Source organism: Cryptomeria japonica, chromosome 3 (genome assembly GCF_030272615.1).
Source record: "Cryptomeria japonica chromosome 3, Sugi_1.0, whole genome shotgun sequence".
In the NCBI taxonomy this organism is placed as follows: Eukaryota; Viridiplantae; Streptophyta; class Pinopsida; order Cupressales; family Cupressaceae; genus Cryptomeria; species Cryptomeria japonica.
Window position 1 is genome coordinate 826224976 of NC_081407.1, and position 72089 is coordinate 826297064.

The 72089-nt window shown below is 34.0% G+C and overlaps 1 long non-coding RNA gene across 1 annotated transcript; it reads left to right on the plus strand.

Annotated features, from left to right (window-relative positions):
• The first annotated feature begins 26748 nt into the window (after positions 1–26748).
• LOC131874527 (uncharacterized) lies at positions 26749–36490 on the plus strand. The gene is made up of 2 exons (XR_009371888.1): positions 26749–27065; positions 36174–36490. It is a non-coding gene; the product is annotated as an uncharacterized LOC131874527 (long non-coding RNA).
• The last annotated feature ends 35599 nt before the right edge of the window (positions 36491–72089 follow it).

The window sequence follows — 72089 nt, forward strand, 5'->3', positions numbered from 1 at the left end:
TGCTTTCCTATATTCAAGACCAGAAGAACATTTCTTGGATAGAAGGCCTAGTTGGTTGGACCACGTGGGTTGAGAATCACGACTACATTATATGATACTGCTTCATTTTTATATATGCTTTTTGCTGTGACTTTGATGGTTGAGGCTTAGCCTTCTGGTTGTCTTTTGTATTTCTCTGTTACTCTGGATATCATAAATTAAAAATGAAAGAAATAAATTATTGTAAAGATATCATGGCTTCAAACCCTTTGTTTCTCATTGTTTCTTCTTTTCTTTGTCATTTTTTAGAACTTTTAAATCATTTTTTTACATTTCTTTTTTCTACAGGCCCATAGTGCTGAAGATTAATGGTAGTTTCTTTTATATGATCTACAAAGGCTTTCTAGTTCCACTCTTGTAAATAGATTATGAATTTAGTCTTATGTTTTTGTATTGGCATCCATCTACAACTCATTGCTGGAAGATCAAATAATTCGAATTCATTATCTTGAAGATACATTTCCCTCTCAAAATTAACTCACCTTCAATTACAAGCTTTGACTTACCCTAGTCCAAGATATGGCATAAGATGGAAGACAGAGGAAATCAGATGTCTGAGTTGGATATAAATAATGAGTTAGGGGAATAAGAAAGTGGTAAGAGAAATATAATTAAATGAAGAGGTAAATATATAAATGTTGAATCCATTTACAAGAGTGGAAACAAATATCAATTTAATTCAGATGAAATAAAGGAAATTACAAGTAATCTTACACATTATGGGCAGGCAGAAGTAAAGAATACACAAAACTAGTTTGCAAAGTCTAGAGAAAATGACAAAGCAAGAAAAGAACAATAAAAAACCAAAGGTTTTGAAGCCGTGATATTTTTATGCTAAACAGTAAACAGTCTTACTAAATTCATGGATTTAACTTAGCATGCATTCTATTTTATTTTTCAGATTCTAACTCAGTGATCATCAGATAGACTACAAAAAACATAGAGATTATACATATATGAGATTTTAGGTTGACATACAAATCCTAATTCCAAATCAAAAACAATATTTTCTAGATAGATTATTTCAATTGTTTCCAATTTGTATTGCATAAAATTTTATCAGTAATTTATATATAACTCTGTAAAAGTGTTTAAAACAATATCAGTGGGAAATTTACATGCTTTTCACTAATGAATTGTTCATTCTTGCGTTTTTCTTGAGCATTTGTGTTTTTGAAACGAATGGAAAAAAATTTGACTTGCACTCTTTTGTATTCCTGTAGCATAGGAGATGTGTCAGGTATTTTAATCTAATTTAAAAGGCTTTCTATTTCCAGAATCCCAAATAGAGTCTAATATTTGCTTTTCTTCCAAATTTGCCCTCCATTTTCTCCTTTCACCACACTTGAATATTGAAATATCTCCCTACACTTTGCACTCTCCTCTACACTCATGGAAGAATTATGCTGGGCACTACAGTGATAAAATGAGAAAAGGGGAAAAAAAATCAAAAAATTAATGACAATATTTACTGATTTTTTTTACTCACCTATAGACTTCCCTTGATCCATTGAGAGCTTTTAAATAACCCTAAAACACAATATTTACTACAGAGTCGTAGCTTCCAAACCTGCATCTTCTAGGCTTTTCAAACAATGGAATCCTATATTATAGATGAGAAGATGTTGAAGGAAATGGGCATTGGTAGAGAATATAAAGAGGTGGATGGTCAAATTGAGCTTCTACCAGAGTAATTATCTAAATTACATCAATAGGTAATATAATAAAAATTATTTTTAATAAAACCGAGTAAAAAAAAAAATTAATTTTAATAAACAATCATTAATAAAGCTACTTTAAGGTTCATATTAAGGTTAAGGATTCTTCTATTGTTTCTTCTAATAAGATTATTTTTCTTAATGATGTTGTTCATTTTCAGTATATTTCTACTACTCCACTTTCATTAGTTGCTTTCTTAATACTGGTTTTTAGTCATCCCCTTCACCTAGATGTGTTACAAGTAGTTCAAAGAAGCAATAAATATGTAAAGTTGGTGAAGGTTGCTCCTAGTTTTGAAATGGAAGAAAGGTGTAAAGGTTTGCCTACTCCTACCTTTGGTTAACTTTTTGTCCATTCCCACTTATTTTAGTAAAAAAAATAACAATTAAATGAAAGGGGACAAACAATAATATTGTAGCTTTTTTTATTGGTTGTGATAGGATGCATTTTAATAGTTCGTTATCATTATTTAATGTTAATTTATTAAATGAGGCTTGTATTTATTGCTAATATTTTTTTATCAATGTTTTAAATATGTGTTTCTCTCATTCTGTGAATTCATGTGTAGTTTTTTCTCTTTTGAATTTAGCTTTAACAATGATAAAAATAACATAGATTAAGAATTAATAATATAAGAAGAGTACATAACTTATTCATATAACAAATTGCACCATATCAGTTGCCCCCTTCTTTATTATTTTGTTCACCTAATTCCAACCCTAGTCTTACCTTAGTACTCTTTAAATTTAATCCACTTTCGTATTCTCCTAACTTGTTAATTATTTATATGCACCCCAAACATCCCATGTCATGTGTTTTAGTGTTATGCAATATCTTCAAGTAATGAAATTCAGTTTCTCATATATTTGTATTCATTTCTTGTATAGGTTCTTTCAGTGTTGGAAGCATATGAAAGCCAATGGAATAACAAATCTATTTACATGATTGGAAATAGAAATCCTACATCGAAACAATTTGATGACATTACCATTAATCATCAACACTGTCAGTAGGTAGAAAAAAAAGAACCATAGTGTTGAAGATTATTGGTAATGTCTTCCATTTGATCTAATGTGCAATTTTTATTTCCATTCATGTAAATAGACTTAATTTTTCTTGGATTGACTTCTATATGCTCCCAATGCTAGAAGAACCTATACCAAAAATGAACAAAAAATATTGATGAAGACAAAAGAAAAAACATAATCTAAAATACAAAAAAAATAGAATTCTATTACTTTAAGGATCCTAGTGCAAGATATGGCATAAGATCTTCGATAGATGAAATGGAATGTCTGGGGTGCATATAAATATTAATGAGTTAAAGGAAATATGAGAATGGATCAAATTCTTAAAGATTGCCGAAGCGTGTGATGGTGCAATTTATTATATAAATAAGATACATATATTTATTATACTATTCATTTTTAATCTATGTTAAATTCAAAAGAAAGACTATGAATTAACAAAATTAAAGAAATAGATATTTAAAATATTGATAAAATTTTTTTTTACAGTAAATAGAAGCCTCCTTTAATAAATTAAGTAATGGCAGCAAACCATTAAAATGCAATCTCTCACAGCCATTAAAAACGCTACCATCTTGTTGTTTGTCCTAATCTTTTGATTAGATGGTAGCAATATAGAGAGATTTTACCTAGATTTGACCTAATGTTTGTCCCAATGTTTTACCTAGATTTTACCTAGAGAAAAAAGATACTCTAGGATGAACCTAGAAACGCGCAATACCAGATGCTTCACTATTACATATATGTCTATCTCTGCATAAATGATTTATTTGCTTTGAACTCAATTTTATTAGTCCTTTTGTATTTGTAAATTTTCATATTGTCATCTTATTATCTTCCATGTATGCTGAGAGATCTATTATTTGAAGTCATTTGAAGCAATCAGAATAAAAAAGACTCTAAATTACAAGGGAAGGGTCATTATTAAATGAAGTGAATAAATTATTTATGTTTATTTTTGAAAAAAATAAATTTATTATTTCTATTGACAATCTTGAAAATAATTTTTTTTTACCACAAAGAAATTAATTCTACCGTTGTCAATTAAAAATATATATTGCATAAACTTTCTAAAATCTACCATTCTTTTCTCTCCTAAATATGCATGACCATGAAATAGTATATATGAATTTTATAATACAATTTTTTTTGAAAGAAAAACTATTAGAAATAAAGGAATCATAATACTTGCCTTTGTTGGTCTCCTTCTTGTGAACACCCTTCTCCTTCTTCTAATCTCCCTATTGTTAGTGTTCTCTGCTGCAGTTGATTAATGATCCAGCTCAATCCATTCAAATATTTTAATTATCATTGCTCTGAAACATAAATTTTTTTAATGCTCTCTGATCCTAAACCATAAGCTTGCACCTTCTTAGTTATTCAAACAAGTTAATGCCCTGATGTAGAGAACACATTTCCCCTACAACACAAATTTTCTAAATACACTCTTTGGCACTAACCGCAAGCCCGCATCTTATCAGTTATTCAAACAAATGAATGCCATTATATAGAGGACACATTGGAGGAAATCCATCATGGAGAAAAATAAATAGTTGAATGACTAAATGGGAATTACTCAAAGTAGGTAGTGGGTAGGTAAAGAAAATAAATTTGTTGACATATGTGGTCCAATAGTTAAGAAGGGTAGTCAAGAGAAACATTATTTTATTTTATGAAAAATCAATAGTTTCAATTTTCAAATAGTTTCCAATCTCATGATACAATGGTCACATAAGGTAGTTGAAATTTACATGGAGTTGTTTCTATAATTTTCCACTAAAGTTAGCCCCCGTGGATAAAATATGATCCAATATTTAAGATGAGTAGGTAAGAAAAATATTATTTTAATTTTAGGGCAAAGCAATGGTCTCAATTTTCAAAGGTTTGTATATATAATGATCTAACGATTACATAAGGTAGTTAAGATTTCCAAGCATTTCTGTTTATATTTTTCCACCTAACTTATTTCTTAGGACAAATAAGTGATGAGATGGTTGTTGGGTAGGAAAGAGGAAACTATTTTATTTTCATTTTTTTTTAAAGGCGAGAATGGGAAAATTTAGTTTTCCAAAAGATTGATTTTAGAATTTTAGATTAAATTTATTTCTTATGAAAAATAAATGGTTTTTAAGGGTAGGTAAGAAATATATATATATATATTATTTTTTAATTTCTTGTTTCATTTATAATTTTCTAACAAACTTATGTTTCTACAAATAAATCAACCAATGATTATCAAAATAAATTAAATTAATCTTTAAATGTGACATTGGACTTGAATTTATTTTATTGAAAAAGGAAATAAATAATATTTTAGTTTTGTATGTTAAAAAAGTGATACAAATAGTTAAATAAGGAAGTTGACTATTTTGACATAATTAAATAATATTATTATATTTATTTTAAATAATTTGTTTGACCAAATTTTATGTGTTTGTGTTATTTTTATATAAATTTGTAATTGAGAAAATTGAATTCTTGACATGTATATGATCTCTAGTGTATTTTTTTCTGGATTCGATTGTGTGTATATTTTTCCATCAACGTTTCGAATCACACTCCGTGATTCATCATCAGGATGATAAGAATTCCCAAGACATGAAAGAATCACGTGAATTCCGTGATTTCATGTCTTGGGAATTCTTATCATCCTGATGATGAATCACGGAGTGTGATTCGAAACGTTGATGGAAAAATATACACACAATCGAATCCAGAAAAAAAATACACTAGAAATGCAAAATGGATTGTGGAAATCTCATAGCTTTAATGTATATGATCGTCAAAATTATTTCTACTAATTTTTATCAATAGACAATATTACCTATCTCATACCATTATAAGTATTCTTATCCACCTAAGCATTACAAATTTCGTGCATTAGGAGTGTTAAGATTTTTATTGTCAAATAAAAAATATAAAAATAAATTAATGTCAAGGGTGTTTATATGTCTATATATCATATTGATATAAAATTTATATCGTTCAATTTTAATATTTATTAGAAGGCCTTAATCAGTGGGGATATGCCATATAATTGAAATTGGAACTTTGGTAGTAGAGGGCAGAATTTGGATTGTTTTCAAGTCAAATATCAAGGAGACTAAAAGAATGGTGGTTCATATGTCCCTTCCTTGCAATAGGAGGGACATGTTTCAACCTAATATCATTGTAGGGCAGATCTATATAGGGAAATGGACATTCTAGGGTCCCTAGAAATTTTAGGCAAGAGGAGATTTAGTATGGAAGGAGAGGTGATGATACAATTAGTAGGGGGAATTAAGGATTAATGAAACATCCTAAGTGAAAGGAGATTGTGATTCTTGCAATAGGTGTCAATTTGATTATAGCGCACATAGAGAACATTGATTTTTTTATAAATGGTTAGGATGCGGCTCCTCAAAATCTCAAATATTGAGACAAATTTTGATCCACTTACCCAGTAGATAGGAAAGGCTCCAATTTGTATTAGGCTCTACATTCTTCCTTCTAAATATTGGAATGAGCATTTTCTCGAGATATTTTGAAATGATTTTGAGTCCTTTGTTAGGGTTGATGAATATTTTTGTAAATGGAAGCTCAAATCCTACATCAAACTCTCTATGGAAATTTATTTGAAAGATGTTTATTGAGAGGTGTGAAATTATTACACGAAATGGGTGATGGAAACAAAAGGTTAAGGTAGAAATGATTGGCACCCACCATTGGTGAGTTTAATTACTTATCCTTTTGATACAAAGGGATACAGAAATCATGATATGAATGCTTAGAAAAAAAAATCAAGTCATCACCCAAAAGAAAGTTCTTGGAGGATATTGTATAAAAGGAAAAGAGGATATTTCTAGGGAGCCTTCACAAAATAGTCTACCTAAGATTGGTTTAGCCATGATAGAAGAAAATAACAATATTCCAAGTAATGCTATAGTTGAGAGGATATATATGATTATCACATACACAATTAATCCTCAATTCTAGATGTAGCCTGTAACTTACCTCCAAAATAGAGGTCACCCCATTCTATAATACCACCTTTGAAGGCTATAGAATAAGGTGAAATTAGTGATGGGGAGGGTGGTATATTGAGAAGAAGAGTGAAGAGCATATTGACATCGTGGATGAGACCATCAAAAACCTAGGTAAGTTGGGTATTAGGTAGAAGATAACTAGAAATATATATCCCAAGCTATTGGAAAGGTAAGGGAAATCATAGTCCAAGAGAAGAAAATAGAGGATGGTGATGTAGAAGGGTGGTGAGGATCACTAGGATGATATAATTAAGGAAGGGAGTCCCTCTACTAAAGGAGTTATTGAGCTCTTTTTATGGAATGTTGATGTTGCTAACAAATAGCAATTGGTAAATCAAAGAATGAAACTATCAAAATATGACATCTTAGTGGTTGAAACATTTTTTTATTGAGATCTCTTCAACTAGTTGACTTGGAACATTGTGTTTTAGTACTAACTTGGTTTTCTTTTGTTTATAATTAAAGGTTACTTGCATGGATTGATGAAATCATTTTCTTGGGGGCTTGGCCATCCCTCAACATTATCCTATCCCTAGTTTCTCTTTCTCTCAGATGCTCTATCTATTTATTTCTAATTTATCGATAATATGACTGTAAGATCATACCCTGTTAAAGTCAGGGATAAATGTAGTGTCGTAACATGTACACCTTTATTAGTGTGTCCAATTACACACTATCACAAAACCTATTTTAGTATTTCCTTTTCCTCAATGCATTATAGGACTTTTATTATAATTAATTTAATATTATGAGTCTTATTTCACTTTATTACATCATCACACTCTTATTTGGGCCATTGATCCTAAGTGTGCCCTTTATTTCTTCAATGCCCTAATTTATCCTTATTCCTACCCTAATTTAAACTTCCAAGACACATTATACATATCTATACATTATATTTTGATCCATCAATTTGAATTTGGCATTAAAACCCTGTTATCTTTCATTCCCTAGGAGTCAAAAAAATATTGTTAGGATCTCAGCAACCTAGCATCCTGATCGTTCTCTTTTTCCCCCAAAATTGGGGAGGATAATAGGATGGTCCTACCCTATCCAAATCCTACTCTATGTGAAAATATATCAGATCTAAGTATTCTAAAGGTTATTTCAACTAGGAAATCCCTATATAAGGCATCCCTCTCAATTCATTTTCATATTCTTCTTGTACGTTAACATTATCATCCAGTTCAGGAGCAACTCTTCTTCTTCAAGAGAACATCTAATTCAAGGAGTGTTAAACGTTTTATGTTAATTTTAATGTTATTTCATCAAAACTTGGAGTACTTATCCTAAAAGAATCACATCACCAATTGAAGGTATAATCATCTATAGAGTATGTGCAGGATAATGAGGGGCCAAAAAGTGGCGATATAAAAAAAATATCTTTTCCATTTACTGAAAAACGTGAAAAATCCATGTTGACTTTTTGGTTGGATTGGATGCTAGTACACGTAGCCATGAAAAAATACAAATCATAATATATACTTGAAGATATCCGATATTATCATATATCTAATAGTATTAGTTATCCAATATTATTAATCATATATTATATAATATCCGATCATATCAAATATTGGATATTAAATCTAATATCCTATATCTTTTCATAAGGGAAACAATAATTTTGTTGGTGTCTTTCCTTTGAGGTATTATCTGATATTTGATACCTCTTTTAGGAGAGAGAGAGAGAGAGAGAGAGAGAGAGAGAGAGAGAGAGAGAGAGAGAGAGAGAGAGAGAGAGAGAGAGAGAGAGAGAGTGGTGTAAGAGCACCTAGCTCATTCTCAGCTTCTTTTTCATCTCAGGTTTGATTTGTGTTATTTTAAGTTGGAAAGTTGTTTAGCATTCTTTTAGAATTTTTTCTATGTTTTTTGGATGAGTTTTGAACTCATTGTGTGGTTTTGGTTTCCTGTTTTCAACTTTTGCTCAAAATTGCCAGTTTTGGTGTTGCCTGGCAAAATATTGTAAAAAGTGAGTTTTTAGTGTGTTTTTGTTTTTGAAAGGTTTTAGACATGTTTTATGTTTGGGTTTAAGGTATAAGAAGTGTTTTTAGATGATGGTTACTTTTGGAGGTCAATCTTGCATTTTCTAGGCACCAAAAGTTGTCATTTAGGCATCAAAATGTCAAAATTAAGTGCCTTTGGACATGTACCTGTCAGTAAAGGAGGTTAATCAACTTGGAGAGGTATTTAAACTCTTGTTTTAACTTTTTTAAGGGTTTATCATTCAAAGTTATGAGAAGTTTTGCAAACTTGCACTAGTTTTTACTTGGTTTTCTCTAGTTTTTGGCTCCATGTGAACAGCAGTCCGTACACCTATTGTACTTGGCCATATTATTCTTGTATTTTCTAATTCTAAAATGTTTTCCTAAACTTTTCCCTTTGGTGGCATTTCATTTCATTAAGTTTTGACTTTTGTGTAAAAATATTTGGTTTTGACAGTTTCACTGCCTAGTCTAGAAATTTGGGCAAAATGCTTGACCAACTTGGTTTCTTGGAGTCCTAAAGTGTTCATGGCTTCTCAAGAACTAGTTGGTCAATTTTTAAAGTATGTAAATATGAGTTTTGGTTTCAAGAGTGCAGGTACAAGGAGTTTTTATGGCCATTAAGCCCTAGGCAAGTGTGCCATTTAGCTAGGGTCTTGAAGAAATTTTAATGCTTTGCTCTTCCATAGCAATTGCATTCTTTTGATGAATGGACCTGTTTGTTGTCCAAGTGATATATGCAAGCAAAGAGACTTCCTAAGCCTAGAAAAGGAAGGTTATATGTTTCAGTTTTAAGAATTGTAATCCAAAAAAGTGAGTCACTGTTTGGTAGTAGTTTTTCCTTCCTTTATTTTGCTCTCCACCATTTATTGGTGTGTGAAGACCTTGTCAATACTTTGTTTGTTTGAAAAAAATAAGAAGGAGAGGTGAAAGCCCTACCCATGGGTATTGTAAATGCCAAGATCAAACAATGATCTCTTTAGGCAAAATGTTAAACACCCAGCAGGCTGCCACAGTCATCTAGGATTGATTCTTACAATGTTTAAGGATTGTAAATGTAATCTCCCTTTTCAAATTTGCAGGTATGAAGGACACTAAACATAAAAAGGTAGAGTTTTGTTAAGAAAACACAAAAGCAGACTAAGAAAAGGGGTTCTAATATTGCAAAGTGCAGGTCCAAAAATGGAAAAAACAGTGAAAAGAGCAAAAGTGCAGTCTCATTTACTTGACAGTGAACTATTTACTATTTGTAATTGCCTATTGACTTTTGTGTAGAGAAAATTGGATTCCTTCTTGTCTTTAATTTTGGTTATGTTCATATGCTTCAGTTGTAATTGGTATTTTGCAAAACAAAAGTGCTTGTAGAAGGCAAAAGTGAAAAATTGTCAAATGTTGCATTTCCTTTCTAGTGCATATCATGAAAATCTTGTTTTTCACTTTGTGAGGTTTAAACCTTTTGTTTATAGCCTTGTTATCCAATATCAAGGTAGGAATAGGTTTTTTTGAGTCATTTTGAGGTTCCCAAGCTTGGAATGTGGTTTTTGCCAACAAACCCTTCCAAAACCCTCCTTTTATGCCCATTTTTGGGATAGTCATGGAGAAGGACTTGGGGACCCCCAAACTTGATGAATCTTCAAGAACTCCCAAAAGGGTATCCAAAAATATAAACCTTTCAATCTGGAAGTCCGTCGCTTCAACAGGGTGAGCACAAAACCCCAAAAGGGAGGGCTAATTGCTTGTAGCCTTTTTAGGCCTTAAAATTGAATTTTGGTCAAATTGGGTACACAAATGGTGAATGAAAAGCACAAAAGACATCAATTCCAGTTGAAACAAGTTGTCCTCACATGAATTTGACACCTTTTGTGGGACAAACCCCAAGAACATAGTTTTAGCAAGCCAGAGTGGTTATGGGGTTGAAGCCTTTCCGCATACAAGAGGTCTTGACTTAGGGAAGTGAAACAAGAGGAAGTTTGATATGGTCTATGAACCTTTGCACTCTGATTACAGCAACAATTCCTTGAAAATAGTAAGGTCCTATACGTAGTGAACATATAAGTCACTTGAGCATTCCACTTGCACTGCCTCACTATCTGAGAGAGAGAGAGAGAGAGAGAGAGAGAGAGAGAGAGAGAGAGAGAGAGAGAGAGAGAGAGAGAGAGAGAGAGAGAGAGAGAGAGAGAGAGAGAGAGAGAGAGGGGAGAGGGACAGGAAGAGGGAAAGAGAAGTGAAATGAGTTTGTGTGAGAGAGACAAATAGATTACTTGGAGAGAAGGGGAAAGTGATCTAGAGAGAGAGAGGAGTTAAGAAGGGGAAAGGGAAAAAGAGAGAGGCAAAAAAGGTAAAAGGAGAGGGCTTAGGAAAGGGATGAGGGAGAGATGATTTTAGAAGGGGAAAGGGCTTGAGCAGGTGGGGAAAGGAGAGAGAGAGAGTTTGTGTGAGGGACAAAGAGAGGGAGAGTGTCAGTGAGGTTGCATGAGAGAGAGAAGGGAGAGGAAGGAGATATATTTTGATAGAGATAGAGAGAGAGAGAGAGAGAGAGAGAGAGAGAGAGAGAGAGAGAGAGAGAGAGAGAGAGAGAGAGAGAGAGAGAGAGAGAAGGTGGAGAGGGAGAGGAAGAGGGAAAGAGAAGTGAAATGAGTGAGAGAGAGACATATAGATTACCTGGAGAGAAGGCGAAAGCGATCTAGAGAGAGAGAGGAGTTAAGAAGGGGAAAGGGAAAAAAGGTAAAGGGAGAGGGGCTTAGGAAAGGGATGAGGAAGAGATGATTTTTGAACAGGAAAGGGCTCATGAAGGAGAAGGAGAGAGAGAGAGAGAGATAGAGAGAGAGAGAGAGAGAGAGAGAGAGAGAGAGAGAGAGAGAGAGAGAGAGAGAGCGGGGGGGGAGGAGAGGGTAGAGACAAAGAGGGATAGAGAAAAAAGGGAGAGAGGGAGAGAGATAGAGACAAAGAGAGATAGAGAAAGAGGGAGACAGGCAGAGGGAGGGAGAGGGGAACGAAAGGAGAGAGAGAGAGAGAGAAAAAGAGAGAGTTTGTGTGAGGGACAAAGAGAGGGGAGAGTGTCAAAGAGATTGCATGAGAGAGAGAAGGAAGGGACAGGAAGGAGATATATTTAGAGAGAGAGAGAGGAGAGAGAGAGAGAGAGAGGAGAGAGAGAGAGAGAGAGAGAGATGAGAGAGAGAGAGAGAGAGAGAGAGAGAAGGAGAGGAGGAGGGTAGAGTGAGAGAGTGTTTGTGTGAGGGACAGAGAGAGGGAGAGTGAGAGTGAGAGAGAAGGAAGGGAGAGGAAGGAGACATACTTTGATAGATATAGATATATGAATATATGTATGCCTATATATATATAAGTATTTTTACATACATGAATATATGTATGTCTACTTATATCATACTATTGATGAATCTATCTATGTTAACATATATGAATATTAAAGAGAATAACTCATACGCATTACTATAAAGAATAAAACCCAATATAAATTTTATAAAATTAAAAAACTTGTATGCCTTTTGTCTTCTACTTATGCTTGGATTGCAAGGCTAAGGCTTGGGAGCCTTATTTTCCTCCTTTTTACATGTTTTCTTCTTCCAGTTTGGTTTCTCAACTTCATCATCATTTGGTTTACACATTACAAAAGTGGGTATTCGTAAACTCTTCACCATAATTTCACGCATCTTTTGAGCTTTCTAACCATATTTTAAAAAAAAAATTGAACAACAATAACATATTGATCTTGAATTTCATTGATTAATGTCTCTAGAGTTCGCAGAGATAGATGTGTACAATTTTTTTTAATGACTTTTAAACTACTTGTTTGAAATTGATACAAATTATATATTATTATTCTATGCTTCATTCTTTAGACTTTAAAAAAAATATGAATTTTTTATTATTTTGATGCAAGTTAAGTGATGCGCACGACCATTTACCCGATTTAAAAGATCGTAAAATAAAATACTCAACAAAAAATTACAAAGAAAATGCACAACAACTAATTCTCACTCTTAACTATCTTTATAACAAAGGGTTTTTTAAAATAATAAATACAACTATAACTTTTTTTATGTGCACGTAAGACACTATCTTATGTATTTCTGAAAAAAATAAGAACAATTTTGTGTTTGCGAAACATTTGAACCCCTTAATATTATTAAATTTTGAAAAACCTTAGTAGTTTGGAAACTAAATTTAGATTACTACTATCTTTGTTGTTTAGGTATCTTCAAATTTTGAGTGGATGAGTCTCAAATTGCTCTTTCAAGTTCAAGTTTAGCTAGTTTTAGAAAAAATGTGTCCAGTTATACCCCCCTATTTGTTGACCATCTTGGTGCACTTACCCATATCTTAAATCATAAGTAATTCATATTATTCCTATTATTTTTTAAGTTAGTTAATTAGGTCATCCTAGATATTATGTGTTGTTGTCTAAGTCATCCTATTTTCCTAAGCATACTTATAGGAGGTATAGTTAGTTATTATCATATTGAGTATTGGGTTCTTATTAAATACTGTTGGGGAATCCCCCTCTAAGTAGATTGTGAGGTCACCCCCTCAAAGTGACAATATATGATTAATTATTTGTGTTATATTTCATATCATATTTTCATGTTGTGCAATTTATTTCATTACAAGTGGTATTAGAGATCCACATTGAGGGTGATGCCTCAAGTAGTATTGAATAAAAACACAAAACTAAATATGATAATATCTTCAAGTTGTGCAAGTTATTTCATTACAAGTGGTATTAGAGATCTACATTGAGGGTGATACCTCAAGTAGTACTCAATAAAACCACAATACTAAATATGATGATAATGACTAGCCTCTACCTTCTATGTAAACATACTTATAAGTAGTAGGAGACTGAAGAAGATATGGAGACAGATAGCGAGGAGCTTCAAATTATTTCAAGCCTAAAGAAAAAGGGGAATATGTTGAACAGCAAGGATTTGGGATCTAAGAACCATTTGCCCCTTCCTACTAGCGCCAAGGACCATAGTAAGGGCTTGGTAGAGTATAAGGAGGTGGTTCTGGAGGTGAACTTGGATCCTGTGGGAGACAAGGCCCAGGATGGCTCCCATCTGGATATCGAACTCTATTTCAAAATGGCATAGACTACTTCAATAAGGTCTTCCTATGGGTTTAGAAGGAAATAAAAAGTATAAAAGCCAAACAGGTCCAGGAGAATAGAAAAATTGAATCTTTGAAAGCTATTGGCACTAGTAAATTTAGTTCCCTCCCTGATTGCTTAAGTGAGCTTACCAAAGCTATTAGTAATGTGGAAAAAATCATAAATACCCAATGTAATATCTTTTAAACCCTGGAAGATAGAGCAAGGGCAACTAAAAAGAGGATGGAAGGGGTTGAGAGGAGTCTAAAAAAGATTGGGGAGTAGAGTCATAAGATTTTAAAGGTCACCTTAGATAGTATTAAGGTCCTTATCAGCAAGATCAAAATTGTTCAAGGGGAAATGGCCTTTGGGGACACCACTGAGGAGAAGGATGGCACCCCTTAAGATAAGCAGGTGGGTCCTAGAAAAAGAACACGTACAAGCACCGAAAAGAAGAAAAACCAAAGTAGGGACACTGATGGGATCAAGCGGACTACTAAGACCATGGAGCAAATAGAGCTAGAAGCTGCCGAGTTACTAAAGAGCTTTACCTAGGCTTGGATTTTCTTCTCTACTTTTACTGCTATCTAGTATTTAGTTTCTTTGTGTTGTGTCTTTCTGCTGCTAGCTTTTTGTATTTCAGCCAGTTGTCTTTTCTATGTCTATTGTCTTTTGCTTTTTTTATGTTCTCTAATGTCTATCTTTTGATCTAATTTTGTGGAAGAAGAGGTGATGATACAATTAGTAGGGAGGATTAATGATTAATGAAACATCCTAAGCAAAAGTAGATTGTGATTCTTGCAATAGGTGTGAATTTGATTATAGTGCACATAGAGAAGATGGATTTTTTCATGAATAGTTAGGATGGGGCTCCTCAATATCTCAAATATTGAGAGCTAAAGTTTGATTTGCTTACCCATCAGATAGGAAAGGCTACAATTTGTATTAGGCTCTACATTATTCCTTCTAAATTTTGGAATGAGCATTTGCTCAAGATATTTTGAAATGAATTTGAGTCCTTTGTTAGGGTTGATGAATCTTTTTTTGAAGGGAAGCTCAAATCCTACATCAAACTCTCTATGGAGATTTATTTGAAAGATGTTTTTTGAGAGGTGTGAAATTATTACATGAAATGGGTGATGGAAACAAAAGGTTAAGGTGGAAATGATTGGAATTCACTGTTTGTGAGTTTAATTACTAATCCTTTTTCTACAAAGAGATATAGAAATCATGATATGAATCCTTGGAAAAATAACAATCAAGTCATCACCCAAAAGAAAGTTCTTGGAGGAGATTGTATAAAAGGGAAAGACGATATTTGTAGGGAGCCTTCACAAAATAGTCCGCCTAAGATTGGTTTAGAAATGATAGAGGAAAAGAACAATATTCCAATTAATGCTATTGTTGAAGGGATATATATTATTATCACATACGCAATTGATCCTGAATTCTAGAAGTAGCTAGTAATTTACTTCCAAAATAGAGGTCACCCCATTCTCTAGATATGGATATAATACCACCTTTGAAGGCTTTATAATAAGGTGAAATTAGTGATGGGGAGGGTGGTATTTTGAGAAGAATAGCGAAGAGTGTATTGACATTATGGACGAGACCATAAAAAACTTGGGTAAGTTGGGTATTAGGTAGAAGATAACTATAAATATATATCCCAAGCTATTGGAAAGGTAAGGGAAATCATAGTCCAAGAGAAGAAAATAGAGGATGGTGATGTATAAGGGTGGTGAGGATCACTAGGATGATATAATTAAGGAAGGGAGTCCCTCTACTAAAGGAGTTATTGAGCTCTTTTTATGGAATGTTGATGTTGCTAACAAATAGCAACTGGTAAATCAAAGAATGAAACTATCAAAATATGACATCTTAGTGGTTGAAACATTTTTTTATTGAGATCTCTTCAACTAGTTTATACTTAAAGGTTACTTGCATGGATTGATGAAATCCTTTTTCTGGGGGCTTGGCCATTCCTCAACATTGTCTTATCCCTAGTTTCTCTTGCTCTCAGATGCTCTATGTATTTATTTCTAATTTATCGAGAGTGTGATTGTAAAATCATACTCTATTAAAATGGGGCCTAAATGTAGTGTTGTAACATGTACACCTTTATTAGTGTGTCCAATTACACACTATCATAGCACCTATTTTAGTATTTCCCTTTCCTCAATGCATTATAGGAATTTTATTATAATTAATTAATATTTAATTTAATATTATGAGTCTTATTTCACTTTATTACATCATCACACTCTTATTTGGGTCATTGATCTTAAGTCTGCCCTTTATTTCTTTAATGCCCCAATTTATCCTTATTCCTACCCTAATTTCAACTTCCAAGACACATTCTAAATATCTATACACTATATTTTGATCCATCAATTTGGATTTGGCATTAAAACCCCATTATCTTTCATTCCCTAAGAGTCAAAAAAATATTGTCAAGATTGGGGCAACCTAGCATCCTGATCCTTCTCCTTTTTCCCAAAAATTTGGGAGGATAATAGGATGGGCCTACCCTATCCAAAGGCTGCTCTATCTAAAAATATATCAAATCTAAGTATTTCTAAAGGTTATTTCAATTATGAAATCCCTATATAAAGCATCTCTCTCAATTCATTTTCATAATCTTCATTTATGTTAACATTATCATCCAATTCAGGAGCAACTCTTCTTCCTCAAGAGAACATCTGATTCAAGGAGTGTCAAACTACTACGAGGCATCCTTCATTTATGTTTTGTCTATGATTTCATGATGGTTTTATGTGATTTTGTATGTTATTTCATCAACTCATGGAGTACTTATCCTAAAAGAATTGCATCACCAATTGAAGGTATAATCATTTATAAGGTATGTGAAGGATCATGAGGGGCCAAAAAGTGGCGATATGAAAAAATTATCTTTTCCATTTGCCAAAAAACGTGAAAAATCCATGTTGAATTTTTGTTTGGATTGGATGCTAGTACATTTAGCCATGAAAAAAGCCAAATCATAATAGATATTTGAAAATATCTGATATTATCAGATATCTAATAGTATCAGTTATCCAATATTATTAATCATATATTATATAATATTCGATCATATCAAATATTGGATATTAAATCTGAGATAGAGAAAGAGGGAGATTGGTAGAGGGAGGGAGAGGAAGGGAAGGCGAGAGAGAGAGAGAGAGAGAGAGAGAGAGAGAGAGAGAGAGAGAGAGAGAGAGAGAGTGCACGAGAGAGAAAATGAAGGGAGAGGAAGGAGACATATTTCTATAGATAGAGATATATGAATATATGTATGCCTATATATGTATTTTTATATATATGAATATATGTATGTCTACTTATATGATACTATTTATGAATCTATCTATGTTAACATATATGAGTATTCAAGAGAATAAATCGTATGCATTATTATAAAGAATAAAACCCAATATGAATTTTATAAAAACTAGAAACCTGTATGCATTTTGCCTTCTACTTATGCTTGGATTGCAAGGCTATGGCTTGGGAGACTTATTTTCCTCCTTTTTACGTGTTTTCTTCTTCCAATTTGGTTTCTTAACTTCATCATCATTTGGTTTACATGTTATAAAAGTTGGTATTCATAAAATTGTCACCATAATTTCATGCATCTTTTGAGCTTTATAACCATATTTAAAAAAAAAAAGTTGAACAACTAGAAGATTTTTGGATTCTAACAGAAAAAGGTGTCTAGTAAGGGCATCCGTTCGAGTGGCCGTACATGTGGCGACGTATGCTCTATTAAGGAAGGCTCCCAGCCTATAGAGGTTGCACTCTATATGGTTTATGGGGAGACATGTTGTCAATATGAACAAATCATCACTCGTTGCTTGCAACTTTCGTCACAAACACATTTATTTATAGTGGTTCGGAAGAACTTGGATTTAGCCTATTACCACTTAGATCATTCCCTCTCATCAAGCCTTAAGGGCTTCTCGGGAGGCAGGCCTTGTAAAAGGGAAAAAAAGAAAGAGCCTATTGCTCAAGACACAAAAGGCACTAGTTAATTTTAAATCACCAATTCAAAGTGTGATTTAAGCTAAAAAATCAGACAATCTGTTACAAATCACAAGTTCTTTGACAGGCATCCTGCACCAAACAATGTCAGTAGTTTCAAGATATAATCTTCGTCACACGAAAATGGATGCCTTACACAAGACAAAAGTTCAAAAGATTAGCCTCCAATATTTGAAACAAAGTTAACAAATCCAACCCTGTAATTAATTCAACCCAATTAAAAAAAAGTTTAAGCTAAAAGTCTAACTAATAAAAAAAATTAGTTGATCTAATTAACTAAATTAAAATCTAAATTAAAAATAAAATCTACTCTAATAAAAAGGTTAAAAACTAATCGATTTTTTTTTAAAATCTAATTAACAAAAAATATAATCAATTTTAAAATGTCATATTAAAAATCTCATTTTAAAAATCTAAATATAACTAATTAAAATATAATTTAAGCTAATCATTAATTACTAATTTTAAAAATCTAAAAGTATTAAAAAAAATTAAATTCTAATTAAAAACTAAAAAACAGACTTGAAAAAATCTAAATTTTAAACTAAACTTTAAAAAAAATTAAGAAAAAGGCTAAATTAAAAATTAAAAACTAAAGAATAAACTATAATTAAAAAAACTAAACTAAAGTTAAGGATAGCCTTAAGTAAGGAAGGGAAGGGCCCACGTGGGCTGGAAACAATCTACATGGGTTGTGAAAAAGCCTCCCTTGACAAAATCTGAATCTTGCACGATAAGCACAAAAATATATAAATGTTTTATCAATTACTGATTGCAAAGTTTTTGGCAAATAAAATACTAAATATGGGAGCATACATAAGGTACACAGACTATCTGACATAAGGCCTCAAAGAGAGACAGTGAAAAATATAATAGGCAAGACGTGATTGTTTAACAAATCAGTCAATGTGTAACCATGATAAAGGTGCATGAACATTAGAAAGAATGAACATAAACAAGGTTACCACGCAGTTGAAAAGGACCAGTAAACATAAACTGCTAAACATGTGTAGCTGCTAACCAAAGGAAAATGAACTAGAGATTAAACGTAATGAGATAATGCAAATAGAGGATACAATAACCTACAATGAAAAAATATAAAATGATAATAACAGGCTGTAAGTGTAACCAAATGCCTTCTATTAATCAAAATCCAAATTTATGAAAGGACAAGGTTGTCCCACCAAGCATGCCAATTGTAGTTGGAGGAAATGGATTGAATAAGAGATTCAATCTTCCAACATCCAACAATGAAGTACCTGCAAGAGAAATACACATGCAAAACCAAAATAAACAAAGAACCACACATGCATTAATAGGAATTTGCGTCCATTTCTCTCCTATCAACCAAGGTCTTGTATTTTTAAGATTTCGCTCTCAGAGCATTGTACACAAGAGGCTATGGTGAATGGAGATAATTTTAAAATAAAGATGTGTGATTGATCAAGAAAATGAAATGCAAGAGTGCATGAAAGATCTCCAAAGATGAAAGCAATGAATTTTGAATGCAAAAGTTGTTGATGAGTGCTCAAAATGCAAAGATGGTGAAGAATGCAAATTGACATAAGTTCGATGTATAAAGATGAGATGCTCAAATAAGAGAGGGGTGCTTGTTTAAATGGATTTTCTCCTGGCAAGTAAATGTTGTGGGATGAATATGGGATAATGCAATATGAGTGGTATAGGGAAGAAGAGTGGTAAATGGGAAACGATAAGTGGTAGGAGGGGATATTAAAGAGGTTTTATTAAATAAATAGAGAAACATGTATAACGTGAATGCATGAAGGCATATAAATGTGAATAGAAATTGCTTTAAAGATAAAGAAGATGAATATGTTCTGATGGTTTGCATTTTTTCGGTGTTTTTGACCATGATCTCTCCCTGAAGGTGGAAGCAGCATCGAGGCACTCAGGCGCTGATGTGGGTACCTCAGCATCTACATGGAGGAGTTAATCTCCTCCACCCGGTTTGTACTTCTTACCTAGCACACTTTCTTTACATGCTCTATGTTTTAATTACTCTACTTTGCAACAATTAATACAATCAACTCCACCCATCTGCTCATCTCATGTGACCCTAACCTTGGTCTCCAATGGAGCCAGAGTTAGACGGAGATACCATTAATAGCTCTAAACCCACGCCGCAGATAAACCCAACCCTAAAAAAGACTTTGGCTGAGACCGTCACCCGGCCTACGAATGGAGTCCACTCGTCGGCACAATTCCTTAAGGCTCCTGCAGACAAAGGATCCAGTAAGGATAGTAAGTCCCCTTGCAATACCTCGGACTCCTTCTGCATTTCGCCAAATATTGAAATGTTGAATGAAATTGCCTCGGAAAAGCTTAGGTTATGTGACACTGCTATTTTGTTTGCCTGTGTTGATGCTCAAAAATGCCCACCTAGGAAACTTGTAGATGATTGGTTTCATAATCTATGGAATCTTAAATTAGGGCTTAAAATCATGTTCTGTAGACAAATACAGAGAGGTCTTTTTCTCATTTTCTTTAACTCGCATGAATCCCAATTGGAAGCACTTAAACGCCTGTACTAGATGGTTGGGAATACCTCCTTTCGAGCCCTAGCTTGGTCTCCGGAGGCAGTTAATGAGGAAGTCCTCGCACTATCCTCTCCCAAGTGGGTCATCCTCAAAGATGTCCCTCCCTTTCTGTGGCGCTTTCTTCCCCAATTAATGGAACCATTTGGCAAAACAATTTGGATATCTAATGGATTGCCTACTGAATTTTACAAAACCAACATTGACTAGATCTCTAATAACCTCTATGATATCTACAATGAAGCCCTTGACATTGGCACCCTGGGGGAGTTCATAAATAGGGGTATTATTAAGCTTATTCCAAAAGAGGGGGACAAAGCCCTAATTAAAAATTGGAGGCCAATCACCCTCCTCAATGTTTCCTACAAAATCCTAGCCAAAGCCTTAGCCTCTCGCCTTGAGAAGATCCTTCCCAAATTCATTTGATCTACCCAAACAGGATTCATTAAAGGCAGATACATCTTGGAGAATCTTGTAATGAGTTGAGAATCTATGGAATGGGCCAGAACCTCGAACCAAGACACCACCATGTTCCTTGTCGACTTTGAGAAAGCTTATGACAGGGTGGAATGGGACTTCATCCTCATGATGCTCTCCACCTTTGGCTTCCCTAGTGAGTTTTGTGATTATGTTTGGATCCTCCTCAAGGATGCGTCTGCCCTGATTGAAGTCAATGGGACCCTCTCCCAGCCTATTCCTCTGTCTAGATCAATTAGATAGGGCTGCCCCCTTGCCCCTGCTCTGTTTGTCATTGCATGAGATGCCCTATACTATCTCCTTAGAGATGACACCCTATCCCCCATGTCCAATGCATTACTATGTCAGACGCCTCTAAACTGATCAACATCTAGTTTGCCGATGATACCTCGCTATTCCTAAAGCTCTCAAGGCACAATATTGATTCCCTTAATAAAAAACTGGACATCTTTGGTAGAGCATCTGGAGCCTAGATGTCTAGCACCAAATCCATTCTACTTGGGTGGAAAGCTAATCCTCCAGATTGGCTTCATCAGTTTGGATATGCTTGGGGAGGACCAAATAAATTAGTCCGTTACCTTGGTATCCCCTTTTCTGTATCTCCCTCTCTTAAAGATACGTGGGGTTGGGTCAAGGAAAAAATAGACAATAAACTCAACAAGTGGGACAATAGGGTCCTCTCCCTTGCTTTGAGGATTCAAGTTTGCCAAAAAATCGTATCTTCTTATAGCATTTACTACTCCTCAGTGTGGATGTTCAACAACTACCAAGTCTTTGAAATCCAAAAATCAGATGATTCGTATGGTCTGATGGCAAGGGTAAAAGAAAAGATCACGCGGTCAAGTGGACTTGGTGCCACGTAGACAAAAAAAATGGTGGGCTAGGCCTCAAAGATCTTAGGCTGCAAGGTATCTCCCTCGCAGCCAAATGGATATTTCACTCACTGGAAGGACAAGAACCTTGGAAAATCCTCATCAGAAGCAACATTCAAAATGGTGGTCCCAAAACTGCCAAAACTTGGAAAGCCCTCCCGTTCAGTGATTTAATTGTAGGCGGTTTCCCTATGTGTCCAAGGCACCTAGGTGTTTAAATCCATCTGGAAAGCCTGGGAGCATGTGCATGGTCTTATTAACAACTCGAGCATTAATACCCTCCATGGTGAAAGGTCAATATGGTGGAACCTACATCATAACTCCAAACCCCTTGCTTTAACCCAAGGTTGCTCTACTAAGCACTGGCATAATAAAGGAATCAAGTATATTATGGATATTCTAGAACATAATGACCTTATAAGCTGGGAGGCTCTTAACACTAAGTATGATATCCCTGCATCACATAAGAAGACCTACAACATGATTAAAAATGCAAGCACTCCCTTTAATCTCCCTAGGAACACCCAAGTAGATGCCCATAGGTACCTTACATTCCTATGGAAGGATGGCTTCACCCTCCCCAAGATCAAAGCCAAGTCTATCTATACCCTGCTCAATAGTGATAACTCGGTGATTGAACATATCAACACTCTATGGTACGTTAACCATACCCCCCACACTTGGCAAAAAAACTTTGAGAAGCTTTGGCAATCCCCCATCCACCCTAAGGTCAAATGCTTGAGATGGCAACTTATATTGGACAGACTACCTATTGGGAATAAATCTGCTGCATATGATTGATGTTCTATCTATAGAAAACTTGAGACCGTGTGCCACATTTTCTTTGACTATCCTTTTTCTAGAGAAATTTGGTTACTGTTTGTAATTTCTATTACAGAATATGTTTACACTCTTGATATAGTTACTGGTTTTATTCAAGGGTTGAGGAAGGATACTAATCTAGATTGGCAAATTCTATCTTCTTACATTCTCTGGTTTATTTGGAAACTTAGGAATGAGGAGAAGTTCCAAGGTATTACAAGGGAACGTACTGAGTTTTTTAAAATACTCACACATTACAAACTTGTTGTGCAGGTCTGCTTTTTGATGAACATCAAGAGAAACAAGCTCTTGCAATTCCTCAAAGATGGCAGAGCAACCATGTTTGTTGAGATGCAAGCTGGGTATGAATGGGCCAGGCTTGGAGAAAATCAGACCTCCTTTGTTGAATGCCCCTAACAAACATCGCCTCATCAAGTCTCAATTGGAGACGGATGAAGCTGATTTGATACTATTGCAAGAAACAAAGTTTGGTGAAAAATCAAATCTCCAACACGTTATAAATTGGACAAAATGGAAACATGTAGCCTCCTAGTCTATTGGAGCATCTGGCGGGCTTGCAGTCGTATGGAAACCCAACATATTGAATGTTGACATTGTTAATATCAAAACAAATTGTATTCATGTTAAGGTCTCTTTGTTGACCTCTTTCTACCATGTTATATCGGTTTATGCTCCAAACCCAACCATGGGTAAGAAACTCCTATGGTATAACATTTCCCTATCTATTTCTGATATCTCAGATGATCCCTTCATAGTTGCAAGGGATTTTAATGCCATTTTATCTCTCTCGAATAAAACATGAGGTATCATTCCTCCATTAAAAGTCATGCAAAATTTTAATGAGTTTGTAGTAGCAAATGGTCTTAAGGATAGTATCCCAGAGAATGGATCCATGACATGGTCAAATAGAAGGAAAGGTGTTCAAACTATTGTTGAAAGACTGGATAGACTTTTCATCAATCCTATGTGGTCTTCTTTCTTTGGCCAACCAAAAGCCAATATTCTTCCCCTCACAGGCTCAGATCATTTCCATTTGAAATTAGAATTTGTTGGGCTGCTTAATCAAAGGAGGCTCCCCAATACTTTTAGGTTTCAACAAATTGTGTTTAGGGACCTCTCCTTTCTTCCAAAACTTCAGGAATGGTGGTTGGATGCCCCCTTCTTTCCTAGTTCTCAAATGTATCAGTTTTACAAGAAAATGCAACGGATTAAAAGAAAGATCAAGGAATGGAACTCAGTCTCATTTAAAAACATCTTCACAAAAATAGCTACCATTCAAGAAAGAATTAGATGTTTAAATGAAGAGATTATCCAAAATTGTTTTTTCCTACATAAATATAATAGAGACTTATGATTTTAACGGAACTTTTGATTTGATATCAACTATTCTTAATCAAGAACTATCAAATCTATATATTTTCTTCTTTCCTTATGAACTCACCACTTCTCATGTTATGTAAATTTATTTTATATTATATTTCGTGTTTTCAATTACTGTTAGTCAATATTATCAATTAATTTGTCCATGTTGTAATGATCTAATTACATTCACTAACTTGAGAAAAATTATTTTCATTTATTTTTCTATAGTCAAAGCACACTGAGCCTCTTATAAATATTGAAACTAAACTATATGAATAGTTTTTTTATCCATAAAAGTTTAATTTTTATTGATATTCAAAGGTAATTACAAAATATTGAGATCATGGCCTAAACCCACTGATTTATACATGTCATCATCAGCCCTCTTGTGGTTCATAGCTTAAACCCACATGGGCCAAATCATCCCCTTAATAGAATGCAACAAACTAGACTACACTAAACTCCTATCCTTACACCTAGCAACAACGGATCAGCTCGAAGGGATACAATAAAAACTAAGATGATTCATTTTTCTCTTTTTTGGAAGAACAAAAATATTTCTGATTCGATGTGACATGCTTCCTGATCTTCACCTTAGTCCATCCATGACTATCCCAGTTGTTTCCTTCTCCAACAACATAGTCTACCCCACCCTTTTTTCCTACAATATCCAAACACTTAGGGGGATTCCTCGGCTCTGAGTTCCTTTGAACTGAATCAACCACTAAACAAAGAGGTTTTACCACCAGTGTCTACTCCAACCGTGGGTTCAAAAGAGAAGGACACTCATTAGAAGTAGGGAAAACCTTGATCTTTGAAGAAACATTAGATCGAGTTGACAGATTGCTAGAATTAGGAAGCATGATGTAATATTGAGCTTCAACACCAATCCACCATGTCGGCTTACTAGAGACATGGGAGACATGGGAGCTCCTAGAGTGAGGTTTTTTTTGGTAGTGGGCTGTGGAATGTTTTTGTTTAAAAGCAGACCCCACATCTAAAAGGTATTTTCTCAAAATCCACTAGCTGTTTCCTACATTTGGTGCCCACCTTTAGTAAAATCTCAGTTGGAAGGCCCTTGTCTAGGTCTATTTCCACAGAGACATGAGCACACATTGAATTTTGATATTTGATGGTTTCAATGGAGGAGCAATGATACCCACCAAGACCATTCCCAATGGCCTTGAGACAGACCAGCTCCCAAAATTGAATGGGAAGATATGGAAGTTCCCATATCATTTAAGTATTCTAACTCTAAATACTTATGTTATTCTAAATTTTAATATTTTTTTAGATTAATAAAATAATTTTATTCATGTCAATGTTTAGGTTAATAAGAATATTTATAAGGGTATGAATAGGGCAATAGAATGAGTGGATAAAACATAGTTATTATAAAATTGATAATCATGTAAATGTCAAGCATTCTTTTTTTTAACTAAAAATATACAATAAAATTGTATGAATATATTAAACATGTCTATCTAAGTTATGCTATAAAGATATCAACCTCAAGATACTTATCTAATTATAGAAACAACTTCATGAAAGTTTTAACTATCCTATGTAACCATTGGATCACATGATAAGCATATCTTTGAAAATCAAAACTATTAATTTGCTTTTAAAAACAAAACAAAAAGGAAAATTCTCACCTACCCTTCTTAACTATTAGATCACTTATTTTCCATGGGGCACAAGTTTGGTGTGAAATTATAGAAACAACTCCTTAGAAATCTTAAACTATATTTCTCTTGCATACCCTTCTTAACCAATGGATCACTTATTTTTCCATAAGGCATAAATTTAGAGCAAAATTATAGAGGCAACTTTTTGCAAATATTAAGTATCTTATGTAACTATTGGATCACCTATTTTCCACAAGTCATAAGTTTAGTGGAAAATTATTAAAAAAAAATTCTTGAAGATTTTAATTATCCTATGTAACCACTCAATCATGAAATAAGAAAATCTTTGAAAATTCAAATTATTGATTTTTCTTAAAACAAAATAATATTTCTCTTACAATTCTTAACTATTGGATCACGTATTTGCAACAGAGCATAATTTAGTTGAAAATTATAGAAACAACTCCTTGGTAATTTTAACTACCCATGTAATCATTGGATCAAAGATAGGCAACTCTGTAAAAATTGAAACTATTGATTCGCCTTAAAACAAAACAATATTTCTCTTCCCTACCTTCTCAGCTATTGGATAGCTTGTTTCAAATCATTTCTTTTGTCTACCTTCCCACTATCCACTTTTGAGTAATTTCATTTTAGCCATTCAACTATTTATTTTACTCCTCCCATCAATTTTTCCTAATGTTTCCTCATCTACCTCATGGTCTTCACTTGTTTGAATGGCCTAAGAGGTGCCAACTTGTTGGTTAGGCCCAAAAAGTTCGTTCAGAAATTTTATGTTGTAGGACTATGACAATGAAAAACTTCAATAGATCTAGGAAAGCATACATGTTAATGAATGAATCTTTTAGTTTTGGATTATTTTTTTTCTTTCTTTTCACATTACAATTATTTTATTTTACTTTCTTTTTACCTTTTCCCATATAATTTTTTGATTCTTTTGTTTCTTGCAGCAGCAGGGTGGAGAGCACAAGCAAAGGAAGTGTCTACTACATGGAAGATGGAAGTCAATAGAAGTTAGTATTATAGTTAATGCATTGAATTAATTTTTTTCAAAAATCATTGTAATATAAAGCTCATATGCTAACTCATCTTTATGCCATGCGGAAAGGAGAAGGGAACGATAGGTTTTGAAAGCATTCTGCATTAGATTTCTCTAACTGAAAAACTTTAAATTATTTTCTCTGCATCTTAATAAAAGAATTTTGTTGGGGTATTGTTGTGGTCGAAAAGGAGCCACCAAAGCCACGGAAATTTGACTTAAAATAGAGAGCAGTGCTTGCAAGAGATGGAAGGTGCGAGGAGGAGAGTTGTGGACGAGATCCCTGAGTGGCTGCATAGTGGTTGGATTACTGAATATAAGGTTTTTGATAATTGTCTTTTTCTCTTTCTTTTCAACTTTCTCAGAAGTAGATCAGAAATTTTTTTGTGCATTAATTTTTAATATGAAATTAGGGTTTTGTGAAACATTGTGTGAAAACTCTCGTCTATATGATATATTAAATCTCATATCATAAAGAGATCTGTTGAATAAAATATATATTTAATTGAATCCATGCATTATAAAAAACCTTTACTATAAAGCGTACAAGATTGGCATAGGCTAGGGTAACTAGGGTAATCAGTCCTACAAGAATTCGGTAGCTTCAAACCATTTTTTAAATTATCCAGTTGTGACAGAAATATATTTTTCATCTCTCAAATACTCTACACAATCAAATAAATTGGATGGTAAGATCTCTAAGATATGTACTGGAATGCATTATAAAAACTATTTATAACTTTGTCCATTCATGTCCAGGAACAAGAAGAAATAACTGCAGCTTTTCAGGCATATTATGCGTTTCATTGGTGAGGAACTCACTAGCATAAGCTTTCTTCCATAACATTCGCTATTATTTTCAAGTATGACTTCCGAGATGTGGGCTTCATCATGCCCCCTATAATAGCACCAAATTGGACAGGTGCGTCAAGTATTTTATCGACCAACAATCCCACAGAGAGCAGTGTAGGTGATCATGAAATCGATGACCGCCGCACAGAGAGTAGTGTGAATTGACTGTCAAATGATTGTATCTCATGGTCACCTACACTGCTCTCTGCACGGCGTCATAGATATAATGATCGACCGTCAATTGACTATTGGAGAAAACCGATTGCAGATTACAAAAAGGCAAATCCAAGTTCAGATAAATGTTTCCCCTTCAATGGATTACTGGTTTGATAATGGTGCCAATCGTACGAGATTGTTGCTCGAAAAAATAATTGACCCATCTGTACAATTGTTTTATCCAATATAATAAATCCCGCATCTGGGAAGGCATACTTGAAAACAAATGCATCTTACAGAAAAGCAAATCCAAGTTCAGGTAAGTGTTCAAGAAAAGAGAGATTACTGGGTTTGAGATGGGTGTGAATTGAAGAGTAATTGTTCGCACAGTTGTTTTGGGATCCCACCCACCCGGTCAAAGGGTTCTGATAGAGGAGGTTTAGTATAGAGGAAGAAAAGTGAAAAAAATCTTGAAATTATTTCCGCTCCATTCTGATGGAGGAGATTTATTGTAAATCATGAAACAACACTCATTATTTTTAAAGGTGTCTACTGTATTAGGAGCTTTGTAAGAGAAAATCAATAATATTACTGTTCCAAGATTAGCCTGTAGACTTATTTTATTATGATGATTGGAAAAATACCACTGAACTCTGGAAATGAATCAATGAATCGATTTTATTATACAGAGAGTTTAAGACTTTTATTTGGGATGATAATTATGTTATTTTACAGTAATCAAATAGTTTATTTTACTGTAATAATTTAAAAAACACCATTGATCAAGAAACTTTATCAGAAATAAGAAAAGCACTCATCAATTGATAGACGTTTCAAAAAAAAGTAGAACAAAGCAAACCCGGAATTTTTTTTCAGTAAACTACTAGCAAGACTTGCGACTTATAAACAGATTTAAATCAATGTATTTCTGTTCGAACCATTAAAAACATCAAAAAGTCCCTGATTCGTTTCAGTGAATAAAACAGTTTTACGGCAGCTCTGAGTGAGGCGAATACCATTTTTTCTACTTTCAATTCGTGTCTAACTAAAACTAATTAAAAATCATTCTGAAGCATTTCTGAGAACTTCCATTACCCACCATGGAGAAACAGATGACATAATATTGTAAGGAAAGCTAACGGTGCGGAAACGTTCTCCTAATGCCAATTTGTAGAGGATGTAAGCAATAATATCTTTCTACTTCTTAAATTGCAGAATCTTAAGATGACTTAAGCAGAAGAGCACGTATAAAGATCATACACATAAACACAAAGATGTTTAGCTTTTCGGGAAAAAATTCACACACAAAAAAGCTGAGCGTGTTCTTTGTATTACAGTAAACAATATTACATACAATTGACAACGCACTTTTTGCACAGGGTCAGATTGTGCTACAATCAACCCGCATTTCTATCACACATTCCTAATGAATCCTACAACAATTTATACACCTGTAATTCATTATGGAATAAGATATTGCAAAAGTCACTTTACAAATGGTCAACTAACTCAGCCTTGTCACTCGTCCATCCGACAGTCATCAATGGTGCTACACCGCGGTCATCGTACGCCATTCACACCATAAGCCATTGGAAACATCGTACGGGTCAACATTGGGCAACTACCATACACTGCGGTCATTGTAGGCCATTCACACCATATGCCATTGAAAACATCGTACGGGTCAGCATTCGGCAACTACCGTACGGGTCAATTCAGTATGTATGAGGCAACCAATGTACGGTATGTACGAGTCAGTACGTACTTCAACAATCTCCCACTTGCCGAGGTACGCACTGATATCAGCGGAGTTACTCAACAAGACTAATAAGAGTCAGGGGCTTTAAGCCTCATGGAGCTTGTGCACCATTTAACCTTAAATCTTCTCACTTGCTTTGTCAATGCATCTGCAACATTCTCCTCAGTACCAACCTTTTCTAGCTTCACCTTTCTATCTTCAATCATGTCACGTACAAAGTAATATTGCACATCAATGTGTTTTGTTTTGGCATGGTAAGTAGGATTCTTCGCCAAACAAATTGCACTCTAGCTGTCACAGAAGATAGTGATTTGCCTTGCATCAAAACCAACATCAGGACACAAGCACTTAAGCCAAAAAACTTCTTGACATGCACAAGTAGATGCCATGTACTTCACCTCAGTTGTAGATAATACGGTTACACTCTGCCATTTGCTCATCCAACTAATGGCACCACCATTCACTATGAACACATATCCACTGGTGGATCTTCTTCTGTCAACAGTCCTTTGCCCAATTAGCATCCACATAACCTTGAATGCTAACTCATCTACTTTATCTAGCTGAGTTACCTTGATAGCACAAAGCGTACTGTGTCGTACCCTTCAAATATATAAGCACTATTTTCATGGCATCCCAATGCGGGTTGCCCAGATTTACCATAAACCGACTCAACACTCCCACTACTTGGGCAATGTTTGGTCTTGTACTAACCATTGCGTACATGAGGCTGCCAACATCACTTGCATAAGGTACCCGCTTCATGTCTTAAACCTCATCCGGAGACTTTGGACTGTCATTAACTGACAACTTTGTTCCCTATAAAATTGGAACTACTTGCTGCTTGCAATCAGTCATATTGAACCACTAAAGAATATTGGTAATATATTTGCTCTGGCTAAGCCAAAGTTTCCTACTATCACTGTCTCTCCTGATTTCCATCCCGGCAATAAATTTAGCTTTCCCCAAATCTGTCATCTCAAATTTTAAGGAAAACTGATATTTTAAATCTGAGATCATTCCCTTATTATTGCCTATAAACAACATATCATCTACATATAGTGCAATAATAAGTATATGATCATCTTCAATTTTATTGTACACACAATGATCTAATTTAGACCTCATAAAATCCAAAGATAAAACATTTGAATTGTACTTATGATGCCACATTCTGGGTGATTGTTTCAAACCATAAAGAGACTTCTTAAGCTTACAAACCAGATGTTCTTTACCTTTCTCCACAAAATACTCCGGCTGGGACATGTATATTTCCTCTTCAAGATCACCATGTAGAAATGTTGTCTTTACATCCATTTGTTCAATTTCAAAGTCATGTGCCACTGCAAGTGACAATAGAAACCTAATGGATGTTAGCTTAGCTACAAGAGAAAATATTTCTCCATAGTCGATCACTTCTTTTTGAGAATACCCCTTTGCAACCAGTCTTGCCTTCTACTTGTCAATGCTGCCATCTGGACCATACTTCTTCTTAAATACCTACTTACAACCCACAACCTTTCTACCTTTAGGCAAGGGTACCAAATCCTAGGTTCCATTTTTCTCCAATGACTTCATTTCTTTTTTGATGGCTTCCAGCCAAGAATTTGAATCTGGCATATTAATTGCTTCTTTCATAGTCCTAGGCTCATCAGCATCAGTAAGAAAAGCATAGGCACAATTAACATTCAACATTGAGTAATTAAATTTTTTTGGTGAATAGTCGTACCTATCAGGTTGCCACCTCTCCCGTGTGGATCTCGTTACATCCTGTGCTGAGGCTTCACAAGGTTCAACATGAGGTTCATGATCATGTTCTTCTGAACTTGCAGAACTACTCGAGCTCTCCTCGTCCTCAAGCATATTAAGGTCCTCAGTTTCAAACACATTCGGAGTTTGTAATATCTCCCTTTTAGAAGCGAAAGGGATTTCAACTACTTCTTTTCCTTTTTTTGTTTTCCCTAGGTGCGGATCTATAGACACAAGTTTCATCTCATGGAATATAACATTCCTGTTGTACAACACCTTTTTAGTGAGAGGGTTCCACAATTTGTTTCCCTTCACACCAATGTCGTAACCAATGAAGATGCATTTCACTGCTTTAATATCCAACATTGACCTGCTCACATAACCTGCATGGCCACATGTCATATGATAACTATTATTCTGATATAATATGGTTAGAAACATTAAAACTTCAAATATTTGTATCATTCCACTTGAAATCTTTTTTTTTTTTGACAGTTAAACTTTTAAGTTACCCGCATAGCCTATTACAAATTTACATCAAGTTACACTAAATTGAGATTTCAATGCATGTGCCACTGCATAGTTGTTCATTATTTTTTAGATTCGTCCAATCTTCGTTCAACTCAGTTTGAGCTTTTCATATCTCGTGTTCTTACCCTGGAATTTACGGATATCAATCTACACAATAAACGTTTAGCTTGCGAGAGAAGACCAATTCGTAACGGTTTTTAACAGCAATATACAGCCATACAAGGAAGACATAAAGGCAATGCCATTGAGATTATAATAAGTCGATCCAGCTTTCGACCATGGCCAATTGCAGCACTCAATTTGTCTTTTCTATGCACTCTAATAAAAATAATTCTCAGAGCGATGGAATAACCTTCTTTCTCTCATCTGAAGGATATGCTTATACTATTCCGTAATTCAAAAGCGAGGGATTGTTTGGTCTTGTTGGAGATAAACATGATGTGATACCTGCTGTATTTGCTGTAGCATTTGATAGTCTAGAGAATATTATGGGAACAATTTGGCAAAACTTCTCGCATCACCATTATCTGTGTGAGAGGATAAATTAATTATCTCCAATCCTATGTCGGCACAGACCAACACCAACCCAATTGCTCAACACTGTCTTCAATCCACGTGATTCTTGTGTTGCACTATTTCTTTAGAGTTTTCTAAACATTTAACATATATCTTCTTATAAATTCAATTGTAAGGGCCTGTGTTCAGTAGAACTTAAATTTAAGTTTCTCACCATTTTTTTTTATCATGGTATCAGAGCTTAGCATGTTCCTGTTCCTGTGCCTACTTGTTGGAAGAAGTTAATGGATCTGCCATAATGTTTGCCCATGCTAGAAGAGGTAGTGCAGAAGAAAGATAATGCTGGTGTCCAAGTCAGTGTGTTAGTTGCTAATGATTTTCATTTTGCAGTTCTGAGATTGTATGTTGTTTGAAATCAAGTCGTGGCTAAAGTAGAGTGCTGCCTCTCGAAGAAGATGCCTCTCGAAGAAGATACCATCTAGGAGGAGACAAGAGTGATAGATTGGGGTTCGCAAGGCAGAGGGATATAACTGTGCTTGTAAGTCTTGCCATGGGTTCCTTACCACATTGCTCTGCTCAAGGCATATCCAATATTGCTTGGGCATTGTCCAAGAACTTATTTCAATGAGAGCAGGAGTGTTTAGTAATATTAGTGTTTTTGTGTTAGTTGGGTTATGTTTATCTCCGTGTCTGTGTTTTGTAGTGTTCACTCTGTCAAATCAGAACCCATAGGGCTTTCCTTCCAAAGGAACCCTACAATACTCTGATAATAAGTAACCGTGATAATAAGTAACCAGTCTCTTGCCAAGTATTTCTGAAATAGTGGAGTGTGCTCTAGTTTACAGAGTTAGTGTATTGCCAAGGACAGTGATGGTGTTGAAGATTGGGGCTGGTGTTTTTCACTTTGCAGATCAATTTGGTGAGGGTCTGATGGTGAAGTAGTGCTATTGGAAGATGTTGAAGTACTTTGATCAGATGTGCAAAGTGTATTGATCGTTATTTAATGTTATTTTATTATTTAATTTTCTCTTCAACATTTAATAATTTTGTCTATCTCAGATCTAACGCATTAGGGCAAAGCTTGTCTAGAGAAAATGACAAAGCAAGCAAAGAACAATAAAAAACAATAAAAATCCAAGGGTTTGAAGCCATGATATCTTTTTATCTTTGAAATCATTTATTTCTTTATTTTTTACTCTTTGTTCAACTGCTTACTTTAAAATCTTCAATTCAGCCATGGGATGGATTTAGGTACTCAGTCTGAAAGGAAATTGCATTTCTGTTTTGGCTCAAACTAATCTATAGATGTAGGTATCATGAGTCCAATTTTTCTTAACCATACTTAACCATATATTAAACTGTGTTCTTTTTAAGAAGATTGGTGGGAAATTACTATTGAGGTATAAAAATAGATAAAAAAATCTCTCACTCGCGATCATATATATTGATTTGCAGGAAGATGTTGCTATCTCAATTCAGAAGAACTTTTGAGTGATCAAAGACATTTATGAGAGTTAGGAGACTGAGAAACATTGGAAATATTATAATTAAGGGATGAAGTTATATTACATTTATTCCACAAGTTTCTATGATTTATGAGGTTGTGTAATTTTTTAGCATGTTTATCTATAAACGGTGAAATATGTCATGTAATATTTTTTTCTTAATGAAAACCTACAATGTACCCTTTCAAACATTAAATGTGAAAGTCATTCAATCTAATAGATTTTCATTATGGGATTAATAGTACTTTTACATTCAAATTTATTTTTAACTATTGAAAAATCATTTATATTTCTAAAATCTTCTACATGGAATGAATTCTTTTATTATTATACCACACTTTGCTTCTTTTATCACCCTTTTTGTAGTAGTTTGAGATGTAGATGTGAAGTGTAGCAAAAAGATTAAAAACTATATGTTGTGCTATGTTGTTTTACCATATATAAGTTTCCTTGATCACTCAGCCACTAACTTAGATAGGATATCCTCCTCCATATCAAAAGCCCAAATATTAGTATACTGTTAAGAAAAATTGGACATATGATACCCACTTCTACACAATTCTTTTCTGATGACTTCTTTGGAACAAAAATGTAAAGCCATTTCTTTGGATTGAATACAGATGAGTATAGAGGGCTGAAATGAAGATTTTGAAGCAGTTCAACTTAGAGAATAAAAAACCAAAGAATTTATGGGATTAATAGTCTTTTTATATTCAAATTTATTTTTAACTTCCGGAAAATCATTTATATCTCTAAAATATTTTACATGGAATGAATTCTTTTATTATTCTACCACACTTTGCTTCATTTATCACCCTTTCTGTAGTAGTTTGAGATGTAGATGTGAAGGGTAGAAAAATGGCTAAAAACGATGCAAAATGTGATAGAATAATAACGAAAATCATTCTAACATTCTGCTAAAGGATTCCTATGAACTTAGATTTGAACATCTTCCTACATATCAATATATATTATTGTGACTGAAAAGGATTTTTATCTATTTTTAAATCTTATTAATAATTTCCCATAATCCTCTTGAAAAGCACAAAAATTAATATATGGTTAAGAAAAATCTGACATATGATACCTATTAGTACACACTTCTTTACTGATAACTTCTTTGAACCAAAAATGTAACACCATTTCCTTGACTGAAGAGTATCCTACCACTGAAATGAAGATTTTGAAGTAAGCAGTTCAACAGAGAGAATTAAAAACCAAAGAGATAAATTATTGCAAAGATATCATGGCTTCAAACTCTTGGATTCTGATTGTTTCTTCCTTCTTTGTCATTTTCTAGAGCTTTTAAATCAATCTTTTACATTTTCTTTTTCTGCTGGTCCATAGTGGGAAAGATTAATGGTAGTTTCTTAATGTTGAATCCTTAAGAATCAATTTCTTACATTTCTTAATTATAACTTTTTCTTATGTTCTCATATTGACATCCATTTATAGCTCACTGCTGAAAGATAAAATAATCCTATCACCTACACAAGAAATAAATAGAAATATTAAACAAAGGACAAGAAATATATAACTTAGAATACAAAAAAAAATGAATTCATTACCTTGGGGATCCATTTCCTTCTAAGAATTAACTTACCTTCAATTACAAGTTTTGTCATACTCTAGTGCAAGATATTGCATAAGATTTGATTAGGGGAATAGGACAGTGGTAACAGATATTTACAACAATGGAAACAAAAATCCATTTACATCAATTCAGCAGTGGGGTGGACTTCGATACTATTGAGATTTAAAAATAGATTAAAAAAATTTGTAGGAAGATGTAATTGTTCAGTGGAAGGTTTGAGTGTTAGGGTTGGTTAGGGTTATCATTTTAGTAGATTGGGAAACATTGTAAAGATTATAATTAACTAATGATGGATGAAGTTACAATACATTTATTCCACAACTTTCTATAATTTTTAAGGTTGTGTAATTTTTAAGCATGTTTATCTATAAATAGTGGAATGTGTCATGTAATATTTTTTCGTAATGAAAACCTACAATGTACCCTTTCAACCATAATATGTGAAACTCATTCAATCTAATATATTTTCATTATATTTTCAATCTTTTAAATGGTCCAAATTCTGTCTCCTATGCTGATTTGGATGTTTCTCAATGGAAAAAGTTTCGTAATAAGTTGTGGAAAAATATCATTTCTCCTTAAGTTAAATGCTTTAAATGGTTAATGCTTATTGATAGGCTTCCTCTTAGAAGAGATATGTCTTCTCCTCTCTATCTGTAAAGTTCCAGATTCTTGCAGGAATATCTTGTTTGACTGTCATATTGCTAAGGAACTCTGGCTTTTACTTGGTTTTTTGATTCCTCACTGTGTAACCTTCTTATGCTTAGGCATCTATGCTTGCCCAGATTCAAGACCAGAAGAACATTGCTTGGATGGAAGGCCTAGTTGGTTGGACCATGTGGGTTGAGAATCATGACTACATTATATTATACTGCTTCGTTTGTATATGGTGCTTTTTGCTGTGACTTTGATGGTTGAGGCTTAGCCTTCGGGTTGTCTTTTGTATTTCTCTGTTACTCTCGATATCATAAATTAAAAACTAAAGAAATAAATTATTGTAAAGATATCATGGCTTCAAACCCTTGGTTTCTCATTGTTTCTTCTTTGCTTTGTCATTTTCTAGAACTTTTAAATCAATTTTTTACATTTCTTTTTTCTACAGGCCCATAGTGCTGAAGATTAATGGTAGTTTCTTTTATATGATCTACAAAGGCTTTCTAGTTCCACTCTTGTAAATAGATTATGAATTTAGTCTTATGTTTTTGTATTGGCATCCATCTACAACTCATTACTAGAAGATCAAATAATCTGAATTCATTATCTTGAAGATACATTTCCTTCTAAGAATTAACTCACCTTCAATTACAAGCTTTGACTTACCCTAGTGCAAGATATGGCATAAGATGGAAGACAGAGGAAATCAGATGTCTGAGTTGGATATAAATAATGAGTTAGGGGAATAAGACAGTGGTAAGAGAAATATAATTAAATGAAGAGGTAAATATATAAATGTTGAATCCATTTACAAGAGTGGAAACAAATATCAATTTAAATCAGATGAAATAAAGGAAATTACAAGTAATCTTACACATTATGGGCGGGCATAAGTAAAGAATACACAAAACTAGTTTGCAAAGTCTAGAGAAAATGACAAAGCAAGAAAAGAACAATAAAAAACCAAAGGTTTGAAGCCATGATATTTTTATTTCTTTAGTTTTTACTCTCTTCAACTACTTACTTTCAAATCTTAAATTCAACAAAGGGATGGACTTTGGTACTCAGTCCAAGGAAATTGCTAATCTGTTTTGGCTTAAACAAGTCTGTAGAAGTGGGTATCATGAGTCTAATTTTTCTTTACCATATATTAAACTTTTGAGTGATCAAAGAGGTTTTTGAGAATTAGGGTTAGTTAAGGTTATCATTTTAGTAGATTGAGAAACATTGGAAAGATTCTAATTAACTGATGAAGTTACAATACAACCTAAAGTTCTAAGTGATCAAGGAAAATTTTGAATGATCAAAGACATTTTTGAGAATTCTAAAAAAATCACTTTGACCACTCTAAAGTTTCCTTGGATTCCTACGAACTTAGATAGGAACATCTTTATCCATATCAATATATATCATCATGATTAAAAAGGATTTTTATCTATTTTTAAATCTCATTAACAATTTCACATAATCTTCTTCAAAAGAACACAAATCAAAATATGATTAATAAAAAAATGGATATATGATACCCACTTCTACACACTTTTTTGGTGATGACTTCTTTGAAGCAAAAATGTAACGTCATTTTCTTGGACTCAAAGAGCATAGGAGAACTGAAATGAATATTTTGAGGTAAGCAGTTCAATAAAGAGAATTGATAAACAAAGAAATAAATTATTGTAAAGATATCATGCCTTCAGAACCTTGGTTTTTGATTGTTGCTTCCTTGCTTTATCATTTTCAAAAATTTTAAATTAATTTTTTACATTTCATTTTTTGCTGATCTGTAGTGCAGAAGATTAATGGTAGTTTATTTTATATGATCTACAAAGGCTTTCTAGTTCCAATCATATAAATAAATTATAAATTTTTCTTATGTTTTTTTATTGGCATCCATGTGTACAAAAAATTGAATTCATTATCTTAAGGATCAATTTCCTTCTCAAAATTAACTCACCTTCAATTACAAGCTTTGTCTTACCCTAGTGCAAGAGATTGCATAAGATTTGAGACTAAGGAAATGGTATATTTGGGTTGGATATGAATAATGAGTTAGGGGTTTATGACAGTGGTAAGAGGTATATAATTAAGTGGAAGAGAAAGATAAATAAATCTTGAAGAGTATGGAGGTCAGACAAGACTTGATATTGGCAAAAAAAAATTAATAAAGAATAATTGAAATGGTGTAATTTGTATATTTTATTATGAAAGTTATTTAATTTTGGACTCAATATCACAATATCATTCAATACAATTATGATTTAATAAAATATCTATTTTAAAAATTATATAAAAATAAAATATTTCTTATATAACAAATTAATATTTTAAAAGAATTATGTAATATCTTTAAGTATTAATAAGTGATATGTTTCTGATTTATTAAAAACTAGTCTATATTATTTTTATCTTAGTTAAAGAAAAAAAATCGCTTTACATACAATAAAAATTGAAAAAAACAAACATTTAAAAAATTGAAAAAAATTAATAACAATAAATAAAAGCCTCTATTTAATATATCAACATTAAAGAGTGACAACGAACCACTAAAATGTGCACAACGATATGTTTCACTATTACACCAATAGATATTTAAAGAATCAAACATTTGTATTTCATAGTAACTCCTAATAAAAAAATGCATCACCTCATTAAAAAAGAGAAACCAGCCCCCTGTCACGTTCTCTGTGCATATCTCTCCTTTGTCGCTAATCATTTGTTTGCATTGAACTCAATTTGGCTCGTCATTTGGTGGGAGAGAATTTGCAGGTTGTGCATGTTGAAATTAACATTATTCTAAGTGATTTGGAATTAGAATTAAAATAAAATGATTTGAAATTATAAAATAAGTCAATGAAATAAATAAATTATTTATAATTTATTTTGAAAAAAAAAATTTCTATTATAACTATTGGCAAGCTTGATTACAACCACTTTTAGTGATATAGGATATCAATAAATTTGTTTGTAAAGGAAAAAATAAGATTGGATTACATGGTTGGACACATTACATGGCTATTTCAGACCCCCAAAATATCATAATAAACCCCCCCTATCAAAATGTAGAGAAAATATTTCTATAGAGAAAATATTTCTAAGGTTCTCAATTTAAAAACATGTATTGCATAATTCCAGCAAAGCCCACCATTCTCTTCTCCTTCATGAATACCCAAGAGCATGAATTAGTAGATATGAAATTTATAATACAATATGTTTTGAAAAAAAAAATTAGAAACATAGGAAATATTATACTTACCATTGTTGGCTTCTATCTTATGGACACAATACACTCAAGGAACAATCCAAGCAAGACCAAGCAAGACCCTATAGTAGAAAGAACTGTTGAGGTAAAAAAATTAATTGTAATATTAAAAAGGGGGAAAAGGAAAACTCAAAATTGAAAGGTTTATTCTCTTGTGTGTTTACTTTCCTTGATCCATTTCTAAACACACTCTCTGGTTCTAATCCACAAGCCTACATGTCCTTGGCCATTCAAACAAGTGAATGTGATGAGATGGAGGAAAACAATTGGAGAAAATTGAGGGATGGAGCAATACAAATAGTGGCTAAATGAAATTATACAAGTAGTGTGTAGACAAAGGAAATAAATGGTTTGAAATATTTAGTCGGATACTTCAGAATGGTAGGTAAGCAAAACATGATTTTATTTAAAGAAAAATCAATAGTTTCAATTTTCAAAGAGTTGTCTATCTAATGATCCAATTGTTACCTATGGTAGTTAATATTTCCAAATATTTTCTTCTATGGAGTTGTTTCTATAATATGATAGTTCTCTAATATTTATTTTACATCCATGCTTATGAGTGCTACATATGGTACCTGATCTTATGATTCAATGTACATTCAAGTGGAAGTTGAATACAACTAATAAATCTATATAGCCATATCCTTTGCCATATACTTTTATGTATATATTGAGGAAATAGCTTAATAAATATACATAGTGACAAATAATTCTTGTTACATGTGTGATTTTGGGGTCATTCTAGTAGTATCTTTATCCCTTCACACATTTGTATGCCCCTTTGCATTAATCCCAACCATAACAATTTTAAAAATTTTACACATTCACATTACTTACATGTTTATAATGTCTATTTATGAACTAACCTTCAATTATTAATTTGCAACGTCTATTATAGGACAAGAACCAATATGTAGCGGTTACCTTATAGTCATGAGATTTTCATTAAAATTTAAAATTGAAAAGAATAAATTTGATTAACTAAGTTCTTTCCCCTTATTAAGATCTAATTAAATGCAATTTTGGAGAATAATTTGATGTTATGGGATAATATTGATATACATTCAGTTGATTCTTTATAATGATTGAGTTGACCTATAGAACAGTCATTCAGTCATTATGTAGAGCAATCATGCTTGACAAATTCTAATTTAGAGCAATATAAAGAGTAAAGATGTATTAAGAAAATGTACATGTTATGTTACCTACTAATGTAATTTTTGAGTCGGTTAATTACCTTCGTAGGAGCTCCTTTTGACCATCCCCCTATTTATATTGTCTCGCCATGTCCATTTTCTTCAATGTCTTCTCATCTATTGTGATTGTATAGGGTTCACTTGTTCGAACGACATAGAAGGTGTAGGTTTGAGAGCTAAGAATCCATGGTAAAAAAAATTGTGTTGGGAGGGTTCTTACAGTGTACAACTCTCAATGGATCTTGGGAAGGTTCTTATAGTGTACAGCTCTCAATGGATCGAGGGAAGTCTGCAGGTAAGTCTGCAGGTGTGTTAAAACTCAGTAAATAACCCTTTCAATTTTGAATATTTTTTTTTTTTTTTTGGCATTACAATGAATTTGATTTTATTTTTATTTTTATTTATTTATTTATTTTTGGCATTACAATGAATTTCATTTTATTTTTATTTTGTTTCCTGTAGTGCCCTCGGTAAATCTTCCATTGAGTGTAGAGGAGAGTGTAAGGCAAAGGGAGATGCTTCAAAATTCAAGAGTGGTGAGAAGTAACAGTTGGAGGTCAATATTGGAACAAAAGCAGATATTAGAGTCTATGTGGACTTCTAGAAACACAAAACCTAAAATGTTTTATATTAGTTTCTAAACACAATTACTCGAGAAAATCACAAGAATGAACAATCACAAGCCAGAAGTATGGGATTTTTCTACTGATATAGTAGTTTAATAAACTGTAATAGAATTATATATAATGAATCTTTTGCAATATGATTGAAAGCAATTGAAATAATCTATGTAAAAATTTATTTTTCAATTGGGAATTAGAGTTTGTATGTAAACATAAAATCTGACAAATAAATAGAATACATACAGAGTTAAATGCATGAATTTAGTAAGACTGTTTAATGTTTAGCAATCAAGCTAGGTCTAGGCTAGGGTAATCAGTTTGAAAGGAACCATGTAGTTCAGTAGTTTACTGTTTAGATTTTTCTTTTTAAATTATTTAATTGATATAGAAATATCTTTTTCAATTATGGTTTCCCTGCATAATCAAATCAATTGAAAGACAGTTTATGTTGAGGTAAGTAATCGAATTTTTTGAATTTTTTTGCATTTCATGCTTGACATGAAAATTATTGCATTTCATATCATAACTTTGTCCATTCATGTCCAGAATCAAGAAAAAGAAGAAGCACAGATAACTTTACAACTATTTCAAATGCATTCCATAGAGGTGGTTTATCATAGGCCATACAATAAACTCTCTGTGGCCATATAACAAACCACCTCTGTCATGATGCAGAGGGATTTGCATTTCTTCTTGATTAATGAATGGACAAAGGTATGATTTAATAATACAATGATTTTCATATCAAACAAGTTAAAATGTTTGAGAAATTCGATTTACTTACTTTCACATAAACCTTGTCTTCCTACTACTTTGATTCTACAAGACATTCAAATTCTGAAAAATATATTTCTATATCAACTGGATAATTCTGAAAGAGAAATCTAAACAAAAAGTATTGAGCCACATCTTTCTTTTCAGGCTGATTACCCTAGCCTGGGCCCACCTGTATGCTAAACAGTAAACAGTCTTACTGAATTCATGGATTTAACTTAGCATGCATTCTATTGTATTTTTCAGATTCTAACTCAGTGATCATCAGATAGACTACAAAAAACATAGATATTATACATATATGAGATTTTAGGTTTACATACAAATCCTAATTCCAAATCAAAAACAACATTTTTTACATAGATTATTTCAATTGTTTCCAATTCCTATTGCATAAAATTTTATCAGTAATTTATATATAACCCTGTAACAGTGTATAAAACAATATCAGTGGGAAATTTACATGCTTTTTGCTAGTTAAATGTTCATTCTTGCGTTTTTCTCATGCTTGTTGCTAGTTAAATGTTCATTCTTCTTGCGTTTTTCTCGAGCATTTGTGTTTTTGAAACCAATGGAAAAAAAATTGACTTGCACTCTTCTGTATTCCAGTAACATAGGAGATGTGTTAGCTATCTGATTTAAAAGGCTTTCTATTTCAAGAATCCCAAATAGAGTCTCATATTTGCTTTTCTTCCAAATTTGCCCTCCATTTTCTCCTTTCACCACACTTGAATATTGAAATATCTCCCTACACTTTGCACTCTCCTCTACACTCAATGGAAGAATTACGCTGGGCACTACAGTGATAAAATGAGAAAAGGGGAAAAAAAATCAAAAAATTAATGAGAATATTTACTGATTTTTTTACTCACCTATAGACTTCCCTTGATCCATTGAGAGCTTTTAAATAACCCTAAAACACAATATTTACTATAGAGTCTAGCTTCCAAACCTGCATCTTCTAGGCTTTTCAAACAATGGAATCCTATATTATAGATGAGAAGATGTTGAAGGAAATGGGCATTGGTAGAGAATATAAAGAGGTGAATCGTCAAATGGAGCTTCTATTAGGTAATTAACTAAATTACATCAATAGGTAATATAATAAAAATTATTTTTAATAAAACCGAGTAAAAGAAAAAATTGATTTTAATAAACAATCATTAATAAAGCTACTTTAAGGTTCATATTAAGGTTAAGGATTCTTCTATTGTTTCTTCTAATAAGATTATTTTTCTTAATGATGTTGTTCTTTTTCAATATATTTCTACTACTCCACTTTCATTTGTTGTTTTCTTAATACCGGTTTTTAGTCATCCCCTTCACCTAGATGTGTTACAAGTAGTTCAAAGAAGCAATAAATATGTAAAGTTGGTTAAGGTTGCTCCTAGTTTTGAAAGGGAAGAAAGGTGTAAAGGTTTGCCTACTCCTAACTTTTTTTAACTTTTTGTCCATTCCCACTTATTTTAGTAAAAAAAATAACAATTACATGAAAGGGGACAAACAATAATATGGTAGCTTTTTTAATTGGCTGTGACAGGTTGCATTTTAATAGTTCGTTATCATTATTTAATGTTAATTTATTAAATGAGGCTTCTATTTATTGCCAATATCCTTTTATCAATGTTTTAAATATGTGTGAAGGTTTTTCTCTTTTGAATTTAGCTTTAACAATGATAAAAATAACATAGATTAAGAATTAATAATATAAGAAGAGTACATAACTTATTCATATAACAAATTGCACCATATCAGTTGCCCCCTTCTTTATTATTTTGTTCACCTAATTCGAACCCTAGTCTTACCTTAGTACTCTTTAAATTTAATCGTATTCCCCTAACTTGTTAATTATTTATATGCACCCCAAACATCCCATGTCATGTGTTTTAGCGTTATGCAATATCTTCAAGTAATGAAATTCAGTTTCTCATATATTTGTATTCATTTCTTGTATAGGTTCTTTCAGTATTGGAAGCATATGAAAGCCAATGGAATAACAAATCTATTTACATGAGTGGAAATAGAAATCCTACATCGAAGCAAATTGAGGACATTACCATTGATCATCAACACTGTCGGTAGGTAGAAAAAAAAGAACCATAGTGTTGAAGATTATTGGTAATGTCTTCCATTTGATCTAATGTGCGATTTTTATTTCCATTCATGTAAATAGACTTAATTTTTCTTGGATTGAATTTCATATGCTCCCAATGCTAGAAGAACCTATACCAAAAATGAACAAAAAATATTGACGAAGACTAAAGAAAAAACATAATCTAAAATACAAAAAAAAACATAGTTCTATTACTTTAAGGATCCTAGTGCAAGATATGGCATAAGATCTTCGATAGATTAAATGGAATGTCTGGGGTGCATATAAATATTAATGAGTTAAGGGAATATGAAAGTAAATCAAATTCTTAAAGATTTCCGAAGGGTGTGATGGTGCAATTTATTATATAAATAAGATACATATATTTATTATACTATTCATTTTTAATCTATGTTAAATTCAAAAGAAAGACTACGAATTAACAAAATTAAAAAAATAGATATTTAAAATATTGATAAAAAAATTTATTGACAGTAAATAGAAGCCTCCTTTAATAAATTAAGTAATGGAAGCAATCCATTAAAATGCAATCTCTCACAGCCATTAAAAATGCTACCATCTTGTTGTTTGTCCTAATGTTTTGATTAGATGGTAGCAATATAGAGAGATTTTACCTAGATTTGACCTAATGTTTGTCCCAATGTTTTACCTAGATTTTACCTGGAGAAAAAAGATACTCTGGGATGAACCTAGAAACGTGCAATACGAGATGCTTCACTATTACACATTTTTCTATCTTTGCATAAATGATTTATTTGCTTTGAACTCAATTTTATTAGTCCTTTTGTGTTTGTAAATTTTCATATTGTCATCTTATTATCTTTCATGTATGTTGAGAGATCTCTTATTTGAAGTCATTTGAAGCAATCAGAATAAAAAAGACTCTAAATTACACGGGAAGGGTCATTATTAAATGAAGTGAATAAATTATTTATGTTTATTTTTGAAAAAAATAAATTTATTATTTCTATTGACAATCTTGAAAACAATTTTTTTTAACCACAAAGAAAATAATTCTAGCGTTGTCAATTAAAAATATATATTGCATAAACTTTCTAAAATCTACCATTCTTTTCTCTATCCTAAATATGCATGACCATGAAATAGTATATATGAATTTTATAATACAATTTTTTTTGAAAAAAAAACTATTAGAAATAAAGGAAACATAATACTTGCCTTTGTTGGTCTCCCTCTTGTGAACACCCTTCTCCTTCTTCTAATCTCCCTATTGTTAGTGTTCTTTGCTATAGCTGATTAATGATCCAGCTCAATCCATTCAAATATTTTAATTGTCATTGCTCTGAAACATAAAATTTTTGAATGCTCTCTGATCCTAAACCATAAGCCTGTACCTTCTTGGTTATTCAAACAAGTTAATGCCCTAATGTAGAGAACACATTTCCCCTACAACACAAACTTTCTAAATACACTCTTTGGCACTAACCGTAACCACGCATCTTATCAGTTATTCAAACAAATGAATGTCATTATATAGAGGACACATTGGAGGAAATCCATCATGGAGAAAAATAAATAGTTGAATGACTAAATGGAAATTACTCAAAGTAGGTAGTGGGTAGGTAAAGAAAATAAATTTGTTGACATATGTGGTCCAATAGTTAAGAAGGGTAGTCAAGAGAAACATTATTTTATTTTATGAAAAATCAATAGTTTCAATTTTCAAATAGTTTCCTTTCTCATGATACAATGGTCACATAAGGTAGTTGAAATTTACAAGGAGTTGTTTCTATAATTTTCCACTAAAGTTAGCCCCCGTGGATAAAATATGATCCAATATTTAAGATAAGTAGGTAAGAAAAATATTATTTTATTTTTAGGGCAAAGCAATGGTCTCAATTTTCAAAGGGTTGTATATATAATGATCCAACAGTTACATAAGGTAGTTAAGATTTCCAAGCATTTCTGTTTATAATTTTCCACCTAACTTATTCCCTAGGACAAATAAGTGATGAGATGGTTGTTGGGTAGGCAAGAGAAAACTATTTTATTTCATTTTTTTTTAAAGGTGAGAATGGGAAAATTTAGTTTTCCAAAAGATTGATTTTAGAATTTTAGATTAAATTTATTTCTTATGAAAAATAAATGGTTTTTAAGGGTAGGTAAGAAATATATATATATATATATATTATTTTTTAATTTCTTGTTTCATTTATAATTCTCTAACAAACATATGTTTCTGCAAATAAATCAACCAATGATTATCAAAATAAATTAAATTAATCTTTAAATGTGACATTGGACTTGAATTTATTTTATTGAAAAAGGAAATAAATAATATTTTAGTTTTGTATGTTAAAAAAGTGATACAAATAGTTAAATAAGGAAGTTGACTATTTTGATATAATTAAATAATAATTAATTAATATTATTATATTTATTTTAAATAATTTGTTAGACCAAATTTTATGTGTTTGTGTTATTTTTATATAAATTTGTAATTGAGAAAATTGAATTCTTGACATGTATATGATCATCAAAATTATTTCTACTAATTTTTATCAATAGACAATATTACCTATCTCATACCATTATAAGTATTCTTATCCACCTAAGCATTACAAATTTCATGCATTAGTAGTGTTAAGATTTTTATTGTCAAATAAAAAATATAAAAATATATTAATGTCAAGGGTGTTTATATGTCTATATATCATATTGATATAAAATTTTATATCGTTCAATTTTAATATTTATTAGAAGGCCTTAATCAGTGGGGATATGCCATATAATTGAAATTGGAACTTTGGGAGTAGAGGGCAGAATTTGGATTGTTTTCAAGTCAAATATCAAGGAGACTAAAGGAATGGTGGTTCATATGTCCCTACCTTGCAATAGGAGAGACATGTTTCAACCTAATATCATTGTAGGGCAGATCTATATAGGGAAATGGACATTCTAGGGTCCCTATAAATTTTAGGCAAGAGGAGATTTAGTATGGAAGGAGAGGTGATGATACAATTAGTAGGGGGAATTAAGGATTAATGAAACATCCTAAGTGAAAGGAGATTGTGATTCTTGCAATAGGTGTCAATTTGATTATAGCGCACATAGAGAAGAAAATAGAGGATGGTGAAATTAGTGATGGGGAGGGTGGTATATTGAGAAGAAGAGTGAAGAGCATATTGACATTGTGGATGAGACCATCAAAAACCTAGGTAAGTTGGGTATTAGGTAGAAGATAACTAGAAATATATATCCCAAGCTATTGGAAAGGTAAGGGAAATCATAGTCCAAGAGAAGAAAATAGAGGATGGTGATGTAGAAGAGTGGTGAGGATCACTAGGATGATATAATTAAGGAAGGGAGTCCCTCTACTAAAGGAGTTATTGAGCTCTTTTTATGTAATGTTGATGTTGCTAACAAATAACAATTGGTAAATCAAAGAATGAAACTATCAAAATATGACATCTTAGTGGTTGAAACATTTTTTATTGAGATCTCTTCAACTAGTTGACTTGGAACATTGTGTTTTAGTACTAACATGGTTTTCTTTTGTTTTATAATTAAAGGTTACTTGCATGGATTGATGAAATCATTTTCTTGGGGGCTTGGCCATCCCTCAACATTATCCTATCCCTAGTTTCTCTTTCTCTCAGATACTCTATCTATTTATTTCTAATTTATCGACAATATGACTGTAAGATCATACCCTATTAAAGTCGGGGATAAATGTAGTGTCGTAACATGTACACCTTTATTAGTGTGTCCAATTACACACTATCACAGAACCTATTTTAGTATTTCCTTTTCCTCAATGCATTATAGGACTTTTATTATAATTAATTTAATATTATGAGTCTTATTTCACTTTATTACATCATCACACTCTTATTTGGGCTATTGATCCTAAGTGTGCCCTTTATTTCTTCAATGCCCTAATTTATCCTTGTTCCTACCCTAATCTAAACTTCCAAGACACATTATACATATCTATACATTATATTTTGATCCATCAATTTGGATTTGGAATTAAAACCCCGTTATCTTTCATTCCGTAGGAGTCAAAAAAATATTGTTAGGATCTCGGCAACCTAGCATCCCGATCCTTCTCCTTTTCCCCCAAAATTGGTGAGGATAATAGGATGGTCCTACCCTATCCAAATCCTACTCTATGTTGAAGAGAATAGGATGGTCCTACCCTATCCAAATCCTACTCTATGTGAAAATATATCAGATCTAAGTATTCTAAAGGTTATTTCAATTAGGAAAATCCCTATATAAGGCATCCCTCTCAATTCATTTTCATATTCTTCTTGTACGTTAACATTATCATCCAATTCAGGAGCAACTCTTCTTCCTCAAGAGAAAATCTAATTCAAGGAGTGTCAAACTACTTCAAGGAATCCTTCATTTATGTTTTATCTCTGATTTCATGATGGTTTTATGTGAATTTTCATGTTATTTCATCAAACTTGGAGTACTTATCCTAAAAGAATCACATCACCAATTGAAGGTATAATCATCTATAGGGTATGTGCAAGATAATGAGGGGCCAAAAAGTGGCGATATAAAAAATATATCTTTTCCATTTGCCGAAAAACGTGAAAAATCCATGTTGACTTTTGGTTGGATTGGATGCTAGTACATGTAGCCATGAAAAAATCCAAATCATAATATATATTTGAAGATATCCGATATTATCAGATATCTAATAGTATTAGTTATCCAATATTATTAATCATATATTATATAATATCCGATCATATCAAATATTGGATATTAAATCTGATATCCTATATCTTTTCATAAGGGAAACAATAATTTTGTTGGTGTCTTTCCTCTGAGGTATTATCTGATATTTGATACCTCTTTTAGGATAGGGAGAGGGAGAGAGAGAGAGAGAGAGAGAAAGAGAGAGAGAGAGAGAGAGAGAGAGAGAGGAGAGAGAGAGAGAGAGAGAGAGAGAGAGAGAGAGAGGATGAGAGAGAGAGGAGAGAGAGAGATGAGAGAGAGAGAGGAGAGAGAGGAGAGAGAGAGAGAGAGAGAGAGAGAGAAGGGGAGAGGGAGAGGAAGAGGGAAAGAGAAATGAAATGAGTGTGGTGAGACGAGAGAGACAAATAGATTACTTGAAGAGAAGGGGAAAGCGATCCTAGACTAGAGAGCGAGAGGAGTTAAGAAGGGGAAAGGGAAAAAGAGAGAGGCAAAAAAGGTAAAGGGAGAGCTCTTAGGAAAGGGATGAGGGAGAGATGATTTAGAAGGGGAAAGGGCTTGAGCAGGTGGGGAAAGGAGGAGAGAGAGAGAGAGAGAGAGAGAGAGAGAGAGAGAGAGAGAGAGAGAGAGAGAGAGAGAGAGATTGTGTGAAGGAAAAAGAGAGGGAGAGTGTTAGAGAGATTGCATGAGAGAAGAGAGGAAGGGGAGAGGAAGGAGATATATTTTGAGAGAGAGAGAGAGAGAGAGAGGAGGAGGAGAGAGAGAGAGAGGAGAGAGAGGAGAGAGAGGAGAGAGAGGAGAGGCGAGAGGGAGAGGAAGAGGGAAAGAGAAGTGAAATGAGTGTGAGAGAGAGAGACAAATAGATACTTGGAGAGAAGGGGAAAGCGATCTAGAGAGAGAGAGGAGTTAAGGAAGGGGAAAGTGATCTAGAGAGAGAGAGGAGTTAAGAAGAGGGAAAGGGAAAAAAGGTAAATGGAGAGGGCATAGGAAAGGGGATGAGGGAGAGATGATTTTAGAAGGGGAAAGGGCTCGTGAAGGTGGGGAAAGGTGAGAGGAGAGAGAGAGAGGAGAGAGGAGGAGAGGGGGGGGGGGGAAGGAGAGAGAGAGAGAAAGGGGAAGAGAGGTAGATACAAAGAGAGATAGAGAAAAAGGGAGAGAGGGGAGAGAGATAGAGAAAGAAGGAGAGAGGTAGAGCCAAAGAGAGATAGAGAAAGAGGGAGAAAGCAGAGCTGGAGGGAGAGGAAGGCGAAGGGAAGGAGAGAGAGAGAGAGAGAGAGAGAGAGAGAGAGAGAGAGAGAGAGAGAGAGTTTGTGTGAGGGACAGAGAGAGGGAGAGTGTCAGAGGAGATTGCATGAGAGAGAGGAAGGAAGGGAGAGGAAGGAGATATATTATGTGAGAGAGAGAGAGAGAGAAGAGAGAGAGAGAGAGAGATGAGAGAAGGAAGGGAGAGAAGGATACATATTTTGATAGATATAGATATATGAATATATGTATGCCTATATATATAAGTATTTTTACATACATGAATATATGTATGTCTACTTATATCATACTATTGATGAATCTATCTATGTTAACATATATGAATATTAAAGAGAATAACTCATATGCATTATTATAAAGAATAAAACCCAATAAAATTTTATAAAAAAACTAAAAACTTGTATGCATTTTGTCTTCTACTTATGCTTGGATTTGCAAGGCTAAGGCTTGGGAGCCTTATTTTCCTCTCCTTTTTACATGTTTTCTTCTTCCAGTTTTGGTTTCTCAACTTCTTCATCATTGGTTTACACATTAAAAAGTGGGTATTCGTAAACTCTTCACCATAATTTCACGCATCTTTTGAGATTTCTAAACCATATTTTAAAAAAAATTGAACAACAATAACATATTTGATCTTGGAATTTCATTGATTAATGTCTCTAGAGTTCGCAGAGATAGATGTGTACAATTTTTTTTAATAACTTTTTAAACTACTTGTTTGAAATTGATACAAATTATATATTATTATTCTATGCTTCATTCTTTAGACTTTAAAAAAAATATGAATTTTTTTATTATTTTGATGCAAGTTAAGTGATGCGCAAGACCCATTTACCCAATTTAAAAAAATTGTAAAAATAAAATAACTCAACAAAAAATTACAAAGAAAATGCACAACAACTAATTCTCACTCTTAACTATCTTTATAACCAAGGGGTTTTTTAAAAAATAAATACAACTATAACTTTTTTTATGTGCACGTAAGACACTATCTTATGTTTTGCTGAAAAAAATAAGGAAACAATTTTGTGTTTGTGAAACATTTGAACCATTAATATTATTAATTTGAAAAAACATTATTAGTTTGGAAACTAAATTTAGATTACTACTATCTTTGTTGTTTAGGTATCTTCAAATTTTGAGTCGATGAGTCTCAAATTGTTCTTTCAAGTTCAAGTTTAGCTAATTTTAGAAAAAATGTGTCCAGTTATACCCCCCTATTTGTTGACCCATCTTGGTGCACTTACCCATATCTTAAATCCTAGATATTATGTGTTGTTGTCTAAGTCATCCTATTTTCCTAAGCATACTTATAGGAGGTATAGTTAGTTATTATCATATTGAGTATTGGGTTCTTATTAAATACTATTGGGGAATCCCCCTCTAAGTAGATTATGAGGTCACCCCCTCAAAGTGATAATATATTATTAATTATTTGTGTTATATTTCATATCATATTTTCATGTTGTGCAATTTATTTCATTACAAGTGGTATTAGAGATCCACATGGAGGGTGATGCCTCAAGTAGTATTGAATCAAAACATAAAACTAAATATGATAATATCTTCAGGTTGTGCAAGTTATTTCATTACAAGTGGTATTAGAGATCTACATTGAGGGTGATACCTCAAGTAGTACTCAATAAAACCACAAGACTAAATATGATGATAATGACTAGCCTCTACCTTCTATGTAAACATACTTATAAGTAGTAGGAGACTGAAGAAGATATGGAGATAGATAGTGAGGAGGTTCAAATTATTTGAAGCCTAAAGAAAAAGGGGAATATGCTGAGAGGTGAGGATTTGGGATCTAAGAACCATTCGCCCCTTCCTACTAGCTCCAAGGACCACAGTAAGGGCTTGGCAGAGTATCAGGAGGTGGTTCTGGAGGTGAACTTGGATCCTGTGGGAGACAAGGCCTAGGATGGCTCCCATCTGGATATTGAACTCTGTTTCAAAATGGCATAGACTGCTTCAATAAGGTCTTCCTATGGGTTCATAAGGAAATAAAAAGTATAAAAGCCAAATAGGTCCAGGAGACTAGAAAAATTAAAGCTTTGGAAGCTATTGGCACCGTTAAATTTAGTTCCCTCCCTGATTGCTTAAGTGAGCTTACCAAAGCTATCAGTAATGTTGAAAAAATCATAAATAGCCAATGTAATATCTTTCAAACCATGGAAGATAGAGCAAGGGAAACTAAAAAGAGGATGGAAGGGGTTGAGAGGAGTCTAAAAAAGATTGGGGAGTAGAGTCATAAGATTTTAAAGGTCGCCTTAGATAGTATTAAGGTTCTTATCAGAAAGATCAAAATTTTTCAAGGGGAAATGGCCTTTGGGGACACCACTGAGGAGAAGGATGGCACCCTTGAAGATAAGCAGGTGGGTCCTAGAAAAAGAACACATGCAAGCACCAGAAAGAAGAAAAACTAAAGTAGGGACATTGATGGGATCAAGCAGACTGCTAAGACCATGGAGCAACTGGAGCTGGAAGCTGCCGAGTTACTAAAGAGCTTTACCTAGGCTTGGATTTTCTTCTCTACTTTTACTGCTATCTGGTATGTAGTTTCTATGTGTTGTGTCTTTCTACTGCTAGCTTTTTGTATTTCAGCCAGTTGTCTTATCTATGTCTGTTGTCTTTTGCTTTTTTTATGTTCTCTAATGTCTATCTTTTGATGTAATGTTGTGGAAGAAGAGGTGATGATACAATTAGTAGGGGGGATTAAGGATTAATGAAACATCCTAAGTAAAAGTAGATTGTGATTCTTGCAATAGGTGTGAATTTGATTATAGCGCACATAGAGAAGATGGATTTTTTCATGAATGGTTAGGATGGGGCTCCTCAATATCTCAAATATTGAGAGCCAAATTTTGATCCGCTTACCCATCAGATACGAAAGGCTACAATTTGTATTAGGCTCTACATTTTCCTTCTAAATATTGGAATGAGCAGTTGTTCAAGATATTTTGAAATGAATTTGAGTCCTTTGTTAGGGTTGATGAATCTTTTTTTAAAGGGAAGCTCAAATCCTACATCAAACTCTCTATGGAGATTTATTTGAAAGATGTTTTTTGAGAGGTGTGAAATTATTACATGAAATGGGTGATGGAAACAAAGGGTTAAGGTGGAAATGATTGGAACCCACTATTGGTGAGTTTAATTACTAATCCTTTTTCTACAAAGAGATATAGAAATCATGATATGAATCCTTAGAAAAATAAAAATCAAGTCATCACCCAAAAGAAAGTTCTTGGAGGAGATTGTATAAAAGGCAAAGAGGATATTTCTAGGGAGCCCTCAAAAAATAGTCCACCTAAGATTGGTTTAGAAATGGTAGAGGAAAAGAACAATATTCCAATTAATCCTATTGTTGAGGGGATATATATGATTATCACATACACAATTGATCCTGAATTCTATAAGTAGCTAGTAATTTACTTCCAAAATAGAGGTCACCCCATTCTCTAGATATGGATATAATACCACCTTTGAAGGCTTTATAATAAGGTGAAATTAGTGATGGGGAGGGTGTTATTTTGAGAAGAAGAGTGAAGAGTGTATTGACATTATGGATGAGACCATAAAAAACTTGGGTAAGTTGGGTATTAGGTAGAAGATAACTATAAATATATATCCCAAGCTATTGGTAAGGTAAGGGAAATCATAGTCCAAGAGAAGAAAACAAAGGATGGTGATGTATAAGGGTGGTGAGGATCACTAGGATGATATAATTAAGGAAGGGAGTCCCTCTACTAAGGGAGTTATCGAGCTCTTTTTATGGAATGTTGATGTTGCTAACAAATAGCAATTAGTAAATCAAAGAATGAAACTATCAACATATTGCATCTTGGTAGTTTTCTTTTGTCTATACTTAAAGGTTACTTGCATGGATTGATGAAATCCTTTTTTTGGGGGCTTGGCCATTACTCAACATTGTCCTATCCCTAGTTTCTCTTGCTCTCAGATGCTCTATGTATTTGTTTCTAATTTATCGAGAGTATGATTGTAAAATCATACTCTGTTAAAGTGGGGCCTAAATGTAGTGTTGTAACATGTACACCTTTATTAGTGTGTCCAATTACACACTATCATAGCACCTATTTTAGTATTTCCCTTTCCTCAATGCATTATAGGAATTTTATTATAATTAATTAATATTTTATTTAATATCATGAGTCTTATTTCACTTTATTACATCATCACACTCTTATTTGGGTCGTTGATCTTAAATGTGCCCTTTATTTCTTCAATGCCCCAATTTATCCTTATTCCTACCCTAATTTCAACTTCCAAGACACATTCTACATATCTATACACTATATTTTCATCCATCAATTTGGATTTGGCATTAAAACCCCATTATCTTTCATTCCCTAAGAGTCAAAATAATATTGTCAGGATTGGGGCAACCTAGCATCCTGATCCTTCTCCTTTTTCCCAAAAATTTGGGAGGATAATAGGATAGTCCTACCCTATCCAAATACTGCTCTATCTAAAAATATATCAAATCTAAGTATTTCTAAAGGTTATTTCAACTATGAAATCCTTATATAAAGCATCCCTCTCAATTCATTTTCATAATCTTCATTTATGTTAACATTATCATCCAATTCAGGAGCAACTCTTCTTCCTCAAGATAACATCTGATTCAAGGAGTGTCAAACTACTTCAAGGCATCCTTCATTTATGTTTTGTCTATGATTTCATGATGGTTTTATGTGATTTTGTATGTTATTTCATCAACTCATGGAGTACTTATCCTAAAAGAATTGCATCACCAATTGAAGGTATAATCATTTGTAAGATATGTGTAGGATCATGAGGGGCCAAAAAGTGGTGATATGAAAAAATTATCTTTTCCATTTGCCCAAAAACATGAAAAATGCATGCTGAATTTTTGTTTGGATTGGATGCTAGTACATTTAGCCATGAAAAAAGCCAAATCATAATAGATATTTGAAAATATATGATATTATCAGATATCTAATAGTATCTATTATCCAATATTATTAATCATATATTATATAATATCTGATCATATCAAATATTGGATATTAAATCTAAGATAGAGAAAGAGGGAGGGAGAGGAAGGGAAGGTGAGAGAGAGAGAGAGAGAGAGAGAGAGAGAGAGAGAGAGAGAGAGAGAGAGAGAGAGAGAGAGAGAGAGAGAGAGAGAGTGCACAAGAGAGAAAAGGAAGGGAGAGGAAGGAGATATATTTTTATAGATAGAGATATATGAATATATGTATGCCTATATATGTATTTATATATATATGAATATATGTATGTGTAGCGTCCTAAAATGGTGATACTTGCAATTTCGTCCGCATTTGGGTCTTCACGATGGTGACGCAACACGAAACCTGAATGGAGACCCCGAAACTTGTCCATGACACCAAAAATTGCATTTTTCAAGCACCCTGGCCTGAACCTCCTTTGCACCCTACCGTCCCGGGAGGTGGGACCAGAGCGCCCAGTGCCCTGGTCCCTGGCCCTATTTTGGGCCCGGTCTCCTTTGGGACTTCAGGTCTTTTTGTTTGCAATTTGGAAAATATCATTTCCTGGTCGGCCTAAGGTCGGGAAAATCAGTCTATTAACCCTAATTGGCAAGTATATAAACTACATTTTCCTCTCCCATTTAGGTAGATGAAAAAAAGAGGGACATATGTGTACAAGCGTGGAAACGATATTCAAACATTCAAGCATTCAAGCATTCAAACATTCCTTCAAGCAATTGATCATTCCAAGTCTCCATTCAAGGCTAAGTGTTGCATTCAAGACAAGGATTCAACCATTGAAGAGGAGATCACATACAACATACAACAATACAACAAACAACAACATCTATACCTTCGCACATAAGGATACAAACATCCTTACAACAAGGTATTAGTACTTGTTTTACATTACAATCATTTACATTTACAACATTTCTCATTTCTTGGTTAATTCCAAAACTGGGGTTTGACCTAAAGGCAAACCCCTAATCCCTAACCCCCCAATCGTCTTCGCTTTTCTGTGTGTAGGTTGCAGGAACGTGGCTGAAATTGAAGATCTGGAATCCTTGTGCAGAGACAAATAGATCCCCCTTCATTTCGCGGATTTTTCGGAGGACCGTGTGCACGCCGGGCGCCATCATCCCGTCAACTTTTGCTCAAATTTGTAGGACAGTGCCATATCGACATTTTACTACTAATTCCAGGTCCGCAGCTTCATCCTATATCCCTATCTCAGTTTATAAGTGAATCTTTCTCACTTTCTATGCATTCCTAGCTTAATCATTCTATCCACATTCTTTACAAAAGAGGGTAGCCTTGCTGTCTTAACCCTTGAAACTCATTTAGAATCCAATCTTGCATTGTGTGGGATTGGATCTTGTGGGTTTCAACCCCTCTTTTGAATGTAAAGTCTCCCCTAAGTGAAAACCATCAACCCTAGCAACCTCCCTTCTCTCTCCTTGGAGTTGGAAGAGGGGAGAGCAACTAGGGTTTGATCATTTTTCCGCTTTACATTTTGGTGAACCCGACGTGAACATCCTTTCTGATTATTCATGGTTAGATTTGAAAATTGGATTCCTTGATTACATTTCCATGTTTGATCTTTTGCAAAATTTTAGAGGTTGATTGCATAAAAACCCTAAATTTTCTTTTTAGTAATTGAGCTTGCAAAATGTTTAATTATTAATGATTGTTTTAGATCTACCCTTCTATTGCAAATTATCAATTCATATTTGTGCTTTAATTCTAAAAATTAAGTGGTTAAGTGTCAAAACCCTAATTTTTGAAACCCTCTTGATTCAACTTTTGTCTGACAATTTCACTGATCAAAACATCTCCAAATCAGCTGTAACTTTGGATTCCGCAATAAAATCACAATATCTTTCATCCCTACAAATTTGGAAAAAGTTGCGAGGACCGTGTGCACTCCGAGCGCCATCGTCCCCGACATTTTTTTCAAAATTTCGGGAGCAAGATCTTACTGTATTTTTCTGCTAAAATCCAGAATTTTGGCTGATTTTATCAAATCTAACACTTTCAAAATTACAGTCAAAGTTGGTCTTGTGATTGCTTGGTTTAGGGCTTCTAATCATTCAAAAATTGTTGAAATTGAAATTTTGTGTCAAAATTGTGTTCCTATTGTCCTAAATCTGAAAAGTGTGTTTGCATTCATTCGAAATTTCAGTGCTTTATTCAAAATTCTTGCAATTTGTGACTTTTGAAATTAAGTGCTTAATTACAACAACTTTGATTTCCGCTTTCAAAATTGAATTTTGCGTGAAATTGAGTCAACTTTTGAATTTCAAAACTTGCATTGCTTTTGACATTCCCTCTAAAATCATAAAATTCAAAATTTCAGTTTCCCTCTCTTTTTCAAAATTCAAATTTTGCATTTTTCGACAATCTTGGTAGGGTTCAATTTTGAGATTGCAACTTTAATTTGGCCTATCTATAGATTGTAAAATCACTCAATTTTTTTCAGATTAGCTTTAAAATCATCATAACTTTCATCCCTGCAAATTTCGAAAAAAGTTGCAGGGACCGTGTGCACTCCGAGCGCCACGGTCCCGGACATTTTTTCTGAAATTTCAGGAGATTGTCGTGATTGCATTTAACAGCCTAAATCTAGAAGATTGGCTGATTTTATTGAAAATTTGCTACCTCTAAAAATCAAAATCTTCTCTCTCTTTCTAGTGCATGAGTTTTACAACAATAAACCCTACTTACACTATTCCCGTTAGATGAAGCTGTAGAATTAAGTCTTTCTGAGGTTTAACTACCGAGGAGATGGAACCTAATTTGAATAGCCTTTTTAACGAGGACATGGGTAATTCCTCTAATCCTCCTAATGATGAAGAAGCTCTCCATGAGGTTTCTGTAGAACAACTTTCGAAATTGGATAACCAATTTGACGATTTTCGACAATGGATGTCTCAAGAATACCCCGATAGTCAAGCTCTTCCTTTAATTGAGGGTCTAAAACATATGCTTCAAAGTGATAAGAATGGAATTGATATTTTGCGTGGTATTGCACACATTGTGGATTCGAATGTGATGCCTATAAAGAGTTGTGCCGAAACTTTAGGTTATACACAACCTCCCACTCAGGTCAATCATTCTATTCCTTTGACAACTTCTATTGCTAGCATACCTACCTTTACATCAAACATAATGACTACTTCTATACAAGACATTCCTCCTATGATCACCAGTCATGGGGGCAATCCTTCTTCTTCAGTTAACCCTATTCCTTCATTCAATCCAACTTCTTCATTCATTCCTTCAATGAGTGTTCCTATTACATCTCCACAAATGAACATGACGCAAGGGGGCATTTCATTTAACCATTCCATTCCTCCTTGTAGTGTTCCTCCTGCCCAATCATCTCCTATGATTAACTATCATAGTGTCCCGCAACCTTACTCTTTACCTTCTTTCAATAATGTAATACCTCCATCTCAATCTAACACATCTAATATGAATTCTTCTACTGAAGCGACTATTAACAATCTTGCACAAACTGTCTCTTCTTTACAGCAACAAATTGCCTCTATTAATCAATCTAAGTTTAGTGTGCCCACATTTGATGTTGCGAGCCCACTTTCTCTTGACATTGTTCGAGCTATCCCTCCTAAACATGTTGAAATCCCGCATTTGGAGCTTTATAATGGTAAAGGAGATCCTCTAACACATGTTAAGACTTTTCAAATAATATGTACCGATTTTGCTTATGACCAAAGGTTGCTTGCAAAACTATTCACTAGAACTTTAAGAGACAAAGCCCTACAATGGTATTGCTCGTTGCCTTCTTATTCTATTACTTCTTTCGAACAACTTGCAAATGCTTTCATTCAACAATTTCAAAACAATATAAGTCCTAAAGTTACTTTGATTGATTTAATGCATTGTAAACAAGGTGTTAAAGAAAAAGTGACTGATTTCATTGGTAGATATAAGCATTTGTATGCTCAAATTTCTTTTCCAGTGCCTGACAATGATATTCAAAGAATCTTTATTTCTAATTTACAAAAAGATATTCAAGACAAACTTCTATTTTCTGAGTTTACTTCTTTCCAACAGTTGTGTGCAACTCTTCACAATTATCAACTGACTGTGAGTCAAATGGAACAATCACATCCTATGGCTCCGAGTGATAAGGGTGATAGCAGTCAACAACCATTTGGAAAGTTTAAACCAAATAGAGATTCCATCAAATTTAATGAAAACATCATCAACAACAATGTGAATGCAGCATCAGGTGTGCCTCCTATTTCTAAGTTTTTCAAGAAAGAAAGAAAGTATACTCCTTTGAATGAATCATTGCATAGTATTATGAATAAGTTATTGGAACAAAATGTGCTTACTCTTCCTCCTATAATGCAAATTGATCCTACAAAGATTAATTCACCTTATTTTGATAACAAATCTTTTTGTCAATTTCATCGTCAACCTGGGCATGATATTGAAAAATGTTTTTCTTTAAAGGGTAAAATTCAAGATTTGATTGATAATAATACTATCTCTGTTTCTGGAGTGAATGATAAAGGCAACACATCTGTAGCTCCTCCTAACCAAAATCTTCAGATTTTTACTGATCCATTACCTTCTCATACCTCTAATGCGATTGAGACTAATGATTCCTCTCTCTCATCTGATGGTCTTGTGTCTATGACTCCGAATGTGATTAACTTTGTAGAGCAGCAAGAAAACCCTAAAGAACCTTTCATCACATTTGATTCTAGAGAAACTATCAGGGCACCTGATGGTCCTTTATACATAGTTGCAAAAGTCAAGAATACACCTTGCCGTGGAGTACTTATTGATCCTTCGTGCATGGTTAATGTTATTACTGAGGAATTTCTTTATACTTTGCAATTGAATCAAGTGATCTATGACAAAACAGATGTGGTTGTGAAATTATTTGATGCATTTTCTTCTCCTGCAATTGGTTCTATTACATTACCTATTGAGGTCCATAACAAATCCCTTGATGTGAACTTTGCTATTATTCCTTCATCCGAACAATTTCGTGTGAAGCTTGGCTATCCTTGGCTATCTTCCATGAAAGCTATTGCTTCTCCTATTCATAAGTGTTTGAAATTTCCCCATAATGGTGAAGTTGTTACTGTCAATCATAGTCTCTTTAAACCAGCTGAAAGAACTTCTAGTGTTCCTATTGATTATTTTTGGCCTAAACAATTCCAATCTCTTCCTCCGCGAAGTAATCTCTTTTCAAATCTTATCAAAAGTGGAAAACAGATATGATCCTATCTCTAAGTGAACCTAGAACACCCAAACTTGATATTCCTATCGTTCTTGAGAAGGAAGTTCTTCCTTTGAAAGATAAAACTAATGTCTTTCCTCAAGAAGATTCCCAACCCATCCCTATGGATGTGACTATGTCTATGCCTAATAAACCTTCTAAAATTAGACCTATACCTCCTCGTCATGATAGACTTGGTCTTCTTCCTAAACCAAAAATTCCTCCTTTATATGGAGCAGTTCCTCCTCCTTCCTTCTATAGAGAGAAGAGACCTTCTTCTTCTCCTATTATCCAGCCTAAGAGACCACAACCTAAACACCCAAGTAATAAGGATGAGAACATTCCTCCTCCTCAATCTTCTCCACTTCCTGCTAAGACTAGACGAAATCATTCTGCATGTGAACGCCGACGAAAGCGTCATCTTAGAGCTCAAGCAGCTGCTTCTCAAACTCTACAATCTCCAAAAACACCTTCAACAAGCATTATTCCATTTTCTCCAAAATCTCCTAAACATAAGATGCATGATGATCTTGATCCTGTGCAAGTTAAAGATCCTATTTTTATAAATCTTAATGATGATATAGATGAAAATGTTATTCATGATGAACATGTTACTCCTCTTGCTTCTGATAGTGAATATGAACTTGTTGATATTGATAACCATTTATCTAACGAATTTTCTAAAGCACTTATCCTAGCTCCTAGACAAGAACAACGTGGCTTGGAACATGAACATAGCCCTTGTTTGGATCTTGTGATAGCTCCATCTGCTGTGTTGGATGTTCCTCCTCTAGCGTGTTCCCTGCCTTCCCGAAACATTGATCAGCAAGATCGGGGGGTAGATGACGTGCTAGACTAGTTACATTAGCATAGTAGATTCTCTCCTCCTCTCTTTTGTTACTTCTTCTATGTGTTATTCTCATTCTTCTATTTATTGTCCTTAGTGTTGTCTACTTGAGGACGATGCAAAACATTGAGATCTCTTTCGGTCTCTCTCATGTTGACTCAAAAGACACATGTGTTCCCTTCTTCTAGGTGACCTTCCTTGATTGGGGAATGAAGAACAATTATGCATACATACATATGATATATACATGAATTATCATACAGCATACTGACCCCGAGGAAAGTGAAGTCACCTCGTGCTTTGTGTTTTGTGTCTATTATCCTTGGGTTTATCTCACACTCGGGGGTTAAATCTTTGTGATAACGTGCTCCTTTCCTTTCTCATTTCTTATGTGTATCACTACGTTAAAACAATCACCCCCGTTGAGGCGTGTGCGATCGCTTTAACGTAGGGGGGGCATACACCCTGTCTATCCCTTCAAGATACTTGAAAATTTCTTGGCGCGAACTTAGCTTTGCCTTGAAAATTTTTGGTATTTCTCTTGCATGACTCATAGTGAGGGAACCTTACTACTGACAGTCATGGTTCTCCCTCGTGATCTTCCCTTTTACTTTGTCAATCGAAGTCGTAAGATCCTTAGTCCACTGGGGGCTTGGTGTGTCTTGCCTCCTTGACGTGGTGAAAGTCTTTCAATGTTGTTTCCTTGTACTTTACCAGAAGTATGAGCATACATACTCCCGCTAAAGTGGGGGCTAAATGTACCATCCTAAAATTGCGACACTTGCAATTTCAACCGCATTTGGGTCTTCACGATGGCGATGAAACACGGAATCTGAATGGAGACCCCGAAACTTGTCCACGACACCAAAAACTGCATTTTTCAAGCACCCTGGCCTGAACCTCCTTTGCACCCTGCTGTCTCGGGAGGTGGGACCAGAGCGCCCAGTGCCCTGGTCCCCCAGGACCATGGCGCCCAGCGCCCTGGTCCCTGGCCCTATTTTGGGCCCGGTCTCCTTTGGGACTTCGGGTCTTTTTGTTTGCAATTTGGAAAATATCATTTCTTGGTCGGCCTAAGGTCGGGAAAATCAGTCTATTAACCCTAATTGGCAAGTATATAAACTACATTTTCCTCTCCCATTTGGGTAGATGAAAAAAAGAGGGACATATGTGTACAAGCGTGGAAACGATATTCAAACATTCAAGCATTCAAGCATTCAAACATTCCTTCAAGCAATTGATCATTCCAAGTCTCCATTCAAGGCTAAGTGTTGCATTCAAGACAAGGATTCAACCATTGAAGAGGAGATCACATACAACATACAACAATACAACAAACAACAACATCTATACCTTCGCACATAAGGATACAAACATCCTTACAACAAGGTATTAGTACTTGTTTTACATTACAATCATTTACATTTACAACATTTCTCATTTCTTGGTTAATTCCAAAACTAGGGTTTGACCTAAAGGCAAACCCCTAATCCCTAACCCCCCAATCATCTTCGCTTTTCTGTGTGTAGGTTGCAGAAATTGAAGATCTGGAATCCTTGTGCGGAGACGAACAGATCCCCCTTCGTTTTGCGGATTTTTCGGAGGACCGTGTGCACGCCGGGCACCATCGTCCCGTCAACTTTTGCTCAAATTTGGAGGACAGCGCCGTATCGACATTTTACTGCTAATTCCAGGTCTGCAGCTTCATCCTATATCCCTATCTTAGTTTATAAGCGAATCTTTCTCACTTTCTATGCATTCCTAGCTTAATCATTCTATCCACATTCTTTACAAAAGAGGGTAGCCTTACTGTCTTAACCCTTGAAACTCATTTAGAATCCAATCTTGCATTGTGTGGGATTGGATCTTGTGGGTTTCAACCCCTCTTTTGAATGTAAAGTCTCCCCTAAGTGAAAACCATCAACCCTAGCAACCTCCCTTCTCTCTCCTTGGAGTTGGAAGAGGGGAGAGCAACTACGGTTCGATCATTTTTTCGCTTTACAGTATGTCTACTTATATCATACTATTTATGAATCTATCTATGTTAACATATATGAGTATTCAGGAGAATAAATCGTACGCATTATTATAAAGAATAAAACCCAATATGAATTTTATAAAAAATAGAAACCTGTATGCATTTTGCCTTCTACTTATGCTTGGATTGCAAGGCTATGGCTTGGGAGACTTATTTTCCTCCTTTTTACGTGTTTTCTTCTTCCAATTTGGTTTCTCAACTTCATCATCATTTGGTTTACATGTTATAAAAGTGGGTATTCATAAAATCATCACCATAATTTCATGCATCTTTTGAGCTTTATAACCATATTTAAAAAAAAAAATTGAACAACAATAACATATTGATCTTGAATTTTTTCTATTAATATCTCTAGAGTTCTCAGAGACAGATGTGTACAATTTTTTAAAATAATTTTTAAACTATTTGTCTGAAATTGAAACAAATTATATATTATTGTTCTACGCCTCATTCTTTACACTTTTACATGCAATTCATAGCAGATACTTAGATGCTTGACCCCACTAGCTCCACCCTCGACACTCACTTGTTCGAGGCTGCCAAGTATCAGTCCCCACGAAAACTCTTTGTGGTGAACTTTGTATCTCTGGTAAGAATCATAAGAATGTGAGCCTCTTCAAAGGTCCGACCTCCTGCATCAACAACTAGAAGATTTTTGGATGTAACACAAAAAGGTGTCTAGTAAGGGCATCTGTTCGAGTGGTCGTATATGCGGTGACGTATGCTCTGTTAAGGAAGGCTCCTAGCCTATAGAGGTTGCACTCTATATGGTTTATGGGGAGACATGTTGTCAGTATGAACAAATCATCACTCGTTTCTTGCAACTTTCATCACAAACACATTTATTTATAATGGTTCGGAAGAACTTGGATTTAGCCTGTTACCACTTGGGTCGTTCCCTCTCACCGAGCCTTAAGGGCTTCTCGAGAGGCAAGCCCTATAAAAGGGAAAAAAAGAAAGAGCCTATTGCTCAAGACACAAAAGACGCTGGTTAATTTTAAATCACCATTTCAAAGTGTGATTTAAGCTAAAAAATCAGACAATCTATTACAAATCACAAGTTCTTTGATAGGCATCCTACACCAAACAATGTCAGTAGTTTCAAGATATGATCTTCGTCACATGAAAATAGATGCTTTACACAAGACAAAAGTTCAAAAGATTAGCCTCCAATATTTGAAACAAAGTTAACAAATCCAACCCTATAATTAATTCAACCCAATTAAAGAAAAGTTTAAGCTAAAAGTCTAACTAATAAAAAAAATTAGTTGATCTAATTAACTAAATTAAAATCTAAATTAAAAATAAAATCTACTCTAATAAAAAGGTTAAAAACTAATCGAATTTTTTTTTTTAATCTAATTAACAAAAAATATAATCAATTTTAAAATGTCATATTAAAAATCTCATTTTAAAAATCTAAATATAACTAATGAAAATATAATTTAAGCTAATCATTAATTACTAATTTTAAAAATCTAAAACTATTAAAAAAAATTAAACTCAAATTAAAAACTAAAAAACAGACTTGAAAAAATCTAAATTTTAAACTAAACTTTAAAAAAAATTAAGAAAAAAGCTAAATTAATAATTAAAAACTAAAAAATAAACTATAATTAAAAAAACTAAACTAAAGTTAAGGAAAGCCTTAAGTAAGGAAGGGAAGGGCCCACGTGGGCTGGAAACAATTTACATGGGTTGTGAAAAAGCCTCCCTTGACAAAATCTGAATCTTGCACGATAGGCACAAAAATATATAAATGTTTTATCAATTAGTGATTGCAAAGTTTTTGGTAAATAAAATATTTAATATGGGAGCATACATAAGGTACACATACTTCTGACATAAGGCCTCAAAGAGACTCTATGAAAAATATAATAGACAAGACGTGATTGTTTAACAAATCAGTCACTGTGTAACCATGATAAAGGTGCATGAACATTAGAAAGAATGAACATAAACAAGGTTACCACGCAGTTGAAAAGGACCAGTAAACATAAACTGCTAAACATGTGTAGCTGCTAACCAAAGGAAAATGAACTAGAGATTAAACGGTATGAGATAATGCACATAGAGGATACAATAACCACCAATGAAAAAATATGAAATGATAATAATAGTCTGCAAGTGTAACCAAATGCCTTCTATTAATCAAAATCCAAATTTATGAAAGGACAAGGTTGTCCCACCGAGCGTGCTAATTGTAGATGGAGGAAATGGATTGAATATGAGATTCAATCTTCCAACATCCAACATTGAAGTACCTACAAGAGAAACACACATGCAAAACCAAAATAAACAAAGAACCACACATGCATTAACAAGAATTTGCCTCCATTTCTCTCCTATCAACCAAGGTCTTGTATTTTTAAGATTTTGCTCTCAGAGCATTGTGCACAAGAGGCTATGGTGAATGGATATAATTTTAAAATAAAGATGTGTGATTGATCAAGAAAATGAAATGCAAGAGTGCATGAAAGATCTCAAAAGATGCAAGCAATAAATTTTGAATGCAAAAGTTGTGGATGAGTGCTCAAAATGCAAAGATGGTGAAGAATGTAAATTGACTTAAGTTCGACGTATAAAGATGAGATGCTCAAATAAGAGAGGGGGGCTTGTTTAAATAGATTTTCTCCTGGAGAGTAAATGTTGTGGGATGAATATGGGATAATGCAATATGAGTGGTAAATGGGAAATGGTAAGTGGCAGGAGGGGATATTAAAGGGGTTTTATTAAATAAATAGAGAAACGTGTATAACGTGAATGCATGAAGGCATATAAATGTGAATAGAAATTGCTTTAAAGATAAAGAAGATGAATATGTTCCGATGGTTTGCATTTTTTCAGTGTTTTCGACTGTGATCTCTCCCTGAAGGTGGAAGCCGCATCGAGGCACTCAGGCACTGATGTGGGTACCTCAGCATCTACATGGAGGAGTTAAGCTCCTCCACCCGGTTTGTACTTCTTACCTCGCCCACTTTCTTTACATGCTCTGTGTTTTAATTACTCTACTCTGCAACAATTAATACAATCAACTCCACCCATCTGCTCATCCCGTGTGACCCTGACCTTGGTCTCCAATGGAGCCCAAGTTAGACGGAGATACCATTAATAGCTCTAAACCCATGCCGCAGATAAACCCAACCCTAAAAAAGACTTTCACTGAGACCGTCACCCCGCCTGCGAATGGAGTCCACTCGTTGGCACAATTCCTTAAGGCTCCTGCAGATGAAGGATCTAGTAAGGACAGTAAGTCCCCTTGCAATACCTTGGACTCCTTCTGCATTTCGCCAAATATTGAAATGTTGAATGAAATTGCCTCGGAAAAGCTTAGGTTATGTGACACTGCTATTTTTTTTGCCTGTGTTGATGCTAAAAAATGCCCACCTAGGAAATTAATAGATGATTGGTTTCATAATCTATGGAATCTTAAATTATGGCTTAAAATCACATTTTGTAGACAAATACAGACAGGTCTTTTTCTCATTTTCTTTAACTTGCATGAATCCCAATTGGAAGCACTTAAACGCCAGTACTGGATGGTTGGGAATACCTCCTTTCAAGCCCTAGCCTGGTCTCCAAAAGTAGTTAATGAGGAAGTCCTCGCACTATCCTCTCCCACGCAGGTCATCCTCAAAGATGTCCCTCCCTTTCTATGGCGCTTTCTTCCCCAATTAATGGAACCATTTGGCAAAACAATTCGGATATCTAATGGACTGCCTGTTGAATTATACAAAACAAACATTGATTGGATCTCTAATGACCTCTATGATATCTACAATGAAGCCCTTGACACTGGCACCCTGGGGGAGTTCATAAATAGGGGTATTATTAAGCTTATTCCAAAAGAGGGGGACAAAGCCCTAATTAAAAATTGGAGGCCAATCACCCTCCTCAATGTTTCCTACAAAATCCTAGCCAAAGCCTTAGCCTCTCGCCTTGCGAAGATCGTTCCCAAATTCATCTGATCTACCCAAACAGGATTTATTAAAGGCAAATACATCTTGGAGAATCTTGTAATGAGTTGGGAATCTATGGAATGGGCCAGAACCTCAAACCAAGACACCACCATGTTCCTTGTCGACTTTGAGAAAGCTTATGATAGGGTGGAATGGGACTTCATCCTCATGATTCTCTCCACCTTTGGCTTCCCTAGTGAGTTCTGTGATTATGTTTGGATCCTCCTCAAGGATGCGTCTGCCCTGATCGAAGTCAATGGGACCCTCTCCCAGCCTATTCCTCTGTCTAGATCAATTAGACAGGGCTGCCCCCTTGCCCCTACTCTGTTTGTCATTGCATGAGATGCCCTATACTATCTCCTTAGAGATGACACCCTATCCCCTATGTCCAAGGCATTACTATGTCGGACACCACTGAACTGATCAACATCCAGTTTGCCGATGATACCTCACTATTCCTGAAGCTCGCAAGGCACAATATCAATTCCCTTAATAAAAAACTGGACATCTTTGGTAGAGCATCTCGAGCTCGGATGTCTAGCACAAAATCCATTCTACTTGGGTGGAAAGCTAATCCTCTGGATTGGCTTCATTAGTTTGGATATGCTTGGGGAGGACCAAATAAATTAGTCCATTACCTTGGTATCCCCTTTTTTGTATCTCCCTCTCTTAAAGACATGTGGGGTTGGGTCAAGGGAAAAATAGATAGTAAACTCAACAAGTGGGACAATAGGGTCCTCTCCCTTGCTGTGAGGATTCAAGTCTACCAAAAAATCGTATCTTCTTATAGCATATACTACTCCTCGGTGTGGATGTTCAACAACTACCAAGTCTTTGAAATCTAAAAATCAGACGATTCCTATGGTCTGATGGCAAGGGTAAAAGAAAAGATCACACGATCAAGTTGACTTGGTGTCACTTAGACAAAAAACTTGGTGGGCTGGGCCTCAAAGATCTTAGGCTGCAAGGTATTTCCCTCGCAGCCAAATGGATATTTCACTCACTGGAAGGACAAGAGCCTCGGAAAATCCTCATCAGAAGCAACATACAAAATCGTGTTCCCAAAACTGCCAAAACTTGGAAAGCCCTCCTATTTAATGATTTAATTGTAGGCGGTTTCCCTGTGTGTCCAAGGCACCTAGGTGTTTAAATCCATCTGGAAAGCCTGGGAGCATGTGCGTGGTCTTATTAACAACTCGAGCATTAATTGTGACAATACCCTTGATGGTGAAAGGTCAATATGGTGGAACCTACATCATAACTCCAAACCCCTTGCTTTAACCCAAGGTTGCTCTACTAAGCACTGGCATAATAAAGGAATCAAGTATATTATGGATATTCTAGAACATGATGACCTTATAAGCTGGGAGGCTCTTAACACTAAGTGTGATCTCCCTGCATCACATAAGAAGACCTACAACATGATTAAAAATGCATGCACTCCCTTTAATCTCCCTAGGAACACCCAAGTAGACACCCATTTGCACCTTACATTCCTATGGAAGGATGGCTCCACCCTCCCCAAGATCAAAGCCAAGTCTATCTATACCCTGCTCAATAGTGATACCTCAGTGATTGAACATATCAACACTCTGTGGTATGTTAACCATACCCCCCACACTTGGCAAAAAAACTTTGAGAAGCTTTGGCGGTCCCCCATCCCCCCTAAGGTCAAATTCTTGAGATGGCAACTTATATTGGATAGAATACCTATTGGGAATAAATCTATTGCATATGATCGATGTTCTATCTACAAAAAACTTGAGACTGTGCGCCACATTTTCTTTGATTGCCCTTTTTCTAGAGAAATTTGGTTACTGTTTGGAATTTCTATTACAGAATATGTTTACACTCTTGATATAGTTACTGGTTTTATTCAAGGACTGAGGAAGGATACTAATCTAGTTTGGCAAATTCTATCTTCTTACATTCTCTGGTTTATTTGGAAACTTAGGAATGAGGAGAAGTTCCAAGGTATTACAAGGGAACGTACTGAGTTTTTTAAAAAACTCACACATTACAAACTTGTTGTGTAGGTCTACTTTCTGATGAATATCAAGAGAAACAAGCTCCTGCGATTCCTCAAACATGGCAGAACGACCATGTTTGCTGAGATGCAAGATGGGTACGAATGGGCTAGGTTTGCAGAGAATCAGACCTGCTTTGTTGAATGCCCCTAACAAATATTGCCTCATCAAGTCTCAATTGGAGACCGATGAAGTTGATTTGATACTATTGCAAGAAACAAAGTTTGTTGAAAAATCAGATCTCCAACATGTTATAAATTGGACAAAATGGAAACATGTAGCCTTCCAGTCTATTGGAGCATCTAGCGGGCTTGCAGTTGTATAGAAACCCAACATATTGAATGTTGACATTGTTAATGTCAAAACAAATTGTATTCATGTTAAGGTCTCTTTGTTGACCTCTTTCTACCATGTTATATCGGTTTATGCTCCAAACCCAACCATGGGTAAGAAACTCCTATGGTATAACATTTCCCTATCTAGTTATGATATCTCAGATGATCCCTTCATAGTTGGAAGGGATTTTAATGCCATTTTATCTCTCCGGGATAAAACAAGAGGCATCATTCCTCCCTTAAAAGTCATGCAAAATTTTAACGAGTTTTTAGTAGCAAATGGTCTTAAGGATTGTATCCCAGAGAATGGATCCATGACATGGTCAAATAGAAGGAAAGATGTTCAAACTATTGTTGAAAGACTGGATAGATTTTTCATCAATCCTATGTGGTCTTCTTTCTTTGGCCAACCAAAAGCCAATATTCTTCCCCTCACAGGTTCAGATCATTTCCATTTGAAATTAGAATTTGTTGGGCTGCTTAATCAAAGGAGGCTCCCCAATACTTTTAGGTTTCAACAAATTGTGTTTAGGGACATCTCCTTTCTTCCAAAACTTCAAGAATGGTGGTTGGATGCCCCCTTCTTTCCTAGTTCTCAAATGTATCGGCTTTACAAGAAAATGCAATGGATTAAAAGAAAGATCAAGGAATGGAACTCAGTCTCATTTAAAAACATCTTCACAAAAATAGCTACCATTCAAGAAAGAATCAGATTTTTAAATGAAGAGATTATCCAAAATTGTTTTTTCCTACATAAATATAATAGAGACTTATAATTTTAAAGGAAATTTTTATTTGATATCAACTATTCTTAATCAAGACCTATCAAATCTATATATTTTCTTCTTTCCTTATGAACTCACCACTTCTCATGTTATGTACATTTATTTTATATTATATTTCATGTTTTCAATTACTGTTAGTCAATATTATCAATTAATTTGTCCATGTTGTAATGATCTAATTACATTCACTAGCTTGAGAGAAATTATTTTCATTTATTTTTCTATAGTCAAAGCACACTGAGCCTCTTATAAATATTGAAACTAAACTATATGAATAGTTTTTTTATCCATAAAAGTTTAATTTTTATTGATATTCAAAGGCAATTACAAAATATTGAGATCATGGCCTAAACTCACTGAATTATAAATGTCATCATCAGACCTCTTACGGTTCATAGCTTAAACCCACATGGGCCAAATCATCCCCTTAACAGAATGCAACAAACTAGACTACACTAAACATGAGATCGAGTTGACAAATTGCTAGAATTAGGAAGCATGATGTAATATTGAGCTTCAACACTAATCCACCATGTCGGCTTACTAGAGACATGGGAGACATGGGAGCTCCTAGAGTGAGGTTTTTTTTGCTAGTGGGATGTGGAATGTTTTTGTTTAAAAGCAGACCCCACATCTAAAAGGTATTTTCTCAAAATCTACTAGCTGTTTCCTACATCTGGTGCCAACCTTTAGTAAAATCTCAGTTGGAAGGCCCTTGTCTTGGTCTATTTCCTTAGAGACATGAGCGCACATTGAATTTTGATAGTTGATGGTTTCAATGGAGGAGCAATGATACCCACCAAGTCCATTCCCAATGGCCTTGAGACAGACCAGCTCCCAAAATTGAATGGGAAGATATGAAAGTTCCCATATCATTTAAGTATTCTAACTCTAAATACTTATGTTATTCTAAATTTTAATATTTTTTTAGATTAATAAAATAATTTTATTCATCTCAATGTTTAGGTTAATAAGAATATTTATAAGGGTATGAATAGTGTAATAGAATGAATGGATAAAACATAGTTATTATAAAATTGATAATCATGTAAATGTCAAGCATTCTTTTTTTTAACTAAAAATATACAATAAAATTGTATGAATATATTAAACATGTCTATCTAAGTTATGCTATAAAGATATCAACCTCAAGAAACAAGAAACCCTATGTAACCATTAGATCATGAAATAGGCAGCTCTTTAAAATTTGGAACTATTGATTTTTCTTAAAAATAAAATAATATTTCTCTTACCTACCCTTCTTAACCATTGGATCACTTATTTGCCACATGACATATGTTTAGTAAAAAATTATAGAAACAACTTCTTGAAAGTTTTAACTATCCTATGTAACCATTGGATCACATGATAAGTATATCTTTGAAAATCAAAACTATTAATTTGCTTTTAAAAACAAAACAAAAAGGAAAATTCTCTCACCTACCCTTCTTAACTATTAGATCACTTATTTTCCATGGGGCACAAGTTTGGTGTGAAATTATAGAAACAACTCCTTAGAAATCTTAAACTATATGTCTCTTGCATACCCTTCTTAACCATTGGATCACTTATTTTTCCATAAGGCATAAGTTTAGAGTAAAATTATAGAAGCAACTTTCTGAAAATATTAAGTGTCTTATGTAACCATTGGATCACAAATAAGAAAATCTTTGAAAATTGAAACAACTGACTTGCATTAAAAATTAAATAGTTTTTCGCATACCTACCCTTCTTAACTATTGGACCACCTATTTTCCACAAGTCATAAGTTTAGTAGAAAATTATTAAAAAAAATTCTTGAAGATTTTAATTATCCTATGTAACCATTCAATCATGAAATAAGAAAATCTTTGAAAATTCAAATTATTGATTTTTC